The following is a 72,089-nucleotide window of genomic DNA, read 5'->3' as shown; positions in this document are numbered from 1 at the left end:
GATCACACTGAACTTCACACACATCTCATGGGGGGGCAGAAGTACAATTTTACCCACAGAAGGTGCAAGGGAAATACAAAGCCAAAAGAAAGCTTATCTGTGAGTTTATGGATTGTCCTGCTGTAAGTGAGGAGTGAGTTTTTATTGATTCTCTATCATCATGTGGACTTACAGGTACTTCTCCACTGGCCAGTAAAGAAGATCCACAGCTCTCATCTAGCCTGGGCTTTCAGTCAGACTGTCTTTGACCCTGACACACCCCATTTCAGGAAAACCTGGCCTTATCTGCATGTCCTCTCATGGTAATGGTCTTGTTCCAAGTTCCTGAATGAGGCCTGCCTGTCGTCTGCACAAGCATCATATCCAAACTCTCACAGGGACTGTGGTACCAGCTGAACACTACAGGCAGAGATGTGCCAGTGCTGCATTTCTGCCTGGACCCTGTTCTGTTTACTAACAGAGGTGCAACATAAAAGATGCTATGCAGGATGACTGATGTACAGTATGCATAGGAAAGGGGTCCAAAGTAAGTAATTTAGCCTAATTTGAAAGAGGAGTTTTTATGCTCTGTACACTGTCCCTTTCACATTTATTGGAATATGTAGACCAGCAGGTTAGAGATGACTTACAAAGTTTGTCAGTTCCCAGAAGCTTCATGACATGGAGGAGGACAAAGAGGGGCAATACAAACAGCTAAGTCAGAGTTCTCGCCATGATTTCAGCCTTGTTTGGAGCCAGAGGGTCTTCTCAGCAAAAACATCTTACACTTGTCCTACTATTTAGCCTCAAATTCCAGCCTTCAACCAACAAGTGCAATCATTTTCTGGATGAAACTAGAAGAAACCCCAGCTCTCATGCAAATATGTATTTGTCTCTGTGTGCACATGATTGCAGGGAGGTTTTGTGTTGTCTTGCTGCAATCTGAAAGTTTTGTTGTGGGAGTGGAAACCCCTAAGGTGGTGACCACCTGAAACACCCTGATACAGATGCCTTTGAGGTGATTGTTTCCAGCTATAGGTTTTCCAGCAAATTATCAAGGTTAAAATAATTGCTGTATAGTCTCAAAGAATTGCAGGATTAAGTTTACAGGCAGGAGATGTGGAAAAGTGACTCAAAATGTTATTTCCAGATAAGAATCTGTTACTGTTTTAAATGGATATTTTTTTCTGATAGCAGTCTGGAGTGAAGAAGTCATCCACAGGAAGGACTATATGATAGCCATTTTTTTCCTTTAGGATTTAGAAGCTTGTGGCTCTGCATGAAAGGCAACAATAAATTTGAATATTTCTTGAATTTGGTTTTAGATGGGGTTGTATTAAGTGTTGCAGCTACTTGGTAGAGTTTATGATAATATTAGGTACACTACTGAACTGCTTCATCTGTCCTGAGCAAATGCTGTCAGCAGGTGGAAAACTGCACTAGCGAGGGCTAGCAGGAATCTGGAAAACAGCTCTGTGTCCTTGAGATGGCACTCGGGGACCTCAGAGCAATGGAAAATTTATTTTTGTTCCCCAGGCCGGACTATTTTCAGGCAACGAGGTTTGTACACTCTACACATCCATTATTGGTGGGCAAGGCAGCACAACGTGTACTGCTGACAGATTTCTGATCTTCCAGTGGGATGGACAAAGAGGTGAGGAAAGATGTCTTTAAAAGTACAGGTATTTATTAGCATGTTAACAACTGTTTTGCAGCATTACAGCAACCAGCAAAGTCAGCTGATGAAGTGCTAATGAATTAGAGTTGGATAATTTGAAGCTTTTTCCTGCCATGTGATGCCATGGGATTGCAGGATACATTGTATCATTTTTGAAAGAAACCCACAGAATTAATTAGCTAGAAGAATATTTGGCATCAATTCAGCAAGGACATGTGGGAAACTCAGTAAGTTGCCAGTGGGCAACCTAGTCTCCCTGGTCCTGGCATAGTCTAAGTCCCATAACTAAAGGAGAGCAATTTGTATTTAGCACTACTGGAAACTGAGGTTATTCTCTGATGAGTAGTACACTATGAGTGTGACATTGCTGGATTCATACACAGTGGGAAAAAGAGTTTCAAACCCTTCATTTTCATGTTCTCTCCATCCTTTCTGCAGCATTTTGCAACCTTTCAGTGATCTCTTACATGCAGGCTTGTTCAGATCACATAATTTCACAAAATCTTTTTAATCAAGGAGAGAGGAGAGTTGGATAAGGGAAACTAGAATCAAGTCATCCTGGACACAGACTGCAAAACATCAGCCTCCATTTTCACCAAGAGGCAAGAGGAAATACCAGGGAAAAGGAGCTAAAGGTCATGGAATGGTAGATTTTTCTGTGTAGTTTACCAGAAGTATATGAAAACAGCTGTAGAGAGAATGGATAAATTATGTTTTAACTTTGGATTGAACTCAGATTTTTGAACCAAAAAATATCTACCTACCCTATTTATAGCCAGTTCTGTCACAATATTGTATGCTATTGCAAATTTATTAGCTGGCAATGTTTTCTAATAAGTCAGTGTGCAAGCCATCCTTGTAATAAAGATGCTATAATGAGAAAGATTTTTGATTTGAGTTCCTTGATCTTTTTTTTTTCCTTGGGACTGTTTATGTCCTGTTCTGTTAGGAAATGTCTAAGTTTATATGCCCATATGCTGAGAGAATGAAATACCAGCATGCCAGTGGAAAGTTTTTGTTCATGTGGACAATGTTTCAGTGCTGGTGGCCTCTGCAGAAGATAGGGTCATATTTTTTTTGACATACAATTGCTCAGCTGCCACCAGAGCATGAAACAATGGTGAATTATTATATATTATGTATGGCAAAACAACTTTAAGCCAGACACTGACTTAGTCACATGAAAATTTAGATTAGAAGCAGTTTAGCATCCATTCTTTTGCCAGTAATGTTTGAGAGAAAATAAAATGTCACTAAAAAGCATTGTAATTGTAAATAAACTTGCAAATTTATACACAAGCAAATGTGGGTACTTGCTTTTGTCACTCTGAGTTTTTATTAATCTTAAAAGATTTAATAAACATAATAACATGGAGAAAGAAATCACCTTGCCCCTCAATGCAAATATTTAAAGAATGTAAGACCATTAACAGGATCATCCGTGAGTTTAACTCTAAATTTGAACTATTTGTTGAAGTCTTAGAAATTGTATTACAAGAAAGGCCTTAGGAAAATGCTCATATTTGAACCCAAAGGCAAATCTGAATTCAAGTATTTTCACAGCTATGAGCTGCCATTCATTTCTAATAATACTGTTTTCTTTTCTTCTCCTTTTCTGAATACTATCAAAAAATGAGCATTAAATTTGAACATGCCACTGGCAAACAAGGGATATTAACTATGAAATAAAATTCATGGTTCAAAAGTCATGTTTTCTTTTGTATTTTTACACCCCTTCTACCAGTCTAACTTACATAATTAGCAGACACTGACTGCATGCAGATTTTCATTACTGAATGTGGACCATTCATTGTTGGCAAACTACCTATTAAGCAGGCAGATTCATGAAAAAGTTCAATAAATAATTTCAAATTTCCTAGAAGAGAGATGTCAAACAGGTTTTCTCAAATTGCTTGCTCAGATACCTATGGGGGATTTCAGACAATGACAACTGAGCACTGTGCTTCCCCTATCACATTTCTTATTGCCTTTTTTTGCTTTGGTTATCAAGACAACAGAGCTCTCAACTGCAAAAGGTGCAGTGGCTGATGGAGCCCAGCAGGGCAGAGTCTTGTCATACATGATGTAAAAGACACCAACCTTCTCACGGAAGGATCTTGACTTCAGTTCCTTCATGGACACTTCATGGAAGAAGAACTCGCTTCACATCTTCATAGAAACATCAATATGTTTATTTTGTTTCATTTCTTACAGACTGGTAATTCAATGAAATTCCAGCTGTACACTGAATTGGATGTAATTAGCCAGAAATCCACTGTGTGCATCAAAGAAAGGCAAGTAACTGTAAAGTGCATTAAATTTCAAAATAATGATTACATGCACTAAACTCAGACCTTGACCAGCAAAGCTCCACTGATGACAATAATTGTTTCAGTTTTAAATTAAGATCAGAACCAAGCCTGGGCTTATTTAATTATTCAGGGTGATATTCAGTCCTAAAGTGGGTAACTGTGAGCAAGAGGCAAGGTAGGCAAAGGGGGCCAAGTCAGTTCCCTGTGAAAGTAGTGATAATAAATGTTTTCAGCTGCAATGGTGAAAGGGTTAATGTTTCCCTGCTCATGTACTATCAATAATTTTATTAACTTGTCTTCATTCCTTTCTAATGTTTTTGTTCATTTTCAGATTCCATTTTTAATATTTTAAATTCAGTTTTAATATTCTCCACAGGAATTTAAAAACAATCTTCTCTTTAAAACTTAATTGTAGCATTTGTTATGCCATAAAAATACATTTTACATTTTCAGAGCCAATTTTATGAAGTAATTGGATAATAAATGAATAATAAGAACAACCAGACCCTTATTAACTTTTTAGTCATTAAAGTGACCTAACATTTTAGAAAGAACAATAACTTTTCCAATAATGTTCCAGAATAGTGATTATAATTATAGCACACCAAAACAAATGTATAAAATGATGCTGTCTTTCTTGGACAGTAGGATGGAAATTTGTAATTATTTACATTTTCCCTGAGCAGCATAAATTACCAGCATTTCTGTCCCAGAAGGAACTGTGCCCCCTCCCTCTGTAAGGAACACAAACAACCATCTAACCTTTAATAAGACTGATCCCTCACCAGCGCTGCCAGTCAGTCCCCCTGAAATGAACCCCCTTCTCCTGAGCAAGTGGATGGGGCACTGGTCAGTACCCTGGCTGCCTGCCCTGGGGTCAGTCTGGGTCAGAGCTGGTCAATCCAAACCCCCTACCCATTTCTGCTGTTGGAATAAGGCCCCGTAAAAGCTCAGGAGATGCCACCAGCCCAGCTGTCAGCAGTGCCTTAGCAGCACCTCTGTACCAAGTGCAAAGGGCAGCCTTCACACAGTTCCCCTGGTGCCAGCTCAGGATAAAAGGAGATGCCCAAAGTGAGGTAGAGCCTCCTCCACTGCTTTCCTTCTAACACAGATGCCCCATGCAGGGGCTTGGCCTGAGCCAGGGGGCCTCAGGGACCTGAGGCATGGCTGGGCTCTTGATGCCCAGGGGAACCCAGGCAGCCGATACTGTGGGACACCCACGCTCCTTCCCAAGCATGGATGTTAGCAGAGGGGTCCCACGCCCTTGGGACCTCCCACACCAATTAGTACAGTTTATCATGATGGATTTGGTCCTGGCTGGGGTCAGGAGACCCTCACCTGGAGCAGAACAGTGCAGCCCTGCCTGGCAGTGTCTGTGCCACCTCATGCGCCTGCAGAATGGCCACAAGTGATACCAGAGAACATATTGCTGTGTAGTCAAGTCCAGGCCTTAACACTGTACAAAGTACCACTTTGGCATCTCACACCACTTTATGACTTCCTCAGACCTGTCAATCCATCATTCCAATCACATAATGCTCTCTCCCTAATTAAAAAATCCACATGAAATCTGGAGAGAAAGACACTTGAGCAGCACTGTGGAGCCCCCAAATAATTTGTAACACCTTACAACCAAACATAAGTAGGTACTCTAACAAAGTGTTGACTAAACTTTTCCTGTCACCTAATCAACTGGAAATCTCCCAGTAGAAAATATCTTCTGTCTGAGTAAAAGCTGTTTTTCAGTCCTCTCAAGCAGTCCATGAGGACTGGACTTCAGCCTGGTTTCTCATCCCTCATGCTGCCAATGCAGTTCAGGAGGAGACTTTAAATGCATGCAAACCCTTAATCACACCAGCAGAGCCTTTGAAGTCACAGAGGACTTAATCTTAAACACTTTGCTCCCACAGTTCTAAACTAGCCACTGATAGCAATGAATGACCACGGCGTTTCTTGAGCAGCACTGAGTACAGGGGTCCAGGGGTCGTGTCTCAGGCAACACAAACTTTGGAGAAGTTTGTTTTTAATGGGAGAAAGGCACTGGCAAGAGCACTGCCTTGACTGCACAGAGCAGGACTTTGTTTCTTAAGATCAAGTAAATACAATTCATCTCTTTCTTTGAAAAACCAAAAAAAAAAAAACCAACAAAAAACCCCAAAAAAAGCAGCAGTCGCCCATGGGCTTTCCTTTTCATACTTAGGTATAGTAGGTTGAAAAGAGACAAAAAAGGACAGGTGACAACAATCTCAGCCCAGGACTATTGTGTTGGGCCCAGCTCTGCTGCCCCAGCCACAACACTTGGAGGAAGTGCCACACAAACAGAGGAAGCAGGATTCGGGCTGAGAAGGATTTAGTAACTGCATTACTACGCTCTCAGCACTGATGCCTGTAAAAGATAAAACCTGGGAAAAGACCTCGGGTTCCTACTCCTTATTGTTGCTGCCTGGGATTTAACTTGTATGTCTGAACTATGTACATATTTCACTGATTTAGGTGGGGCGCCATGAACATATTTATACGGGCTGAGATAGTGACAGGACTGCTGATGTTTACAGTAACAGGTTAGAGAGGCTTTGCCAAAGCATTCTTAGTTTTTAAAAGGATTGGTCCGACCCAGCCCCCTTCCCCCTCTCCATTGTTATTTTGTCTTCTGGATTTACGGAAGAAGGAAATGGTAAATTACAAGAAAAAAATAGCATTTATCTTGCCAGGACGTGTTGCTTTGAACTTGGATGATATTAACATATCAATCAGATTCAGTGATACGTTAAACAAGGTTGTCCCTGGTTTATGGTTCACCAAAGCTGGGAGTTGAACCACAGCTTTGTCTGCATGGTTGGTAAGGAGCTTAACTTCTCCCGTCTGAATCCTTCACATGGACACACAGCACTGAAACTGGGCACAAGGCACCATTTGTTTCACCTGAGTTATGTAGACCCAAAATAAAGTCCAGTTTACAATTTAATTTGGACTGAAATTTTGCCCAGATGAAACAGTTGCATAGCCACAAACACAGTGACTATGGCTGAAAATCCTTGAAGGATAAAAACACGGAACATAATATAGTGTTCTGGGAATAAACTGGGAATGTAATGACAGACTACAATCACTCTGTTTAGAGTAGTCGTGTAAGAGGAAATATTTTTGGATGACATTTCCAGTTCCCAATCAGAGCTTGGCCAATTAGATGGAAAATTAATTCAGAAAGGAAACATTAATTAGGTCTTGATACAGTTGCTAATTTCAACATTTCATGAGGCTTCAAAAATTCATCTTCTCCCCTTCGCCATTTCCTTACTATGGAATATTCATTATTTTACAATAACTCTTCAGGCTGGGGACAGCTTAATTTAACTACATTGCTTCCTTTGGGGACAACTAAGGACTTGCTATTTAAGTGTTAAATGGCAGTACTGAACTGGATGCTGATTTGAACTGGACTGAATTGGATTTACCATACAAAGAAGCATGCTGTGCACCAACCAATTGACTACATGGAATTCAGAACATAAGAAAGAGTGAATAAACTAAGCAGTTCACACAATTAATAGCATAAAGAAAGAAGTTTTACACTATCCCTTCTTGCCTCTTCCAGGAAATAACAGACACTGTAATGAAGAAATATATATAAACAGTATTTAATCTTGCTTGTTACCGCTTTTCCTCCCATATGTAAGCCAAGACTGAAAACAGATCTCACTAAATAAATGCTATAAAGCCAAATAAATAATTTTATAAACAGTAAAAATGCCCTCAAAGTAAATTAATCCTCAAGGCTTTAAATAAATATAGACAGTTTAACTCAAAAGTATTTTTTTTCTCAAGGAATTGTAAGCCAAGAGCTATAGCAAAATCTTGATGTAACCATAACCATAGCATCTACTATAAATAAGTTGCACACACAGTATTGTTTGGAAAATTAAATCAGGCCTTGGAAAAGTACTTTTACTTACTATGTTTACAAGCAGTAGAACTCTTCAGTTAATCAGCAGACAGATGTCACAAATACATTTTGAATACTCAGACTTATTATCCACACTTTCACAATTAACTTTTGCATTCATGGAGTATTAGAAACTAATAGAAAAAGAGCTGCGGTTAGAAAATAAAAATACTGTAAGTTCAAAGCCCAGGATCATAGCACAGTAGTAATTCTTTGGAAGTGAAGAGAAGGAAAAACCCCAAATATTCTAATTTAAGAAAATAACTAGCTACAGAAAATGAAGTACAATTTCCTGTGGCTTCGTGTCTTGTGGTTGAACTATCTTGTACTTAGTATGATGCAAACTCTGATTGAAACTTTTCCTGAAGTTGAGGCATCTATTGGCTCCTTTTCTCTCCCATGGAGATGTTTTGATGTACAGTGATAATGTTTGGCTCATGTTGAAGTCTTTCCCTCAGCAGAAAAATAAGTCAGACCCCTCAACTCTGCTCGGCCACTAATTTTCACTAAACACAGAAGAAATTATTGTCAGATTTCCTACATCAAATACACAGAAATTAGTCAGCAAATTCAAGGATTGCACCAGGAGAGCTTCAGATTAGATGTTAGAAAAAAATTTCTCTGCAAGAGCAGCTAGGCATTGGAATACGCTGTCCAGGGAAGTGGCAGAATCAGCAGCTCCAGAATTGTTCAAGAGGCATCTGGATGTGGCCCCTGGGGATATAGTATAGAGTTGATTATACCCCCTCTAGGGATAACGTCTAATTTTGATTATAGTGGTACCACCTTGATGGTTGGACAAGATGAACTTGAGGACCTCTTCCAACTTTGATAATTCTGTGATTCTGCGAGATTCAAAAGTTACCGAGGCCTAAAAGATAGGCACCTGAGCAGCATGACAATAATATTCACTTCTTTAGGAAGCAGATTGAAAGTGGAAGTAATTTGGGTGCACTTGCTTTTGTCTCAGATCAAATCTTCTCTCTCTAAATACCAAGTTTTTCCTCATGTGCCACTTTTATGTAAACAAGGTGTCTGTTCTTTTTGTAAGTAAGAAAAACTGTTGTAATAGTGGGGGAAAGGAATCCAGCAAGGGTACATCAAGAGAGGAGAGTAAAAGATCTGTGAAACTGCTACTCAGCACAGGTAATTCTGGTAATGAGGCTAAGAAAACATTTTTTAGAACATATTCTGATGTGCTTTAATGCCATCAAAAATCAGGGCTCAAATAAGTAAATCTTAATTCTACACTCTTCAGGAGCTCTTTTGTGCTTAAAGTGGAGAACAAGGTTTTTAGGGCAATGCATGAAAGGATAAAGGTGTATATATCTTCTGCTTCAGCCTTCCTTATCTCTGTATTCAAATCATCACTTTAGCATTTTCAACTTGGAAAAAACCCTTCTCTTTGCTCAGCTTTTGCCTAAAATGTAGTTGCATCCTTTATTGAGAAGAGCATGCAGAAGGATGAATGGCAATATTCAATTCTGAAAGTGCTTTAATAAAACATCTCTACAGCAGGGGTAAAGGCTGTAGAGCCAAACATTGCCAGCAGCTCCTCTGCTATTGCAGGGCAGCAGTGGAACTGCCCCTCCTGCTCTCCTCTGTGCCGAATCACCCAGAGGGTGAATACCAATTTACTGTTAAGTGTGGATGAGGCCTCAAAGACCTTCCATGACAAGTCAAAGCAACACCAGCGTCTTATTTGCCTCCTCAAAAAAAAAAAAAAAATTTGTATATGCTTTTAAAACTAAACCCATTTGATGAATTTAAAGATGTATTTCATCTGGTGAGACAAATTTTACAATCGTGAAGGATTAGCAAACTTGTAAGAATATCTCTTAGTCACAAAAAATTTCTCCTTTTGTCTAAGTCTAACAGATTTTGACTACGTTCCCCCAGAAAAAGCACCAGAAGTCATGCATATTGCAACTATGGTTTACCTCAGCCAGTAAAACCAATTATCCTTTGCATCCCTCTCTTCATTTTTTCCTAGGGAGATAATTCCTTCTGGGACTGGTCACTCATGCCATCTGGCTGGGATCTATGGATATATTTGAAAGTTCTTTTTATGAATCCTCAAGTCAGAATTAGCTTACCCAGGGATGCAGAAGTAACCACCAGATACAAAAAGCTTTATTCATCAGCTCAACTATGTTGGCAACATTTTTCCATCCAGCTTTCTCTGAGAAGAAGGAATCTGACGAGCTAAGGCACAAGTTTGAGATGAGTCTGCCACAAGCGTGAGACCTAGGGTCCCAAAGTTGTACTCTGTTCTTGAATATGAGAAGTACACACAGGAATATACATTTAGGCACACAAGTCTTCTCTCTGGTGAATCTCAGGTGGCACTTGGGTCTCCATTCAGGAACCTCTAAAACACATCTATTACAGCATTTGGTCCTTCCTGAGGCAACTACATCTGGTACCTTCAGTAGGGAAGACCAAATGGGATATTCTAAATACCACCTACTTGGCCTCAGTGGTGCAGAAAGGTCATGAATAAAATTTAAACCCTTCATATACTTTCTGTTGAGGTTTTGAAACCAGATGTTGGAAATTAGCACCTGAAGGACTGTGCTTTTCATATGCAGTCTGCAAAGGACCAGCAAGTACTAGTGACAACCCCCATAGTCTTTGATGGCTCTTGTCCGACTGGAAGCCACCTCTTGATCCACCTGGACTACCTAAACCATGAGAGGAATCAGCCAGCACAGATTTTCCATGTAATTTGCCCAAGATTTTAATTACCAGCCATACCAAACAGCAGAGGGTTCAGGAATCACACAATCCACTTGGGAATTCACCACCTGCCTGGTTCAAAAAGCACACACAAAATCACATTGTTTCATAGGTTTCAAAAAGAGAAGGAGCATGAAAAACAGTAAGCATTTGATTGCTTTTCTTCCAGAAAATCTCTTTTCCTAGAAAATTTATCTTGTAGCTGGATTTTAACAGAATTTCTATAGCAAACTGAAACTTTTCAGGGGCACAGACTCTAACTTTGGGTCCATCCTCTGCATTTTCCCAGATGTAAGACTGACAGAAGCTTGATACTTTTTTAATGAGAATATAGCCCATACTGTGCAATTAAGGACTCTATGGGAGAAAAACATGTAAATGTCATGAACATGGAAGAGACAATGTAACAGAGACAACTTATTTCTGATATTTTGTTACTTTGTAGTGCTTGACTTGCAAGCTGAAAAATGTAGGTTTTACATGCAATTTCATTAAAGGAAAAAAAAAAATAGGGACAGAGCACTGGAAAGCTTCATGAGTAGTCATCAGGTCCCAAAAGCTTAGATTCACAGCACAGCCTATGATTGTCCTAATCTGCTTGAGCATTTGGGGACACAGTAGAAGACTATTGTCTATGCCCAGCCATGGGAGGGAGATGAGACAGAACTTTAATGAACGTATTTCAAAGCTATTTGTTAGACAGCAAATGAAAGATGAAAGTTGGGAAAGCACAATTCAATCACAGAAGAAAAATGTATTTTCTTTTTGGAAAACTCTGCTGCTCTTTTTCTCCCTGGCTTCTCTCTCCATCCCCACATCTGTTCCCACTTACTCTGCGCCCATTCTCTCACTGGGAAGCATCAGACAATCTTTACTGCAGGCACAAATATCCCTTCCAAGTGTCTTCGAGGGAATACATTCTTAGTCATGCTTCTACTCTACTGGGTGTCCTTACTTTACATGCAAGTCTGAGTCCACATGTGTCCCAGGATTCGACTCAGCAAAACACTTATGCAAGGATCTCACACTACAGAAGTGCTTAACATCCCCAGATGTCTAGCTTGCATTTAATTCTGAGAATTCATTCCACTGAAGCTGGCGTAAGTGCAGTGTTTGTCACTGTCCTCTCCTAAACTGGGGCTTGAGACTTGCATATTGCACTTATTTGTGACACTGACAGCCAAAAATGCATATTAATTATATAGCAAATGTAACATTTCTGTTTTTTAAAAAAATTTAAGTTGGCAAGAAAGACTGTTATTTCCCCCACACTTTCTCCAGATGAATTAATAATTTTTCCCCTTATTTTGTTACACACTCAAAATGCAGTCAAGACTTCATTTGTCTGACTTGGGACACTGCTGTGAATTCTCTTCTGTCCTTTGTATGTCTCCCAGAAAGAACCAGCAAGCCCATGGGGGCATCCTTCTCACTCCTTCACAGACTTTCTCCCAGGAAAGGCTCCTTACCCTCAGCCCTCTAGGTGGCTCAGGTGTCCTTTACAGACAAAGCAGACCATGAAGACTTTGATGAAGGGGGGAAAGATGCCCAAAACCACAACAACACCCTTATTTGCCTATTGCTTGTGGATAAACGATTGTGATCCATGGGAGGAATAGAGAACTGGCATAGATAGGGAAACAACATCATAAGGCTAACAGGTTGCTATGCAAAATAATGACTTAATAGGCAATGCCTGTAAGCATTTGTTGTATTAAATAATTGCAATTAACCTGTTTCAACTACTAGGAAGATTTTCATTCAGTTAGAAACGCAAGTGTTCAGCATACAGTGAAACCACTAAACATAGAAAATCATTGCACAGAAAATCATAGCACTGCAAGAAAAGAACATTGTTGCCAGCTTTTTTTTTTTTTTTTTTTTTTTTTTTTTTTTTTTTTTTTTTTTTTTTTTTTTTTTTTTTTTTTCCCCAAAGAGAAAAGCAGCTGATATAACAGGACAGGACATTTTCCACTCAGCAAACATGCATGTTCAGGCAAGCTGGAGGACTGTGTAAAACAGGCAGCTGTGGAGAGATGAGTAAGTGCCATCCATTCAGAGATAAAACAACTTTTTTTTTTTTTTAACATAGGATAATGTAATGTGGAAACTGCCAATCCTTCTCCTCTCACGACTTCTTTGATGTTCATTTGCTTTAAAATTTTTCCCCGTGATGATCAACAGAGATTGCCAGCAAGTATTTGCAAGCACAGCAGCAAAGCAGAAGGAACTGAAGACTTGTTGCTCCAAATGAATCCTTGAAAATGAGTATATGAAATCATTCTCTTCTGTTTGCTTCACTTACTAGTTATGAGGGAAGCAAACAAAGTATGATGGCAATAGCTATAATAATAATAACTCATTACTATTTGAAAAACCTCTGTTGGAGGCATGTAAGTGTGCAAAATATCACCTTGAAAGGGATACTGAAGAAGGCATATTTATTTCCTCACAGGCTGCCTCTTTTTACTTACACGTTTTGATACCACCACTGATTTTTGACAGCAAATTTCAATGCTGTAAAAAATACCACAAGAACAGTGAAAAGTGTATCTAAAGCAATACAGTGTCCATGAGGGTGGGATGCTTTGGGAGGAGTGCAAGAATAGGGCTAGAACATTGGAAGGTGGCAATGTTTCCTCCAAACAGACTCTTCATCACAAACCATCACCTATGTTGCACAGAGGGCATAACCTGCTCCATGGGAAATCAGCCATTCTGGGAGCTCCCCTTGCCTGAGATGTCGCTTACCCGAAGCAGGAGGGTGGGTGGCGGCACTAGGTGGCACTGGAAGCCCTGCGGTTAAGGCAATTTTAGTGTTATTTTGGGCTTTAGGCGCCATCTGGCGTTGTTGTCGGCATTTTCCTGGAAAAGTCTGGTTATGGGACCCTGACTCTGGCAACCTCTACTTTTCATGCTTTACAATAAATATACATAACTAGATATTAAAATATAGTGCCATAGAGTTTTTTCTGAACGGATTAGTATTTCCCCTCCTTTCTTGTAATACTTTTGGAAATGAGTTCAATATGCAATGCACTTATCAATTCTGGTTTTTAGCCAAAAACATTTAATCAGAGAAGTTTTGGCTTAAAGGCATGAATGTGCTGCCAGATGCACTCCTGCTTCTGGATGCAAGAGCGTTTCAATGCCCTTTCCTTCACAGCTCCTTGGCTTCTCCTCCTTTGGGCTTCTTCTTGAACACGAAATCAAACAGGTAAGACAAATCAGAGAGACTGCCATGGGAGGCAAGAGCACAAATGAAATCACACATCCGTTCTTCCAACTCCCGTCCACCCTGCCCCCCTCACAAAAAGAAACACTAAACCAAAACAAAGGACTAGTCCTTCACAAAAATCCCCAAAGCCTGGAATGTATCTAATCACCGCTCAAGATGCTGCACATGAATGCCAATCACCTAGTAAGAATTTTCTTCCATGCAAGTTTGTTGCAAATCTTCTCATTCCTGTCTCCATTCTTTACTTGTTTGGCCTGAAATGCTTTAGTAGCAAATAACAACTTATTTAATATCCCCAGAATATTCCTTCTGGATAAAGAGTGTATTATTTATGTATGTAAAACTCCAGATTCTGCTTTGCCATTTTCTGGACAGCATATAACCTGTGTTGAAGGCAGTGTGCAACAGGTACACATTGACCTTCCCAAAAGCAGGCATCTATTTCACATTTTGAAAGACTCTTGCACTATTGTAAAGGCTGGGAGGGCACGGGGAGGCTTCTTCTCAGTCTTGCTCATGTTGAGGTTAAAAACATTCCACTTCTTTAGGAGCATTCAGTGGATTTTGTCCTTTGCCACTACCTTATAAAGTGATGTAAGAAGAAATTGCCGACACAGTGTGACAAGGAGCTCTGGCTCAGGAGCTGGTGGGTGGCTGACACTGGGGAAGCATCTGACTAAACCACTCCAGACCCTGTCTATAGACAGGGCAGGGGACTCCACTGACTCCACCTTGCAAGGTAGAAGAGCTAACTTGTTCTTCCTGGGATTACCAACACTGGCACACTAAAGACAAAACTCAGATTACCTTTGTATAACTTGCCAACAATTCATTTACCCTGTTATTATCCAACATCCCATCACCTGGGGGCAAGGATGGAGGGGGGTGGCAGGTAAACACCAGGGCATAGGGTGGGCACTTCTGCAAACTGCCAGACCAAGCAGGTTAGCCAGGGGAATTCAGAAAGTAGAGTGAAACAGTTGACCTACCTAAAAATGAATCCTCTCACAGACATAATGAAGACAGAATTTGCATTAGAAATTCATACAGCTGTTTGGAGAGCGGAATGTTGCCCTCAGGGACAAATCCACTCCCTAACACCCAGCCTTAGCGTCTCCCTCATGCCTGGCCAAGGTCCTCCCCCTCATGAGGAAGAATCCTGCCCCCGAGGCGCCTAAGCAACAGTGGAGCAATCCTGAGGAGGCTCCTTTATTAAATTAAATGTCCTCGTGGGAGGATGCAATTCAGGGTTTTTTTTTTTTTCCTTTTTTCTTTCTTTTTTTTTTTTCCCCCCTCAAATGAAGTTCCCTTCTCAGAGAAGAGAGTTTCATTTGGAAAAATGAATTCTGTGTGGCATGATTCAAACTGAACGTTGTCTCTTTGATCCTTTTTTAAAGTCAAGTTGCATAAAAAATAATACATTTCCAAAATCAGAGCGTCTCCTCCTTCATATCTGATTACTTACTCCTAGTTCATCATTAGGATAGAGCAATGTGGATCCATGCTTTAAGCAGGACTCTCCTGTGAAAACAATGAGTCGTCTGCCTTCTGCCTAAATTAATAACACAACATGTCCCATAGAAAATGACTAAAAGATAAATCAGGGCAAGTTAGTTTCATTTAAGCTAAATGTGGGAGTTTTGCTTTGAAGTAAGAACATAACAATTTGGTCTTGTTCTGTTCTAAAAGAAATGAATTTGAGAAATATATCCCAAATAATCAAGACAGGCAAGAATTTTGTATATAAGTAACCAGGACTACATCCCTGAAATACAAATGAGGATTCTTTGCAGCTTTAATATCAGGTTTTCCATACAAAACAGTCAGCATAAACTCTCAAATCCAATATTCCTCTTTACTTTTTATAATTAGCTTTTTTTTAAAACTTTAGTCAGTGTAACTCCTTAACAACACACTCCTTTTGTCTATTTTGTACTATTCTGCTCATGCTAGACCACAAAAATAAAACAATTTTGTAAAGGAACCTTAGGAGGTCTGTACTTTTGTGAAGTACGTGCTTTACTTGGTGTGCCTGCAGCACAAATAAACAAAAACAGGAGGTCACATCATTGTGCTCCTGTGTGGCTCCAGCAACAGGACTTTGGACTGTAGTCTACACAGGTGTGAGCACCACAATGGTCACTTTTAGACTGCATTTCAAGCTTGTGTGTGTCCCAGCACATGTTTAAGCTCAAACTTGCTTCATGTCCAAATAATTTCAATATTAACAACCAAAACAGAGCTTCAAACAGAGATTTGGAGTCATACTATTCTGTAGCTCAGATTCAAACATGTTGACATGCAGCAAAATTACACAAGACAGAAAAGGCTGTGTAGGTGCCTTCTAAAAAGGCTGGCATCTGCAGCAGGGATAGGTAGGCTGTTGAACTGTACTTCAGGGCCAGAACTGTAGACACACAGATGAGAAAGTACATTTTGTTTCACACAGCTCTCTGTCTTGTGCTCTACCCACAAGGGTAAGGGACATGCAGCCTATGTGGCCCAAAGTTTCCTGATTCTTCTTAGAAAAAACGCAATTTGTTAAGTAAGTTCAATCTTAACCTAATGGCCACCTCTGCAGGACAATCTCCATGCTGAGATTCTTTTCACAGGACAGAAAAGACAATCAGGCTGTCAGAAGGGCTTTTCGGCCTGCCTTTGTTCATTATATCTTTTCAGCTCTTGAAGGTGCTGAACAAAGTGGCAACACCTGTTGTGAGAAGAGAGCATGTATAAAAGTGTGAACTTCTCTTCCTACCAGTCTGTTCTCACTACCTGTGTTCTACTATCTTGTATTTATATTGTTTAGACATTTTTTCTTACCAGGGGATTTGTGTTGTTTCCATCCAGTTATCTTCAAGACTTTCTGTATAGAACAACTTCACATAGAATAGCTTCACCCAGCTGAGAGAGAGATGTGTCCAAATAAAAAATTCACTGCACTGTAGACTGGAAGAATGAAGGCAGGTCATACCTCACCTACCCATGCTGTACAAAGCTCTTATTTGTGTAGGTATGGTCACCGACGTAGAGTGGGCTTTTAATAACTTGTTAAGAAGAAAATCAGTATCAGAAAAATAAACAAAATTACAAGTTCCTTGACTCTTCAGTTTTGCTGAGACCCTCCTTCTCATACCCTCCTCCAAACATAAAAGGTACCTTAACATTCTTTGTCATGCAAAAATTTCATTTGTGTGAGACTCCAGTGACTTGTCTCACTGGCCTTTTAGGGCACAAATACCTCTTCTAAAAAGAAGGAAAAGGTCAGATTCGTTAAAGACTTCACTCTACTCATGACTACCAAGCTATTGCAATGTAATGACTCCAGGAGATAGGTCTTCAGTCCTAGTGTTAAGGAATGCGATTTGAGCCGCTGCCGGTACAGACATGTCACTGATGCTACTAAAACAAAACTTGAGCTAAAATTTGTTTCAAGTCTTTACTTGCTTGCAATGGAAAGTTTGCTGGCAGCTGTTGTCATCATTAGCCTTGTGGCGATGTTTTTTCTGAAGTGTCTTGTGTCTTATTTAAGCTTAACGCTTGTTAAGTTGGGAGGGGACTTTGGGTGATCTGCCAGCAGCAGACAATAAAGTGTTCTTTTCTCCTGTTGTAACAGAGTCGTAAGTTTTGGTTTATGGATAATGGCAGCTACACACAGTAAATTAAAACACACACAAAAGAGAGGAAAACATGAGGGCTTTTCTCTAAGTAGTCTATTTAGCCTATTACAGGCTCCCCTCAGGTTTTAAATACAACCATAAAAACACTCTAATTTTTCACCATTAACTATTTTCTTTTATTAGTCAGCTAAGAGCAGGCATTTTTACAGCAATGTCCTTCTCCAGGGACCCTAGCTTTACAAGCTTTGAGCAGCATTACTATCACCTCCCTTTGCTGTGGGTCCCTAGACATGCAGGGAAAGGTGTGATCTGGAGAACACCCCTTTCTCCCTGCACAGCTCTCTTCGAGGGAGCTGAAATTCATCATCTGCTAGTACGCTGTCCTCTGGTTTTGCCTTCTCACTAGGGATTGCTGGTATGGATGGTGGTCTAGTTTTTAAATATGGATCAACTATATCATCTTTATCCCTTAAACTGACACAGGGCTGTATCCCAAAGCAAGCCAGGAAGCCCATGCAAGAACCACTGAAGGAAACTGTGCAGCCCAAGGCAGACTGAAGTACATTGTTTCTATGCAGTGAAGCCTCACATATGGTTTAGGGATGTCTGTCAGGGTCATGGGACCCACTGCAGGACATCTGGTAATTTGTTGGTATAAAACACTAAATGCACCAGAACCACTTAACTTCACCAGCTTCTGTGCAGAGGCCCTGTAATGTGTCCTGCAAGCAGATGGGGAGGTACCCCATCACTCTGCAGAAACACACAGCAGCCTCAGACTGTTAGGTTCAAGTTTAGGTTCATTATTCTAAAACAGGTCCAGTGAAAGCTAATCAGATTAAGATAATTAAAAAGCAACCAGGCACCTTCAGCAGAAAAAACAAGACTAGAAGTCCAAGCAAGGAGCAGCATGTTTTTGCCCACTGGTTGTGGTTTTCCTTGTTTGCTCAAGTTACCAGAGTCCTTGAAGTTAGATGGAGCAAGCATGACCAGGTACTGGCATTGTTTTAGCAGTATGATGAAACTAAACTGTAAAGAAATCTCTAAGGTTTGTGCGATTTAACACAGAGCTCTGTGGGTAGGTCCTGGGCTGCAGACATAGGTTACATGGGGAATTCAGTTCCTTACAGTAACTCCAGCTCCTCAGGGCAACCTTGGACTTGTCACTTCAACTCTCTGTGTCTTTTCTCCTCCTTCACATTACAGTCACAACGATGATGCACTGCTGCCTTACCCTTTCCTGCCTCACCTCCTGGAACAGGAGCTCCTCGGGAAGCAAGTTGCTGGCAGGAGCACAGCCTGGCACAGCGGGGCCACCAGCGCTGATCTTCACGGCTCCACCAGCAGCAGGAGGGTGTGTGGCACTCCTGTGTCACCTCCAGAGCACACACAGCAAGGTTCACTGTCCCTGCCACAGTGCAGGCAGAAGGATAGGAGGCAATAACCACACTCTGCACACTAAATAATTTAAAGGAGGTAATTGCCATACATAACTTAAACCTTATGAGTAATTCAGGAAAGTGGAATTAATTAACTATCACGGCACTTGGTTTTGATTCTACTGCTAGGATGATAAAACATATAAACATCATGGAAGTGTTTTCTATTTGTCATGCTGTGTAACAAAATGGGGTAAATTCTACCGAATAGGAAACCAACATCTTTCCTCACTGCCTTAAGTAATCATCTCTTCCAGTACAGATCTGAGGCAACAGCATTCCTCCTATTAGCTGTCTTCCAGTTACACAGGAATATGAGGTACAGAAATAAAATTCCACTTGTATTACATCTGCCTTTCCTAAGTGGCAAGTGCATACACCATGTTCAATTTAATTCTGGAATCAGACCCAGCCAGAAGCCAGCCTCCTCAAGGTCACTCACCTGGCAGTCTTTTACCAGGTTCTTTGTACTTGCATATTTTCTTAATTTTCTTTCATAGTGTTTGTGTGTCTTTTGATCTTTCTAAATGATAAAACAAGGTAACCTGACCAGGAAAAAAAAAAAAAAAAAAAGGAAAGTAAGAGAAAAGCCATTTTTGCATGTGTGACAACAATCTCATTGGAATTTCTCTGGAAGGCTTGTAGTCTGATCTTGTACAAACACCTCAGGTTGAGTCCTTTCTTTTTGTTGTGACCCAAACATTTGCAAAAATTGGAAGCTTTTATCCCTTTTTTTCTCATAGGATCTACATTTTTAGAAAAGAATATTTCACACATCAGTTTTCACTTGGATATTGAGACAGCTGGCTGCCCTGATGGAAGTGCACAGATTTCAGCTGAGCGGAGTGTCCCCTCAAAGTAAAAGTAAGGTAATGGCTGCTGAAAATTAGGCAACTATCATGTTCTCAGTGGCTTTATAAAGAGACCAGACGAAACAGCTGTGCCAAGAGAGATGTTATGTCCTTTTGCTTTTGAAGTGTCCCTAAAGCTCGGGTTTAGGGATTGGGGCTTTCCTCGGGTGCTAGAGCTCTGTAAGCAGCAATAGCATATGTATTTCAAACATCTGCCACTGCTGAAAGACAATGAACAAAGGGCATGTAAAAGGGAGGAAAGAAGTCAGAGCCAAATTCTCTCAGGTCACATACCAGGTGAGATGACACCAGTTCAGGCTGTTCACTTGTCCAAACGAGGCCCTACTGCCATCTGCCCACATATTTCTATCTTTCCGGTGTTGTTGCCACAGCAAGTCCTTCATTCTTTTGAAACAAAACAAAGAAAAAAAAAAGGCCACCTGAACTATTGTATGTGTATTGATTTGGTTGATTTGCTGCCTGTGTAACTCAGAGCATCATTAATCTGATACAGAGAGCACCATCTGAAAGGCTTTGACTGCGTACAATATCAAGTGTCACCCTGGGCTTTAGAGTACAAAAAGTACAGATAGCACAAACAAAAGGGCCATATTCAACCTGGTTTAACTCTTCCAACCTTGCAAACAATTGCCATAAAATGGTTATTCTGGTGCTGAATCAAAGGAAAATCTGAACCAGAACAGAAATGGGAGAAAGTTGCTTGAATAAAGATTTTTTTTTGATTTCTTAAGAATGTTGTTTGATTGATATCACTAAAAATTCCAGGTGATTGGAAACATTCAAGTTACTGTTTTTCAGATGTTGGAATTGTCTAGTTTCTGGCTAGCAACATACTTATCAAAGGTGCTAATCACTTCCCCCACATAAGTAAGATTAATTTCTCTCCAGAAAATTATTATGCAGCTAGCCTCTGACCAGGACTGGTGAATTGCTTCATAAGTTGTTGGGTAACAGTAAAAACCCCTCGAAGTGTATTTAGAGAAAGTAGCAGCAGGCATTTGCTTTCACAAGAAGAAACCTTTCAAACTCAAATACACCTTGTGTTCTTGTCCAAATTCCTTCCCCTCATCTGTATTCTGATCCATCCTTCTATTGCTGTGTCAGCTATCATCCTTGCTGTTCCCATGCCCTCCTTCTCCTATTCTCATCAATTGCTGTCAGCTGCTGCCTTCTCCACAAGACTTAACAACTACAGCACACAGGGCTGCTGTACAGGCTGCAGGTCACCTACCAACTGCTTTTGGAGTTTGCTCTGTGATCCCACATGGATTTTCAGTATGTTCCCCCTGTTCCTACAACCCACACATATGCCTCCAAAAGAGGAGGTAGACTATTTCATTATGCCAGCTGGAAAAAAAAAAAAAAAAAAGGATGCCAAATCTCCAGTGCAATAGGGCTGTCATAAGCCTGAAGCAAAACAAAACTCAGCACCCTGTCCAGCCTTCCTGCCCTTGATCATTCCCCATATTATTCACCTCCAGGGGCTCAGTCTAACCTTTATGTCATGCCTGTGGCAGACAGAAACTCCTACAGTTTTACTGGAGCTAAATACTATTTGAATTTTCAGTCATTCAAGTGTCTCTTAAAAGAAACTTTGCAACGCAATTCAATGACTTGTCTTTGTCCTACCAATGCAATCCTTTTATGTTGAAAAGGGTATTTTGATCTGAATGACAGAGGCTGAGTTGGATCCTGCTCTGTTTTCAAGCCAAAAAGGTGGTAGAGGGCCAGGGCATACTTCAGCTTCCAGGTTTTTATACAGCCCAGAAACAGGCAAAACGTGATATAGAAATTTTAAATAAGGTGAGAGGGGGAAACCAAAGTAACTGTGGTAAGTTTTTAAACCAGTTCCAGTACCAGTTGAAATCAACCCCATGTGCCTTGAAATTCACTGAGAACAGAACGTCTGGGTTTGGGTTTTTTTTGTGTGTGTGTGTGTGCTATTCCTCTGGTTTAGCACCACAAAAACATAAAAAAGAAAATTATTTTCCAAAGAAACTGATGCTGTTGCTGACCCGGGTAGAGTACCTATGACAAAAAAACAGCTTCTCTCTGTCACTGAATTATTGTTTCTCACTGATGTTAAGAAAACAACCTGGAGATAAGCCATTGATAAATGGTTTGTATTTCCCCAAAGGTAAGTTTCCCGTTTTACGCTGCAGTGCAGACAATCGAGCCTATGTCAGCTTGTCAGGAACGTGTGACAGTGGTTTCCTGTAACAAACAGGCCAAGTTCCACTCTGCACATTCCAATTTCATTAATCCTTCTACTGCATTGCGTTTAAAATATAAGTAGCATGATTGGAAAAAACAATAAAGATATCATCTAAGACGTAAGTATATAAGGGTGCAGAATTCTTAGAAAACAGGATTGCTGACACTGGACTGTCCCTGGGCTTCTCAACAGGGAAGATGAGATTCTGACACCCTAAGAACAGGTTAACGTAATTCACATGTGCTGACAAAACACAGGAACTGAGGGTTTAACCCCTGCTGCTGCAATGAAGAAAGCAGAAGCAACAGATTGCTCATGTAAAGAATAATCACTCCTCCTTCTGCTCTGCTCTAACCCCAAAATAGTCACCATTCATCTATTTTGCCAGCCTTTTACGGAGGAGCAGCTGGATAGCCGGTTGCACAGGGGATGCAGATGTCCCTTCCAGCACAAGCATTCAGGCAGCAGAATCCTTGCCAGCCCAGTTTATGAAACAGGGGAACCCATTTCATTCCTTGGTTCTGTGTGTCCCCGAAGACTTAAATAGAGACAAGTCTTTGAAGAGTCCTAAAACACAAAACCAAAAGAGCAGCAAATTAGTGAAAGGAGAAAGCACAACTGAACATTTTCCTCACACACCCACACTGAGATCATCCATTTCAGGATGAAAAATTATTTTATGCACTTCCTTAATGAAATAACAATCCCTTAATTTCTAACACAGAAGTCTGCTTTAACAGTAGCAGAGCCTAGATCAATACCTTAGATGTGGTTTAACACTTTCTGCCTTTGTTTCGCTGCCTTTTGAAGCATAACTCAAATACAAGTCCCTGATATTTGTTCTTAGAATTATATTCCTGTATTTGCTTGAATACAAGCCAGAAAGTAATGAACTACAGACCTGAGTGTCAGAAAAAATATATGATTGAAGGTACAAATACACTATCCACTATTTCATACATTCTTTAAATTGCTGGAGTGGGTAAAATGTTCTCCCATTTAGCTCACATATTTTCATCTACTGAACTAAAAAAGCATTTGTTGGTCAATATTCTTTGCTTTCTTTTAGGTTCTTACTTGGTGCCATTTTACAGAGCAAACTGTCTGGTCCTGACTGCATATGAGTCAGCCCAGTTTTAAGGAGGTAGGTGGAGAATTAGTGCTTGGGCCAGGTGAGAGTGATAGTTGTTTCCCTGTTAGTTTTGACTAGAAGTAGTTTATTGGGGACCATAGGGTGGGCATCCTCAGAAATGTAGTTGTGTTAATTCTAGAGGGTGCATCGGAGTGATTTTTCGAGGTGTTTTCTAGGTGTTGTGCCCAGGAAAGAATGGTTTCACCACTGTGTTCTGATTTTGCATTTCTAGATGCTTACATAAGAAAAACACCTTGCTGATTTGCAAATAGAAACATTCAAGGCTTCCACACTGTATGAGTAAGTCACTTTTTTAAACACTAGATCATATTCCAATTATTTTACTTTCAAAAAAGCACCTGTTAAAACATTCACTTCCTAAAGAAGACCTTACTGCAAGAACCTGCACAAAGGATGACTAGGACAATTCCTTTTAGATACCTGAATTACGTACCACCCAATTAAATTACACACTTTACCTGTACAAGCACCAATTTAGAGGACATGCTCCAGGTCAGCCTTACTGACTTTGCTACCCACTTTTTGCTTATCATGGAGGAATAAAAATTAACCTCATGAGTGGGATATAAGCAAGCTTCACTGGATTAATTCCCAGCTATAAAAGGTAACCACTGCCAAAAGGACTAGGGAACACCATCAGAATTCACTAGTTAGTCCTTTGACAGTAGGATACATTGACACTTGTCCAGAAGAGACTAGGGGAAGGTAGCCAGTGTGCTGTAAATTCACACCTTAGCTTACTTCTCTCTAATCTGCCTATGTCAGACACAGTGATGAAAGATGAGATTTTAAACTGATTACACTGAGCAAATTCAAAAACTTGTCTGATCACTGAAGTTCACATTCAAAACCAGACCTCTTGTCTTAACCTAGCTGATTTGGAATGGAAGTCAAAGTAAGTGAGTGCAGACGAATTTGGTCTAGCTTAAGTGAATCATCCGAAAAACTCTTTTACGCTAAAATCCTGTAGTATCTGTTTTCTCAGACAACATGACTCAATCCTCAACTGTCAGCTGGATTCTGACCTTGCCTTAGGTGGAGGCTCGGATAAAGGTGACCTGAGCCATCAGTCCTGACAATCCTGCCTTCTGTCAGGGGCTTATGGAAGCACCAGAAAAAATAACACGTTCCTTAAGGCAAATTACCACTTCCATTGGAATTTTCAGCAGCTCACCAGTACTTAAGGAAGCAACAATACTTACATTGTGTCTGTATTATACAGCTTTTTTTTTTTTTTTAATCAGTAGAGCATTGAAAAAGCCATGATGTTATGCACAGCCCAGTAAACACAGTGCAAAACAAAATTTGACTGACATCCTGAAATGAAGAAAATTTTATATCTTTCCTGTGTGGGTGAAGAGTTTATGTTTTAGCCATGCAGTTTTCCTGAGGGAGGAAAATAACTCTAATACAAAAGATACTGTGAAATTACAATTACTTTTTCTGTGTTTGTGTTTTTTCAGTTGATCCCATCTCTTTTGTGATAAAGCAGTTGGAAATGAGGAAAATGCATAGTATCATTTCTAGACTTAGTCCAGTAATGTGCTCATACTGTAGCTGTCAGTTCATTATACAGTTTCCTCATGAAATTTTAAGGCCTTTAACAGCATTCATATTGCATTAAGTAAAGTTTTGGTCACTGTGAATGTACCAGTTCCCCAAAAGTTTGATCTCTTTCATATATTGAAAAGTTTGGAGCATGTGCCCCTCAGACATGCTACCACTGCTTTGTTTCAAAATGAAACACATTTGGCTTTAAAAAAATAATCCTGTGAGCCCACCATTTTTGTCTGCCCTGCCAAGGTTTGCTGGTACCTCAGCTATCCTGATACAGATTTTGTGAAGCTGTGCTATTATATTTATTTAATAATTATGGTTTAAAAATTCCTTTTGTTTAAGTATAAAATTTTTAAACCAGACTATTTCACCAATACACTCCACCAAGAAAGTCCACAAACACTTTCATCAGAATATTTTGGAGGCAATGGCAAAGTTGGCTTCTGGATCAATCAAGAAGATGAGTTACAGCCTCTTTGCCATTTGTCAATGTCAGGGCTTCAGAAGTGTGTCTCAGAGAAGGGAGGACAGAAGCTCTGCAGAGATCTGTGCTAGGGAAAGGCACTGCCACACCTTTCCCACTTCTCCCTGCCCTTCCCCTACTGCTGCCACAAGATACCTCCTCCTGGGATTTCCCAGAGGTAGCTGATCTGAAACAGGATAAAGAAGAAATACTGAATGAGGCATAAAAACAAGCCACTCTGTTCATCCAATTTCAATAATGCTGCAAGACTGGTGTGAACTTTTTCCTTTTAAAGTCCTAAGAGAGCTGACAACAGGTTAAATGGTGTGACTGTTGTAGCTGCCGAATATAAACAAGTAATCATAGATGACAAAAGTTGAAGAAGTGAGAGAGGGAGAGGATGTAGAGCTAGTGATCTGCTGGGTGATGCCCTGAACTGATACAAGCATACTTATGGTTTTATGTCACAGGCTGAAGGTCAAAGGTGGAGGCTTGATGGGTCTGTCTTGATTTTCTGTTTTCATCATACATGGCTAGGAAGGAAATCTTGAGTCACAATAAAGCATGGTTCTGTATACTGTGTATGGTCTAACACCACAGAGAAATGGCTGCCTATGTTTATCTTTCCCCCTTGCTTCAAAAAGTGAGTAGCTCCCTTAACAGCTCAAGCCAGGAACATATTGTGGAACAATAATTTTTTCAAAACTGTTCTATCATACAAGAAAGACAATGTAAGAGAATTAAAAATCTGACTTCAGTAAAGTCATTAGCAAAGTTCCTTCTAACTTTAGAAGCTTGGAATTTTCTGTGAAAGATATTAATTACAAAAGCCAAAAACTTTGCTTTTGAAAAGCTGGAACATACATTTACATCCATCTCGTGTTTTCCTAATACTCTCTTCCTCTTGCTGTTTCTAAGTACAAGAACCAGGAGAGACAAACAAAGCTTTAGGTATTGGGAGAGAAAATTCTGCAACAGGACTGCTGAATGAAGTAACAGAATGAAAGAGTGGTTGGATCTCCCTCAATGTTCTGAATTCTGAGGATGCTTAATACTAATGTGGCATTTTAAGTTTCTAACAAAAGATATTGTCTCACTAACACTAGGTTTCAAAACAAAAATATATTTTCTCACTGATACTCAATGAACCAGAAAGCAACAAATAACATATTCTTTTTTAAAAAACGGACCTATTGAAAATTTTAGTGAGTCTTTCTTCAGTAATAGCTTGATTTAAACAATTATTTCATTTTGCAATATAAGACACAAAGAGAAATCTAATGTGCTAAGAATATTTCAGGAAGACTCCTACAATAGAAAACTGTAGCTCCTTAACAAAACTATCTGGTGTATTAGTAAAATAGGAGACAAATGAGTAGTAGACAATCTAGTCAGATTTTCTAAGGTCTTTGACCAAGGCCTGCAGAGGATACCATAAGTACAGATTAAGGGATGAGAAAGTAGTTCTCATTTTTAAAATAACTGAAGGCCTAAATGACAAAACAGAAAAATAAAATGTCTAATTTCAGCATGTGAAAAGATAACTGCGATGTCCATGATATCCCATGCTTCCATGTCTTCATATAGAAAGCCTGTTCCTCAATACAGTACCATCTGGAAAAGAAGACAAAGAACAAAAAAAGTATTTATTATTCAGACACCCAAACAATGACAGAAATGCCTCTTCTGGTTCCTGCTTTATAATTCTCTACAGCAAATACTCACTGTTCTCCCTAAAAAAAAAAAAAAAAGAGAAAAAAAAAAAAAAGGCAAAGCAGTCCTATATGTCTGTACGACACCAAAATACAATAACATTTCAAGGTTTTTTTCTCTCAGGGAAAAGCAGCAAGCTTTTGTATCAGGCTTACTTTTGTAGTGAGAATAGTGATAGCTCTCTTGTAATTTGTTTTTTATATCCTGCTGTCTCAGACAATGTAAAGGAGAAACTGTTGTCATCAACAAATTAGTTGCAACAAGTTCTAAACCTGTTTTTGCTCAGGAAACCATAAAAAATGCTTTAGGTTGCATCCCCTGGCTCACTTCAAGGCATTTTTCTCTAGTTAGCCTCTAGGTCAGAAATTAACTGCTGTTACCTCTCTTCCTTTTCCAAGGTCGGACTTGGCCTACTTTTCATTATGCCCTTTATGAACCAACAGTATCCTGCCCTTACACTGCTACACAACTTGTGAAGTGGAAAGAAATAATACCTAACTGTGACAGGGGGTGAGGGCATGTGTGTTATCTGAATTTGCTGGTGAATGTACTGAACAGCTTTTGATAGCTACGGGGAGGTATGTTGTAAACTCTCTGTAATGAATACTTGTAGACATGAATGTTTGTGCATACCTTCACTATAAGAACAAGTTGAAGCCTGCACCATTTATATTGTTTTACTTTTCAGAATTGCACCTCTCTGAGACTTCTCTCCTAAAGATTTTATGGGATCACTGTATAAATTGGTAGAGTTCACAAATAGTATTACGAGACTTTTCTTAATGGAAGCTGGAGATGACAAACAACTTTATTCTCAACTGGAAAAGCGTGTAACAGGAGGTTGATTTTGAAGAGAATTCATCATCCATTTAATGCAAATTATATTTGAAATAAGAGAGAAATAGGCCTTTCAGATAATTATACTGCCTTCTTCAGGAGGAAAAACTCTCTCACAGAGAACTCTGAGCAAGCCTGATACTACAATATTTATGTCTGTGGGAAGTCTACATTTAGAAATGTTATGAATTATGAGGCTGAGAACAAGAGTCAACTGATGTCAAAATGTGTTGATACATACAATAACTTCTTATACTTTCACCTTCTATTTACAAAAAATTAAATTTCTGTAACTTGTGGAAATGAATATAAAAGCACAACTTAAAATCTCAGTCCTGACAGTAACCCTACATGAGAAGTTTTAACTAAGAAAAAGCTCCTGCTGAAACTCTAAGGGATGTACCTGGTGCGTTTTGTTTGGGGGGAACAAGAGTCTGGGAAGAACCAGCTCCTTTAACCTCTCAAGTGAAAGAATGTTTTAAACATCCCTTTTATCTCTACACTTTTCAGAGTCCAGTAAGAGTTCAATGGCAAGTACAATGCCTTTAAAGACCCACCATAAGGTTCACTATAAGACTCCAAGTTTAATGACGAGCTCAGGATGCAGAAAGAACACTTCAGACAGTATCTTTTATTAGACCAGCTGACATAGTTGGAAGTAGACCAGCTTTGAAGCACACCAGCCCTCCTTAAGTCTAGTATACGAGCAGAACCTTTGCCACATTGCACAGTCTCACATCTATTTTGGGTGGTAATTTACTTGTGTTAATCAGTTACACAGTTCATCTAAATATACGACACTCATAAAACTCAAATCGTAGGCAGACATGGTACATTCACATTGGATAGGGATTTACAGTTCAAGATCAAGTGCTTGTGGAAAGGGCTTTGGAGTGTTTAAAAGCTTCCATTTGATATGGCACCGAGACTGGGGCATACCCAGAACCCAAAGTCTCCATCACATTTGGCAGTAATGCCTGATTATTCAGTATAGCCTCCTGAATCACCAAAACCACTTCCTGCAGCAGACTTTCTGCAAATCCCTTATCCAAGTACTGACCCAGCCCAGCCCTGCTTAGCTGTATGCAATCATAGCCTAAGGTGGTGTGACTGCAAGCACAAACAACATACATCTGGTATTTCAGCTCAGTTAGCTGTCTTCAGAAAAGAGCCTTCCTTTCAATGCTGTTTTATAGGAAGGGTTACTATCCTGCAGTAAAACAATCTGAGTATATTCAAATATCAGCTTGTCTTTCATATTCAGGTCAGTGGTGAAAACACTGCTACACAACACTGATTTCATGGTAACTTTCTTTTCTGATCATAGACTGTCTACTAACTATTATTGAAATTGGTAAGTGAGAAAAGATTCTCCAAAAAATGATAAATATCACTGTGGGATCGTTTTATGAACAAACACAGCTTTCTACAGTTACTCACAGCCTTTGACAACATCCAATACAGCAAAATTTTTCAAGCCAGAGTATTTAAATTTTAGGTGCCTAAACAAAAAATAAGCACAGGTTTAGCAGACTGATTGGATACATATCCATGATTACATTTCCAAAAGTGTTATTTGTATCTGAAAAAAAAAAAAAAAAAAAAAAAAAGACTACTAAATTTACACAGATGCAGGCTTCTGTCAGGGCATATGCTGATCTCTGCCTACAGCCTGAATAACTATGCAATATGCAGGACTGCTGTGCAACTATTCTTGCCCCACAGCCATGAACAAAAAGCAGGGCAGCTGCCATTGCAGCCCATGTGCTATTGTAGCAGGGAAACTGCTGCAGTTCCTCACAGTTATGGAAGCATGCCCTACATGTGCCATGTTCTCTGACCTGTTTCACCTTGAAATAGGCTCTGCTGTAATTCAGGGTCAGCTTGTACAGACTACGGCTCCACCAAAGTCACAAGGTGGATATTCCACGTGCAAGCTCCCAGTGTGCTGCCTCTCATGTGGTAACAGAGACATGCTGAATCCTATGCAGACAGTAAATATACTTTGCACTGGAAATAAATCTGAATTAGTGCCTAATGTCAGGGGGTTTTAGCTGGTCACACTAAAGATTTGGTGTTACTCCATTATAATAAGTCTATACTGTTAGTGTTATTAAAGAAAACTAATTTTCTTTGTTTCTCTTTGCACTTATGCTGGGCAGACCTCTAGCCCAGTTCATCTGCATATAAAATGAAACAAAATTTATAACAATAAGATCTTGCTACACTTCACAAGCATGTATCACTCCCCCACCCCTCGGTAAATTATTTTGCTGGAGGCTACATCATTTTCTCTGAGCAGTATGAGGGAGTTGACAGAGGCATGAATAATTCGCGGCGTAGAAGCCTCCCCAGCCGAGCTGAGCTGCAGCATGTTGGGCCGGCCTTTGATGCAGACTGGTTGGGCAGGTTCCTGGGTGCCCCGGGAACCGGTCTGACGGGCCTGTTATGCCAACAAATTCTGGTATGATTCCATGCTCTCCAGAATGCAGAAACCTGCCCAGCCAGTTAAATGAAAGGCATATTAGGTTATCCATTGCACATTGTATATATCTTAGGTGCAGCAGATCTCCTCTCGGCATTCTCTAGTGTGGTCCACAGTGGCTTCCTCATCTCACTTACACTTGAGGTTTATAGCTGGAGGGGAAGTCAATAGTAAATATTTATCACCCCGACCAAGAACAGAACTTTTCACAATTCAAACAGAAGGGTGAGTTTTGAAAATCTTACTTTAAAATTATTTTAAGATAACCTTAAGCAAAAAATTTCTCTGATGCTTGAAGTGGTATAGGGGCTATCTCCTTAAAGTGTGTGAGCACTGCTAGTCTCTATGGCACTTGTTGACAGGATTTTGGTAATTGCAGCTGTTTGAGCCTTCTGTGTGCAGCTCAACAACATCTGCTCTGTCTGCAGTATTTACTGCAGAGACAGTTCAATGAACCTAGCATGGGAGTGAGAGATAGAAACTCCACAGCCAATGACTTGGTATTTTGAGCAGTTTGCTTAAGTATTGCTTATTGGTCTTCTCTTTTATACAGCGTTTTTATAATTCCTGTCACATAACAGCAGTGTTGTGATAAGGCATAGTGCCATTACAGTAAGATGTATGGTTACTAATTCTTGCCAGACTAAATTTTGAATTGTTCAGTTTTATAGAGTCAGCTACTTAAGCCTAGATTTACCTATTTCATGGTAGGATAGGAAATTTACTTGTCATTCTTACTGCTTTCTTTCTACATACCTATTAGAAATTTACCTGTTTAGAATGAGTAATGGTGGTGGTAATGGCAATAAAAAGCAGTGCTAGTCATAAAGAGTATGACCTGAGAGTTGTACCTGTATCTGCAGCTGAATCCATTCACAGGTTCTGTGTCAAAGAAGAAAAATTAAACAGTGTAAAAACAAAGGCAGTGGAATCTGGTAACTGATTAACTACTGGAGCACAGAACTACTCGCTTAGCTGAATAGAAAGGAATGAAGACAGGTTTTGTCATGCCTGTTAGGACAAAATAACTCTTTAACTTCAGTAAATGTGAATCTTTTCAATATCTGTGTAGCTACATTTTTTAAAACCATCACATAGCTACTTCCGTCTCCCAGGAATTCCTGGTTTTGTCTAACTTTAAGCAAAACAATTACCATTCTCTTTTGTGATGTGAAAAAAAACCTGTATCTGAATCAGTGGATACAAACCACTAGATACAAAATATCTATACAAGATTATGTAAGACTTTATGGTAGTCACACAACAGGAAGCTTCAATTATGTCTACTGCCAGCTATTTCCACGTTGATGCTAAAATTAATATTATTCTTTTGTAGAGTGCCAAGAAAAAGGCATCCTGAGCCTCTTTAAAAAAATCAATGAAGTGAAATCACCTTCTCATTAGCAGCACTGTATGTGTGTGTAATTTTTTTTCTTCAAAGTGTGGATAAACAAAAAAGAACATAGGAAAATTTTGTCGGAAGCTGATAATATTCATCAGGAAAAAAATTTAATCTTCTTATAGTCTCAGTTGATTCTGCTATCAAATATGTAAGGAAAACTTGCTAAGGGATAAACCATCCTCCAAAAAAAAATTACAGCTGGCTGAATGAACTGTATGGTTTGCACAAGAACTCTGTGTAGAGCCTATAAAATGCCATAAAAGAGCTTTGATTTCTAAAGCTCTAGGATTTTAACACAGAACATTTTGAATATATTTAAAATTCAAACTCAGTAAACCACTTTTTCAAAATGCTGCTTGCCATCCTCTCTCCAGTTTATGTGTTCCGTTTTATTTGGGTTTTCCTCAGTTGCCTTTCTTTTTTAGGGGGCTGGAAGCACAGGGGCTATTGTGTGGGGATTGCTTTCTCCCAGATGGTAAGTAAAATATTACTTCCTATATGTTGTTTCTTTTCTGTCCCTGAATTTGTGTTGTTCACTACAGCAAAAGGTAGGTGGCATGATTTTTTGCACAGATCTGTTAACTTCAGCCTTCCAAAGCTGAGATAAATACACATAATTACTCAAACTGGTCACGTTACCCTGAGAAATATCAGTGTGAGCAAAACATTTCCGCATGCAACTAACACAAACAGGTGCTGCTGCTTAGAGCCTAAAGACCAGGAACTCCGCACTGGGGTCCCGCAACAGCATCCCTCATGTATTTGGTTTGTTTTTGTTTTTTTTGGGTTTTTTTTGTTGTTTTTTGTTGTTTTGGGGTTTTTTTCCTATCCATCAAGACTTCCTAAGAGACCTGAGAGTTTGAGTTGAATAAGCCCTGCCAGTTTCTGACTATAGATGAGGAGCAGTGAAAGCACTTCAAAGAAGAGGGTTCCTTAAAATGAACCATGTTACTGGCATTGGAGAATTTGATCTTGGCTCATTTTCAAATGTGGCTATGCAAGCAGCTTGAGAAGAATCAAATTCAACTAGTGGGGTGATGGAGAGGCTCCTCCCTATTCTTCCAGAGAAAGCAACCACCTGTGATAGACAGGAGTGGTGATATCTGTTGTCTGTGTGTCCTCCCAGCTGTAAGAAATCATGCTATTCAGAGCACTTCCAGTTCCTACACTTCCAGTTCAAATTCCACTTAAGTAGCAGCTGAACTGTGCCACATACTCTTATTTGCTGCATCTGAAATTTGGCTCCTTTGATGTTCTTATTGGCAATTGTAACATAAAGTCCATTAAATGAACATGACTAGAGAGTTAAACAATAATATATTTATCCTTCAGTTGCAGATCAGCAAGTCGAGAGGTTGTGAACACATTAGCCAAGTATATGTATGTGTGATCTATTAAATCTAATGCAAATACATAAGGACTTCACTGTTTTATTTTATACATACATATATGCATGTATACATATATACATATATATGCAAAGAATGAAATAGTTACCTCTGTGAATAAAGCAAATGAAATATTTAACTTAAACTTCCTGCTGTAATTCAAATCTGTTTTTTTATTACTTTAAATCTAGATTTAAAGTAATAGAAACAAACAAAAAACCCCAAGCTTTCTGCTAAAGTATTTTAGCCCTACTCTGTATGCATATGCAGTGAACTAAGCCATCTGCTGTTACCTGAGTGGTTAGAAACACTGATGCAGCCTCTGTACTACCCCTCAGGTAGGGAGGGGTGTGTTTGCGAATTAAAGGCTACTTTTAATTTTATCTGTGCTGCAACATTGCAGTACTCTTACAATAGAATTTCAGTTATTAGCTGATTTGCTGGTAAATAGTCCAGTCATCAAGAAGGAAGGCATTGCCACTAAACTGTAACTGAAAATCAACAGCTCCAGGTACTACTATAGGATTAAACATTCCAGACCATCTAGGTCTAAAATGGGCTAGGACAAAATAAAATTCCCTTTTTGCAGAATTGCTCAAGTGTTCTGTCACCTTGTTCAATGTGCCACAGTAAGGGATATTTTGAAATCTGGACACGAGCCATGACACCACAGGAAGTTTTGTATCTGTTCAAGCGCAGCAACGGTGAAGCATTTTTCCCACAGTTTTATTGTCTAGGTGTGTGTGTTTACTTTTATGAGGTGAATGAGATGCAGTTCCAGTTAGACTAGTCATCTTAAGACACCCAGTGTGTGAATGTGGAATATCAAACTCTCCAGTATTTTCTAGCATGTTCAATGAGCCAGGGATCTATTCAGTGGCCAACTATGCGATTTTGGAGTATATAAAATCAAATAAACCTGGAAGGGAGATAAAAGTAAAGTTCAACCGTTAGTGTTACTGTTTTCACTTACTGTGGAGTAGATAAGGATAACGCTGTAGAAGCCAGTGGACTTATATTGCTGTAAAGATCAACATGAGAGGATATGAAAACAAACAGCCCAGGGTTTATTGGGAAATAAAAGGGATGACATAATTATTTGCCAGAGTGCTTCCTATAAATAGTAAGAAAGGTACAGTTTATGGTAAAGTATCTGATCAATCAGCAAGAGGGCTATTTTATTGCTACTTATCAGATCTGTGCATAGATTTAAGACATCTGCTTCTCTTAACATGAGGAAATGATTGCTTGCCTACATCACAAACTTTTAGATTACATAAGTTTCAAAAGCAGAATAAAATCTGCCAACAAGCATTATTTAGAAAGACTGGAGTGTCTATCACAACCTCCTATGACATGAAAACTTCTTCCAAAACACGCAGCTAATTTTAGTTCCACCATATGTCTGCTGATCTGATAATGGATCAAACTTACAATTTGATTTTACAATAAGTAATCTGCTGCTGAGCTCCTGAACAACATTTTCATTTTACTTAAGTTGAAAAATAAGTGGTTAAACAATGATGAGAAATGAGCAGAAAAGTTAAAAATAAGATTTTTTCAAAATACTTCAGAATTCATGTACTTGATGGGAAACCAAGTATATTTCCAACAATGGGGAACAACAGATTTGAAGCTTGAATCATGTGTCATCTCCTGTCTTACAGTATTTCAAAATACCTCAAAAATGTTGAAGTAGTATTTCAGATCCAGTTTTATTTATGCTGTAGCTCCTCATTTATGATGTTTTCTTGAGACTTGAGTGATCTGAGTAATGTAAAAAAGAATTAGATGGAACAGCTACTAACAATTATGAAACACCTGAAGACTTAACTTTTAAAATACTGCTATTAACAATCTAGAAATACTTGCAGTCTAGAAATACTGTTTGCAGTTTTCTCCCTTGCAAACTGATCACTATTATGTCTTCTAGTCACGCCACCAAGCTCTCTCTGCAAGAGTTCCTATACTCCTATAGAGTACCAAAATGGTCCAGTGGAACCATCTGAAGGCAGAATAGTAATAGTGAAAAACTGTGGTTTGTTTCTATTTAATCACTAAGAACTACCTAAAATCAAGGGCTTTATCTCATTGCAGACAGCAGGGCTGGTCCCAATGAATGAGAGAATATTGATCTGCAATTTGGGGGGGAAAAAAAAAGAGAGAAGTGACAAAAAAGTTCAGCAGCCTTATCCAGTACTAATTGTATGTGCCTGCCGGTTTCCATACTCACATAAAACAAACAAACAAACAAAGCCTAGGCTGCTCTGTTGTACAGTAAAATGACAAGCCATGGAAAATGCTCAGATCAAGAGGATGGAGGGAAGCCCCCCCTACTTCTGTGTGTAAGCCCAAGCAACCAGGTTACAAATCCTCGGGCACAGATAGACTTAAGAGCATAGCCTTAAAGGCAAAGCCACTTCTGGCACAACTGATCCTCTTTATATCTAAACCAGCAAGAACATCTTTCAGAAAGGCAGGGACAGCATTTGTTTTAATGCAGGCTCTCCCACATACCCTTGCTTTTCCAGAGTGTTCTGTGCCTGCTGTCACATCAAACTGTGGCACCAGCCAGGGCCTGGCTTGTCCTCTCAGCTTTCCTCTGGCAGTTCTCTATGGAAACCCCAAGTACTGGGCTGGAGGAGGAGAGGGCTGAGAAACCTGGTGACCTCAATGAAAGAACACGAGCCAGCAGTGTGCCCAGAAGGCCAGTGGCATCCTTGCCTGTGTCAGAAATAGCACAGCCAGCAGGATCCTGTACTCAGCACTGGTGAGGTCGTGAGGTTTGGGCCCCTCAGTTCAGGAAGGACATTGAGGTGCTGGAGCGTGTCCAGAGAAGGGCAGCAAAGCTCTCAAAAGGGTCTGGAGCACATGTCCCATGAAGAGCGGCTGAGGGGGCTGTGGGTGTTTTGCCTGGAGGAGGCTCACTGAGACCTTGTAGATGCTTGTAGAGTGTAGAGGCTCTCCACCAGCACCAAAAAGGAGGCTGTAGTGAAGTGGGGGTCAACCTTTTCTCCCAGGCAACAAGTGACAGGACACACAAGAAGACGCCTCAGGTTGCTCCAGAGGAAGCTTAGGTTGGCCATTAGGAAGAGTTTTTTCACAGAAAGGATGATTAGACATTGGAATGGACTGCCCAGGGAGGTGGTAGTCACTCTCCCTGGAGGCGTTTAAGGAAAGACTGGATGTGGCAGCCAGTGCCATGGTCTAGCTGACGCGGTGGTGTTCGGTCAAAGGCTGGACTCGATGATCTCAGCGGTCTTTTCCAACCCAGCTGATCCTGTAACTGCGTCACCCCCGCCACCGGAACCCCCGGGCGGCGGTCCAGGCGACGGGCCCAGACCCTCAAGCTGCCGCTGTCTCGCGAGAGCAGCGCGGAAGGCTCGCGAGAGCTGCCCGCGCCCCGCCTCCCTGGGCGCTCGGTGCAGTTTTTCCTTTTTTCCCGCCGCCGGCGCGCGGAGCCGCTGGGAGCCAACCAGGTAACGGCGCGCGCTCCGCTCGTCCTCCGCCGGGGAGCGACCGCGAGCGCGCCGCCCCCGCTCCGCCCCGGGGCCGGGCCCGCCACAGCCCCTCCGGGCCCGAGTCCCCGTCGGGCGCTGCCCCGCCTGTTCCAGGGAGCCCCGTTCTCTCCGTCTGGGAGGCTCCCGGCGTGTGGGACATGCCATACCGCTCCTCTGGCGTCCCGGCTGCGGGGTGTTACCGAAGCCTGGCGGGAAGCTCCCAGGTGTTGGTCATGGCAGGATTTCCCAGAGCATCCCGGCGTGTCTTTCGAGTGAGTTTTCTGTGCGGTGTTGGTGCAAGAGGGAAAGGAGAACAAAGTTCGCCGCCGGGAAGTACAGCAGAGTTGAGTTTGTAGGAGCAGCCGGTGGTTTTTGGTGGGGATCGAGGTGCCGCGTGTTGACCAGAATCCCGGAGGGGCGGCGTGTCCCTGGCGGAAAGGGATCAGCACCGATGAGCGGCCTCGGCGCGTTTATCGGTGCTGATGGATTCCTGGAGGTAATCATTGATGAAGCCGTGGAAAGCTTCAAGGTGCCGGAGGGAGCTGGTTTGTGGAAGAAGAGGGAAATGGACGCTTTTAGGTGGTCCCATGGAAGCGGCAGTCGGCCGGGACAGCAGCAAAGTAGGATATCCGGGTGAGGGGCTGGCGCTGTGCTTCCACCCCCATCCATCCCCAAGCAGCTTCCAGTGATGTCCCTGTCTGCGAGTGTCCGTACATCCAGCTCTGGAGGTTTTTTTTCCCCTAAGGACTGGGAAGCATTTTCTTAGGGCTGGAGACTAAGCCATCACTTTTACACCCGTGCAGCTGCCCAGGCCTGTCAAAGGCTCGACTTGAACACTTCTTGCGGGCCCTGGGTTTTAAGGAAGGTTGAACACCTGTAGGAAGCAATATGTCATTTTGGGATCTTGAAGCAGATGAAGCTTGGGAAAATGCCTTGCTCTTTTTTTTCCTATTTGTAGCCTGTTGATGTACTAATAATTTGCAGAAACTGAGTGGGTTTTGTGCATTTTTTTTTTTTGCCGTCATCTTGGGGGAAAAAACCCAAAACAAACACAACGGACACCATTTACTGTCTAGAGTCAGATGACTTTTCCGTGGAAATGAGTCATCTAACATACTTAAATCTGAAACACTAAGTGAAAACAGGCGTGCTGTTGATAGAGAAAAAGCTTGATCCTGAAACACCTGTAGAAGGTGCAAAACAGGAGTTTAAAAGCCATTCCTAATGTCACTAAGCAGTTGGCTCCACAGAGTGTTGTAAGATGGCTTAATGTGGCCGCACACGAAGTGGAGCGTTTCAGCTGCAAAGAAGCAAGCAAATTGCTGTTCAACTTCTGTAGGCATTGCTAATTTCAAAGGGTAATTTTCTTTTAAGTATTTCTCTGAAGGTAACATTTGCAAACTTGAAGCCATATCCTGAAATAGGCACTGAATTTGCTCTGGGCAGAGAAGGTTAAAGCAAATGTGGAGCTGCTGGCTGTTACATTATTGTAACATTTAAGTATCCTTATATTATACAAAACACGCAGTTCAAGTGTTTCTGTTGAGAAAAATGTTTTGTTCCATTATTTTTATTCCATTGTAAAGGCAGCCAGACTGAAAAAAAAGTGACTTAAAACAATGCCCAGAGAGATGTGGAACCAAAGCCTCCGGGCCCTATGCTTGGTTACTGACCACTGGACTGAACATTTGATTGTGGTGAATCTGGAGGACCAGCTAAACCAGCAGCTACATTCAGATGCTCTAAGTTGTTTGAAGGCTCTCAAGATAGGAAATGCAGCTCCTTGACTAATCATGGACTTTGTATCATCTGAACTATAATTCACACCTCAAAAATTTGAGAGCAAATTGTTCCTTCCATTTGGCAGTATAGGCATGGTGACTTGCTTGCTCAGGTTGCTAATGTAGGAATAGTACAAAATACCTAGTTTGTTTGTTTGGTTTGGTTTTTTCTTACTGCATTTTATATTACAAAGTCATAGAGATAGCTATGTCGACCTGGTAATGACAGTCCCTGTTCAAAAGTGTTTGTTTAAAATTGACTGCATAAAAATGGAGAAAACTTAGAATGTCCAGTTTCACACAGAGGGAACTGAAGGACAGAGATTACAGGAGTATTTCAATATTGGACACCCAGTGCCGGTAGAATTGAATCTTACCTTGGCTCAGAGCCTGATCTGAGTACCATGCTTCCCCTGCAGTTTGCCTGAGGGCATCATCTCTGTAAGGAAGCCTTCAAAACAAGTGAGAATTATGGATAAGATTATCCTAGATTTTGTAGGCAGTCCAGCTTGTAAGACAGAGCTATCTGACCTACATAGTTCTTCTCAAATATTGATGTTTTGGAGATTTATATGTTTTTTGTGATTACTCTCCATTTTTTTTAATCAGAGAATGGGAATAATTTTAATAAAGAATTAGGAAGACTTCAAGGGGATGTGAACTTTTCTTTGCAAAAGGGTGTCATTTGAATCCAAGTTTATATAAAGGATGTATATAGACCAAATCCATCTCTGATAAAACTTATGACAAATGCTTTTGCTGGCAGCTAGATTTGGGTACTATGGCTTACTTTTGGAAAACAGGAATTCGGTATAACTGTATCTTTAGGTAAGAAAAAATAAAGACTCCAAAGTATTTTAATCTAATTTTAAGTTGGTAGCTTTTGAAAGGGAGGAAAATTCTGTTAGTTTGTAATTAGCTGCAGCAAAATATGTAGCATTGTCCAAGCTTTCACGGTGACTGTCAGTATGAAAGTATATAAATATATATCCTCAACAAGGATAGACAGTAAACTTTGCATTTCATCCATGGCTACAAGTTATGCTCTGATCAATTTAAATGGAAGTGTTGTCATTCTGTCGTTACAGACATACACCTCTCTTCAGAAACAGTTTCATAACTATGTGATTTAAAATACCAAGTTTGAGAGTGAGCCAGTTCTGCAAGTCAAAGAAACTGGGAGCAGAGAAAAACAAGATGAATGTATCTGGAGGAAGCTGTGGGAGCCCTAATTCTGCAGAACCTACAGGAGACTTCTTCAAAGAACTGTGGTCCAAACTGAAAGAATGTCATGATAAAGAAGTACAAGGTAAATCATTGAAGGTTGGATTTGTTAGGTTAAAGTTGATGTTTGTCAGTTACCACAGGAAAACTTTGAACCAAAATACTCTGCATGGAACTAAATAGATTTTGAATGTTTTCAGGACCCAATGATTACAAATGGTCCTTAGAGTTTGACCACCTAAGCCTGGTTTAACAGGATTAAACTCTCAACACATAGAAATGATTTGCTAGGTCAGTGAAGAAAAAGTCACACAATGTTCTGTAGAGTCTCTGCTTGCCTACAAAATATTTATGTGTTACTTTACCGTTAATGGATTATAATTCAGATTTCCGAACTGTGTTATTCAATGGATTCTTTTCTTTTGCTTTTGGCTTTAGTTGCTTCAGATACATTCAAATGATATGTATTGTTTATTTCCCCTGACTTGTGCAGAATCACTGCAGATTAATGTTACTGAAGTGAAAATTATTTCTTCAGATTTTAGTGTTCTAAATTTTCTCAGCAAAATTTATAATGTTTTTATAATATGATTATTCTTACATTGTGACTTGTAATAACAGTTTTACTACAGATTGGCTGTTAATGTCGGTTCATTCTTCAGTAATTCAGAAAAAATGAATTATTGCACCATATGTATTGTTACTGTAATATTGTTTTATTTACAAGGAGTATTCATAAGGGTTTTTGCTAAAATATGAAATAAGTTAACATTTTGTTCTGCTAATGTCACATGATCCATTCTTTTGAATGGAACTAAAACAGTATTGGACTGTATCTTCTAAGAAGTTTTTCCTTATGTATGAAATAATATTTATATTAGGCTGGAATAAAAGTGGGTGAGGTTTTGTCATTTAAGAGCTTTAGTCATGCAGGTGAATCTTTACCCAAACCATTTCAGTGTGGCCTTGGTTGTTTCTACCAGCCTCAAGAAAGTTTCAGGTCTGTCCATTTTGGCCCATTTATCCCTTCACTTCTTGGGGTTTCAAAAACTCTTGGAGATTGTTTATAATAGATGTTACTTGCCCCCAATTGAAAGTCTTGATTCAATAATTTGCATCACTGGGCCGTGACACTTTGTTGTTGATTATTAAAAAAAACAGCAAACAGACCAAACAAGCAACCAAAAAGCATATACCAATATGGCAAGTGGAAAGAGAACTATAGCAGACAGTAGCATTTCTTTACATTAACATATGAACTGCAGTTTTATATTGTGTTCCAAAACACACAGAAAATTAACCTTTTTTTAATCATTATTTTTTTAATTGTTGATGGTTCTTTTTGGAGTGGTGTGATGTGGACCACGGATAAATGCGGAAGTACTGATAGGATGGGATCTGGCAATCTGTGGCATGTGTGAACAACAAAAACTTAACAAACAAAAAGCTCTGATGTAGAGACTTATGTTAAGTGACCCTTTCTCCAGTTTCTTGGGGGATGTGCAGCACGTGATTTTCAAGTTTGGGTTTTCTTTATGCAAGCAAGATACTCTTTAGAATGCGTGAAGGGTGTGGCCAGGTAATTTTGCCACCAGGCAGTCTTTTTCATGCCTAACCCTTTGTCAGTATGTCCCACACCGTGTTAGGCAAAATTAGGTGTTCCATGATAACATCAAAGGCATGCCTGAAGGATAGTTAATTTTTTCAGGAGGTGGGGATCCTCTTATAGAAAATGGTACTGGAAGATATTTTAGAAACATCAAACACAGACTTGCCTAGACTTTGCTTGTTTCTGAACTCTATAAATAAGAATTAAAATTGACTCATGAGTTTCTAATCTGAGTGTCAGCAAAAATTATTTTGAAGGTGGTGGAAGGTGGATTAAGGGAAAGTTTGTAGTTGTTGGAAAAGCTTTTTGCATGTACAATGTACTAAACACTGAAATGGTGAGATTATTTTTATTTAAAATCCATGAAAAGTAGACTTTACGACACATGAACTTAACATGGTCAGACATGTTGGATATACAAGTTATACCTATAGAATGTAGACTGAAGAATGCTTCAAACTCATGCAGTTTGAAAGGGATTTTTTTGAATTTTGATGTTACTATTTCATTATATATGATGTAAAGAAATCCAGCTTCTTGTTCTTTTCAACTGATCACTTCAAAAAAAATTCCAGTTTTAGCCTTCTTCACTCAAAATAGCTATTATTTAACTTAAATTCATTATCAGACAATGGGCAGGACACCTGCATCTCATTTTCCAAAGATGTTGGGTATGGTCAGTGTCAGTTGACTTTTCATGGAGTTCAGAAGTGCTCAACAGCTCAGAATAATGGTCATTAAAACCATTGGCTTTTAGTTCCTATCTGTAGAATGTGTGGGATTCTTGCATAGTGCCCAGAAGATTCAAAGGAATTTAATAATGCTTTTTATAAACTGATTTATTTCCACAGGTGGTAATTCTTACCTCTTGCTTGTAATAATTATATAGAGTCTTCCTGCATGTGGATCTTATCAAGATGGTTTCTGAGGATTAATTTAAATCTAAAACTCTGTCCTAAAAACATATATCAGCATAGAAATGTGAGCAGTTTTATGTACAAGAAATAGCCTAGTTTTTTTGTTGGTTTTTTTTTTTAATTACTGCTTACCTCTGAAAAGCAGAAGATATCAATAGAGAAAAAGCTGTACTCATAGAAGGAGAGAAACTTATGAGTAAAGCAATCTTATTGATGGATTGCTGTAGGAAAGGAAATGGCTGGAAGTTCCTCAAAAGTAAATAATCATAGAAAACAGAGCTGGAAGGGATTTTAGAAGGTCATCTAGTCCATCTCTGTACCCTTGAGGTAGGATTATGTCTGCGTCATTGCTGACAGTAGCTTGTCCAACTTGTTTCAAGAAATCTTCAGTGATAAAGATTCTGCAGTCTGCCCAGGCACTGTCAGTTTTAAGGAAGTGCATTTAATGCATTTGAAAGTTCATCAGAGCAGGAATTATCATAGCCATTAATTGAAATATTATAGCTATGTAGTCTAATCAAATAGCAAGTTTCATAAAAGAGTGTTTAATTCATCTGCCTAATGATAGTTTAATGAAGGTCTCCCTTGCTTTAATAGGTGCAGAGTGTCATTTACTAATGCATTTACAAGCTTTAGGTAATGCAGATTTATATAGTCTACAGCTTTTCTATTCCATAAAAATATTGTGTGAAAGACAAAATTGAATTGGGAAGGGACATAGTGTAGTTCCACAGAGTTTTATGTGCTCCCTGTGTTAAATAAGGAAACTTGAAAAAGCAAAGCTCCTTAAATGAGCCTGCTTAAAAACTCTCAATGCTCTGGGAAAGCAAAAAGAAGAGACTGCAGCAAATATAGTAATTCAAGGCTCTTGGATAAATGTGACAGGCTGGTTTCCTGCCTTCTCATTGCAGTCATTTGAACTAAGAAAAAATGCAACCTTTAAGTAACTAGTTTAGTTCCTCCTGAATTCAGGTGAGAGGGGAGATAGTGTTACCTGGAGCACAGCACTGGGCCTTTTGAGCCCTGCCTCTTCAATTGGTCGCTCAGGTTGCCAAAGTTACAATCCTAAATACTTGCTGAACAGAGTGCCTGTTCATACAGGAGGTGCATTGTTGTGCAGCTTCATTCCTTCCGATGGGCGTGGAGCAGCTTTAAAGCAAGCTTTATAGGGGTTCTAATTGCAGATGCCTAATTGACTTGATGAATAGCAACTGCTTAAAGAAATAAACCCTCTTTCTGTGCTCATCTGCATGATAGAACATAAAGTCTCACAGGTGCTGAACACTTGGAGATAAAAGAAATCTTGCTATACTTCCTAAGATTTTTTAAAAGTAGTCTGTCTGCATTTTTAACTCATTGTCTCGCTGGCATCTTGTTGCAGGTATGGGTTCACTGAGTCTGTGGCTGGCTTGACATTTTAAGTGGCCTGAAGAGTGAACCTTCTAAAGCAATTAATTTTTCCCTTAGAGCTGTTCCTAGTTGAGTGTAGTAGGGGAGAAAAAATAGTCTGTTACCTGCCTTAACCTACATTTTTCTATAGGAAGATGTAGTATCAGCTGTGTATTTAGGCTTAAATTCCAAGCAGTCTCAAGTTTTTTTACTAGTGTTCTGGTTTTATAAGTTTATCCTGCTATCCTAAATTCATAATGCTTTTGCAAGAGAGCTTACAAGACGCCTGATGTTCAACCTGAAGTTGGTAGCAACTTTTCATAGTTAGAAGAAAATAAACATGCTGGAAAATATTATGTAATTTTCTGATGTGATATGAAAATTTCACTTGGATTTCTGCTTAAGAAACTGTTCTATCATTGGGGTCTGATTATTTCTGTTTATTTGGAATAGGAATGGCCAGCTTGTGTGTTGGTAATATCACATAAATTTCCACGGCACTGTATCCTGCTTGTTAAACTGTTTTGTGCGTAAATATCTTCTTGTCTCTGTGCACATACAAATGCACCCAAGACCTTGCAAGCAGATTGGCTGGACAGTGTTCTGTCCCCTGGGCTGTCAGCTGGTCACTCCTGCTGAGAACAGGTGTCTTTGCAAAGCTTTTTACTTCTGCTCAGAATATATAGTTAGGAGTGTGGAACTCTTAGTGGGAGAAGGGTCACAGATGAAATATCATTCCTCAATTCACCCTCAGATATTCCAAGAAAGCTTTGACTGAGCATATCTCCAAAGAAGGATGTTGTCCTTCTTTGCTTTAAAGCCTTGAATCACATATTTTTAATGTTTCCTTTATGCACTGTAAAGCGTTTCTCAGTTCAGTGATTGGATGCTTCATTATGAGTGTAGTATTGTGAATTTATGTGCACACAGAACATATTTCATGCTACTTATGTGGGCATAGTCAGTTCAAATAAATTGACAGTGGTGGCTATTCGTGTGTGGTTATTTCACAAAGGTGTTTGTTTACTTGTGTAAGTGGAAATCTGTGTGTTTGTTTAATAAGTTTGTATTTCCTGGAGATCACAATGACTATATTTGTTTCCAAGATCCTGTAGAACACACTCAAAAATTCCAGAAGGGACCTTTTTCTCTCCAGATTACTGATGTTTTTTGTCTCTCTTTGCAGATGACAGTGGCGAAGGTGGAGTTAATTTATTGTCTTACTCTTTTTTAAAAATCAGAATTCTGTAACATGTAATTTCTTCTGTCTACTTTTCAGGCTTACAGCTGAAAATATCTAAGTTGAAAAAGGAAAGATGCTTGTAAGTACTCATCCTAATGATCTAATTTATTAAAGGAGAGTCAGATTCCGATTAATGAGCTGCGATTCTTGTAAGATCAATTAAGGTTTCATGGATTCTTCATCCTTTAGATGTGTAAAGAACTCTGCTTACTTTAATAATTCAGCTGAAGTCATCTGAAGGTGTACAGAGCTCTTTACAGGGTGTGTTCTTTCTTAAGTGTAATTTATAAATTAAGTAGTTACTCTTTTTTTACTCTGAAATTATGAAATTATCTCTTGCTTTTGATATTTGCCTGGTGTATAAGTTGCTTCCATGTTCTGGAATCTTCAATTGATCAGGCAGTTTTCTAGATGAGACTTATCATCAGTGCTGTGACTGAAAAAATACCAGATAGGTTAATCATTGTTTGTTGGAATCTTTCTACAACTGCCACATTGTAGATACAGTCCTGTTACATAGGAGGTCTTGTTTTCCTTGATGCATCCGAATACCTGGGGTTTAGTATTTCAAACTTGGTAATCAGCTGACAATGAGCACCTTATTTTGTATCCCACTCCAGCATTGGAGCTAATGACTTGTAAACCCTAGGTCAGAGACTGGCCATTATTCAGTGCCTTCATAGCCAAAAATGTCAGTCGTGTTTATCAGGTGCACTAGAATTTTAAGGAAAAAAAGCCCCAACCAACATCCTAGTTGCTTCTGTTGTTTTAATGTCTTTACGGGGCATTTTACAGGGTTTAGGTGAGAGACATGTAGTATTAGTGTACATTTATGTCTCACTTATTTATTGCAAAGGACTTAATGCCATAGAATGACTTAGAATTAACTAGAAACAATTTTTAAATTTGCTCTTTTAAGTCTCCTGTGAGTGGCATAAACAGAAAGAATGAGGGGATTTTTTGCAGTTTTAGTTTTTTGTTGGAGGGTTTTTTTAATGTCCTAAACATTAGGAAAATACAGCTTGCTTTTTGTCTGACTTCAAATTTTGCCATGGCCTGGCTGCACTTGGTTAGTGAACTGAGGTAACAGAACTTTAATATTTTGTCCTTCCCAAGTAAAAGTACAAGCCTTAAATGGTCCCTCATGCTGTTTGCATGTAACTGTGTTATAGGTTGAATATGCAGTTGGAATGGCCTATGTGGGTCTGTGTGATAGTACAGAAAAATAAAGCATCTGTACTTAAATTTAAGGATTAATAACATATGCTTGTGATTGTACACCATTATAGAAGCTTCCAGCTGTCCCATTCACTTTATGACCCATGATTGCCAGTTTCTTGTACTACGGTAATGCCAGCAATATGAAAATGTGGTTGGCTAAACATATGTTAAAGGGATAGTGCCAATTTAAAAGTATGTTTGTGTAAAAGAGCTGTATTAACAAGTTACTAAATATGTTTTCATTTCCTGATGTGTGTGTGTGTGCTTAACAGTTTTGCCTGAGCCAATTTCATGACTTCCACAAATAATCCATCTCAGGCACACTAAAAACAAACAAAGGATTCCATGGTAAAAAACCTGGGTATTTCTCAAAAGTCAGTCATCATCATGTTACACAGATTCAGGCACTTAGCTTTTGCTGAACATGAATTTCCCTGTAGAAAATAATTGTGTACTTGTCACTTGTACGTTGTTCGCATCTTGAAGAGATGTTGTGATCTGATAATAAAACTGAGAGGGAGCTAGAATTGGGAAGTTAACGTTACTACTATTCCTTAGCTCTTTTAAGGAGAAAATATTCTTTGTTAATTAATTAGTTCTGGTTTTTAGAGAAGGTATTTTCCACAAAATCATCTGCTTCTGAGGATTTTGGAAAGGCACTTCTCTTGTCTTTATTCATATTATGGAAATATATGTTCTATAGAGAATTTCTTCTTGAGGAAGTAAACCTCTAACGGATCTAAAGACTTTTCAGAGATTTCCAAACCTAATGTGGTTTGCTGTGCTGCAGAATTTACTCACTGATATAACAAGACCAAAACGACCTGACTGTGAAAGCTCCCATTAGATTCCCAACAGCTCCACAACACAGTAAAGTGTAAGAGAAGTGTTTGAGTTTGTTCCTTGAAATTGTTGCTTGAACATTGTTAGGTTTTATGCCTTGACTGTTATCAATTCTAGATTTTACCTGAACAAAAATCAGGCGTAACAGATCCACTTGTATTATGAATTAGAAACCAGCTGCATCTTTCCTCTTTCATTTGTAAATTATTATTAATCAGAAACACTAGTTTTATTTTCAATTTAATATTTGTGCTGGTGATAATCATATTTCCCAAGGATATGCATGAAACGTGCCATAGAAAATTCTCTAGTGAAAAAGTAATTACTGCAATTTAAAGCTAGAACTAATTTTTCCTCTTTTTCTTTTCAGGGATGCAGAGAGGCTTGAAGAGTTCTATACCAAGAACCAACAACTTAGAGAACAGCAAAAAGCACTTCATGACACTATCAAGGTTTTAGAAGACAGGTGAAGTAGTGTCTTCTGGCTTTTGAGTTTGCTGTATTTTACTCTTACAGAGTAGTTCTGGATACTTTGCAAGTTGAGTTTATTGTGTTTTGGTGTGGGATTGTTGTTTTTTTTTTTTTTTTTAGTAAGCCAGTCCTTTTCTAATGCAATCTAAATAGTGTGTTATGGAGAAAGGTGTAGAATTTGTATTTTTCTGACTGAAGAGCAATCAATAAATATATAACATATATATTTATTTATCTCATCTATATAACTAAACATAAAATCAATAATATATATAAATAAATAACAATTTCTGTATATTGTTATTTTCAAAGTGCTTACCTTGTTTAGTTAAGATCAACAAAAGTTGGAATAGAGCAGCTTGAAAGGCAGACAGACATTTTAGGGTTCATTCTTTTGAATCCATCTTCGTATAGTTAAATTTTGTATTGATCAATTTGTAATACAAGTACAATACCCAAAGGCTGTAGTATGTTGTGAAACTAATGAAATAACTCACTAGGAAATGTTTCAGATTTGAGGGAGTCTTTTTTACTAATTGCCTGTTCTACCTAAATTTCATCACAGGTTCCATCTGTTATCTCCTTTTGTCTTAGGTGTTCTCCTTACCTTTTGATCCGTTCTGCCTCCTCCTTATTTGTTCCTGTTTTAGCTGGTATTGCAAAACAAAACTAATAGACATGAAATTACAGTGCATTTTTTTATCTTTAAAAGCTATACCTGTTTTGGAAAGTGAATGTTAAATTTGCTATTAATAAGGTCTCAGAAGCTTTCTGGGCATAGGAGATCATTACATAGTAAATGGTTTTCCACTATTTCTGTGTTACCTCAAGTTTTAAAGCTGTGCTATTCCTACTTTCAACTCCATTTCTCTGTTAAAGGCATTAGGAATTAAGCTTGTAGCCATGCAGCTAATAAACTTTCATACCATGTAAGTAGAGAGGCATTCATTGTGTGGATGAACTTTTCTAATCCCTTATCAGATGAATTACTCACATTGTGAAAAACAAAAGAAGTATTTCAACTGATTTAATACGAGGAGATTGTAATCTGTTTGTTACACATTCAGCTAGTATGAAGTGTTTTACTCTTGCCATAATTCCACAATATTAAAACACTAATAAACCAGTATAGCTTTTACTTCCAATATTCAGCTGTGAAATTGGAAACTTACATAGTTGGTTGAGTTTGGTTTTTTTAATACTTGATGTAGTAGCAGCAGCAGCAATGCAGAACTTTTGACTAACTGATTTCTTATTTAGTAGGCAAAAGAGAGTCTGGTTTTCACTTTGGTAATACTGTTAACTATTTGCTGTGTACCAGAAATAAATACATCCCATTTATCACCTATAAAATGAACACAGATTTCATTGCATGAATGAATGTGACAGGTAAGATGGAGTGATTCTAACCAGTCTTGTTCTGATCATGGATGTGTTTTAAACAGCTAATCTAAACCATTAGAGACAGTGGCATGAATGCCTCTCATGAACTTTTGGATCCACTTCAAATTATTGGTGCTTAGATAAAGGGTTTCACATTTGGTTGGCAGTTGTTACAGAGTGAAACTACTATTTGTCCTTTTTATTTGATTATTTTGCTTAATGACACTACATATCCTCCTTAGATGAAGTAGTAATTCTATTTAGTGTAGTGATTTGCTTATTTGTATTTTCTTTAATGAACTTTACTGAAAATCAATGCTGATTTATATCTGACAGTATTCTTAGTAAGATGCCTCACAAAGGATTTCAGTGGCAAGGTGTAGCATGCTCCACTTTATTAAATAAGGTAATGCATGTTTTAGAAGTATCCAGTGCTTACGATCATTTATGCAAATGTTAGAGCACATAGTATTAGATCATTCAGAAATCTCAAAACATTGCTGTGTGAACTTATAAAACCACAGTACTTAGTGGTGTGCCGCATAGCTGTCAGAAGTTTTCTAGTTTTCATTGTTCAAAAGACCTTTTAAACATTGGTATCTGCTTCATGCATGGCAATTTTTTTTAACAGAGGGACCTTTTTCTCTTTGTTTTATTGTAGATTGAGAGCGGGGTTATGTGATCGTTGTGCTGTAACTGAAGAACATATGAGAAAGAAGCAGCAAGAGTTTGAAAATATCCGGCAGCAGAATCTCAAACTTATCACGGAGCTTAGTGAGTTTTATCCTCAAGTCTGAAGACAAAACATGCTATTCTGTAAACTAGTTCTCCAGTAATTCCTGTAACTTGATATAATTTATATGTGGTGTGTTTAGTAAGCCCAAAAAGTTCAGTCAGGGGATATTTAACTGTACAGTCTGAAAATATGTAACATACCAGTGACTAGTCATTTGACCCACCTTCTTAGATTGAAGTGCTGATACTGAAAGTGAATTGACGTGGAAAATCTTACACTGTAAAGTAGCTACTTTAGATAAAATGTGACTGCTTCTGTTTATTCCTACAGCTAGAATGATTGCCAGCTTTCCTAAGAAAACCCTGACTTCAAAAGGAACTGGTGATTGCAAAGTATCAAGTTCAGACAGAGCTGGTTGAGCTTGTGTCCTGTAGTTGGTTTTGGTCTTTGACTGCAGTAAACCCGTAACTGTCACATAACCAACTGAGGCCACAAATAAATATCTTTATACCAGGCAGCTTGTCGGCAGCTCATTTTGAAATCAAGAAACAGAACATGTGCGACAAATTAAACTGTTTGTTCCAGGTGATACACAAGCAGGACACAAATACGTTCATAAAGAGAGTTTGGAAAGATTGGTTGTATAAAGCATTGAATAGTACAGGACAGAATTTTAAAACATTAATGATATCTTTACCATTAATTATTTTGTATCATTTAGTTGTCTTGCTTGGTCAAGAACAAGCAGACATTAAGTGAGAGTTAAAATAGGGGAAATGCCAGACAAAAAATAGCTTTCTGGTGCTTAATTAAACTGTGGAAATACTAGGTTCTGTGCTAATAGAAAACACATCAGTGTTTCAAGGGCTTCTAATACTGAGCACTTACGAAAAATATTCTGAGTTCTGAGTTTAATGATGAGCAGCAAACAAGGTACAGCAAATCTCTAAATATAGCTCTGAACCTTAAAAATCAAGGTGACACCTATTAGGTACAAATCTTGAAATGTGACACAACAGCAGGCTCCCATGGGTTTGGGTTGAGATCTGTATAACAATGAAAAAGATCAATTGAGGAATCTAGAGGCAAAATAGACAACAAAATAAAATCAAGAACTTAAAAATTAAAGTGAACGGATGAATTGAGAGCTATCACTTTATTAGTTTGAGACAGAATGGAAAAAAGGCTTAATGGTTGCTTTAGTGGCTAAAACCAAATGCAGATTGCGTTATAGTTCATAGGTTACCTTTAGCCTAAGGAAGCAATTTTTCCATGGAGGCAAGTGAGCAATTCAGTCATCTTTACAACACAGTCTCACTTGTGTGGACATGAACAAAAATAACTAATGATTGTGTAGGACTAACATAGCGATACAGTAATTGTGCCACCTCTGCCTTTTCTAACATGTCATTTTACTATTTTTTTAATGACTAGTGTGAAACTTCATATTTGTAAACCATAGAGAAGGGGTATGGTATTACATTCTACAATTGGTTCTGTTTGCTTAAAGGGCCTGATGAGATTATCTTGTTAACATGTATGCATTGATTTTTTAAAATATTTTTCTATAAATTTCAGTGAATGAAAAAAACAACTTACAGGATGAGAATAAAAAGTTGACTGAACAGTTCCAGCAATTGCAGAAGGAGCTAGAGTAAGTTTGGGGTTGTTTTGGATATTTCCCCATTCCTCAGTAGAGATGTCTAGGAATATAAATATTAGCTTTTAAGTCTTTGAATCTTGTTTCCTCTTTCTGATAGACAGACTGTGAAAAGGTAGTCTACTGCCATTATGACAAGCTAAACCCAGTTTCCTTCTATTATGCAGACTTTTATTTTCTGATTTAAAAATGGGAGTAAAACTGGGAGAAGTAAATTTATCATAGAAATTTTGCTTGCCTCCTGCTCACGGTGTATAGCCAAGCTGTACATCTCATACTTTTATTACTTGGTTGCCTCTTTACCATCTGTTTCCTCCTAGGCTAGGACTTCAGAAAAGTACTTATTTAGATAGTCAAAAAGTCCCAGGATCTTGGAATACATTTTTAAATAAGCTTATTATAATTTTGCAATTTTAGATGAAAAATACTATAGTAAGTTTTGAAAACAAGACATAAAAATAATGAGCTACAAATTGACTGAAATTTTAACTGTTATAGTAAGAATGTGCCATCTAATGTTGTGGTTAATATGTGAATGTGGTGTACTGTGTGCAAGGTGGAGGTAGGGTTCTTTCTTGTTGTGGTCTGACATCATCTGAAACTTACCTCACTTTTGCCTATCTGTGACTAAGCTGTGTATGTGGGAGAAATGGGACAGGATGTGTGGACTTGATAGGGAAGGGTTTTTTATCATGTGGTTTATTTCTTGTCCCTGTCAGAATTCAACTTTGGTAGGGGGTAAAACAAGTAGAGTTCAGTTCAGAATGACTGTAGTCCTATTTCTTTGTATTTCTTGGTTTGTCTCCCATCTTTGTACCTTCATTGTCTTTTCTTTTTTCTGTATGTATTTAATCTTCTCAGAGTAACATACTTCATGACCCCAGCTTCCACTGAAAATCTCTGGCCAAAGTAGGAAAGCTGACAATGACCAATGTAACAATAAGTTATTTGCTCAGTTCAAATAATAAGTGTGGAGTTGGGTGGATAAACAGTAATTTACAAGGATGGTACTGCTGTTTCAATACAGTTACTGCATTTGGTTGTTTTTGTTGACCTATAATCATGGTATTTTATTTAGAATTAGCAACTTAGATCAATATAATATCACATCACAGGTGCGAAGTAGCAGGTTGTTTCTAGTGCATGATATGAAATCAGGTTTTTGCAGTCTTGTGTATTTTGTAGCCAAATTATAATATTAGGAATAAAAATCTGAGAATTCTCCATGGAAGTGAAATCAGTTAAAGTGTAGAAGAATTGTATTATCTGGTCCTTTAGGACATTGAGATTTCATTATGCATGGATGGAAACAGTAAGGAAATCTCTGCAAAAACATCTTCCAGGGGCTCAGATAAATCCATGATTCAGAAATTATTTATTACATAGTTATGATGTACAGTATGTATGGCAGCTGCTTCATTTGGTGATTTTTTTTTCTTTGATGTTATGTAGAACCTACCTCTTGGTTTGTATAGAAGTAAGGGGCAGAAAAATACATTTTAGTTGGTTCATTTGTCAAACAAGGCCATATGTGCCAGTAAATTTAAAGAGAACTCTAATAGCTCACTTAAATTTGCAAAGTAAATTGATGAATATATCGCTCTGTTGTTTATTTTGATTTGTGTCTTAAGATATTGCTAGTAGATAATACAGTTTTCCAGTGCTTTCTTTGTAAATGTGCTATAAAAAGGCATTGCAAAATCACACAATAGGATTCGTCAAGACTTGAGAACATCAGTGCATCAGTATTGTCATTAAGTGTTCAAAATTAGTAGTGGTAAAAAGCCTTACTGCAAAAATGCTTTTTGTCTCAAGCCAGACAGCTTTTTAAAGTTTTCCATTACCTTATTTTATGTAAGAGTTTGTGGTTTAGCTTCAATGCAAGCAAAAATTTATCTGTATTTCCTCTCCCTCCCTTGGATTATAACCATATATCCCTCTCTTGATAGTTAGGAAGTGATCTTTTGGCCCATGTTTTCTCTTGAGAATCGTAAGGGAAAGTTCAACTGCAGGAAGATCACCAAGTAGGCTGAGTTAGATTTCTGTGTGCTTCTCTCTTACTGCTTCTTCCACATCTCACTGTCACCACCATAGGGCAGATAGCCCCTTAGGAAGTACTCCACGAGCTATTTAAATTCAAAGATCGAAAATCAGTCCTTTTTTTTCTTGGTATTTTCTCACTATGTCTAGATAAGAGTTTTTGGAGAGAAAAGACCTAGTTATTTGTTACACTAATTTTTATATACTGACTCTACAACAGGCTGCTAGAGAGAAGTGTGAGAGAAGGTAAACTTCATAACTCATCTTGTATTTAACAGTATTTGTTTTACATGCTTTTTTACACTATTCCCTGAAGACTTTTTTGAGTTGAGTTAGAGGTAGCCTCAATGCTTTGGAGTGGGATTGCTCTGAATACAGTGCTGTTCATTACTATTTAAAATTGTCCCAAAGCTTTTGTTTTGTATTTAAGACAGTTTTTCCGCATCTGAATATGTTCAGAATTGGAAAGGAACCAAGAAGGATCGTCAAATCCAACTATTGAGTGAATAGCCCATCCAGGCATTGAACCCAGAATCTTGGTGTTATCCAGCACCATGCTCTAACCAACTCATCCAATCTCAGGGTCATAAACTGTGAAGATATACAGGGATTTAGACAAGCTGTAACCTCTACAGTGCCTAACTTCATCCAGGAAAAAGGGCTTCCATAGTGCAGTTGTATGTTGACTTCAAATGTGAAGAGCTAGGGTTGTATGCTGTTCTTGAGCTTGATGGAGCAATGGTTAATCTTTTGTTAGATATATCTAAAAACTGGGTTGAGTATTACTTTTTTACAGTGTAATGTTATTGAGGTAGCTGTATTTCCACAATTGTTGTGTTCTTGAACTGTGTGATTGTCCTCCTTGCTGAAGTCAAAACTCTTAACTTTGCTGACTTACGGTTTTATTTGACCACCTGATTTGGTCTCCAGGGTGCAAAAGCAGCAAGCAGTGGAGGCAGAAGAAGGAGTCATTCCAGATTCTCCTGTTCTAACATCTTCATTTTCTGTGGTTAATCGTATGAGAAGAAAAAAAGAGAATAGGCATATCCGATATACAGAACATACACCCCCAGATTTGGAACTTAGGGAAAGCAACAGTGGTAAGAGTATTTTTTTTTGGTAATTAATTAAGGGCTAAAGAGAAAGATGGTGTAAAAACTTGATTGCAAAGGGCAAAATCTAAAAAAAAAAAAACCCTTGTACTTTTTTTGCTTTGCCTTTTCTCTTTTTGTGTGGTAATGCATGAGTCTGGGGAAAAAAGGTCTATAGCAGTAACTGTTACATCAGTGATATGCTCAGAACTTATGTCAACCTTCTACTTTTATGCACCCACGTGCACATGCAAATATATTTCTTCTCTAAGTGCAAATTGGCTGAAAAAGCATCTGTTCAAGTTTGACTTGTGCACGCAGCAATGTCACCACCTAGTGGTGAGTGAAACATGTTTTGCCACGTTCTGTAATTATTCTGCAACTGAAGTAATTTTACTGAAACTGATAGATATCTACATGATCTCTCTTTGTCTGTATTCTACACTGTTTGCATTTGTTTTGTGTCTTGAGTTCAGAAGTATTGTGTGCATTTAATTTCCAGTCTTTGTTCTGTAGTGTCATAGAAATAACTCTAAAATATTTTGTCTACAAAAAGTATTTTTGTGAAATAAGGCACTTTGTGCTTGTATTTTATTGATGCACAGGAAATATTGTCCAGGTCAATTTATCTTGTGGCATTAAAAAAAGGTATTTTAAATATGAATAGATCTAAATATTAGTCTTGAATAAAAGCTGCTTCCCAAGAATAAAAATAGGATAACTATGGGATGAAAAGGGTGAGCTGGTTATTCATGCCCCTTATGTTGCATTTGAACTTTTTAGTGCTGTGAGTAGTTTCTCTTTCCTAAGCATACCTATCTCTCTCCCTATTCTGTATTAAAAGTGAAGCTACTAAATGAATCCAAAGTTTAATATGTAAGAAATAGTGTAAATACCTCTCACAGTTAATGACTGTGAAAAGCTATTGGTCATCAAAGGAGAAAGGACTACATGGCAAATGTTTGTCATAATTCAGATCTCAGGTTTTTCACCTTTTTATTACCTTAGCTGATGCAGAGCATTGTTGCCTTGGAGGGTTTACTCTTCAATAGTTTCATTGCCCTATTAACAGGTCAAATACAGCTTGAATAACTATTTTTATGTAGTCAGACTAGATGGTGGTGTCATTTTGTGTTAGTATTGGTTTAGGGCTGAGTGGCTGAGATCATATTTGTGAGAAAAATGATTAATATAAAATATTTATCATTTTATTTTTTATTCTGACATCACTGTCACAAATTACTAGATGTGTTTAGATTGCTGGATCTGCTGACATAATAAATCTTGCATTCAAGTGCTTTTAAGATCAGGGTCATTGTTTGTAGCTACACAAAATTATCACAACAAGATACCTAATTTCACCATGTGAAAATGTTTCCACATCTCCTAGAGTTTGGAAAAATTCCACTCTTTTCCACACAAGTGAACACTCACCATGGAGGAGAGATACTAGTGGCAGACACCTGTGATCCACAACTGTCCCCTGTGCCAAGTAAGTGAATTAATAGATTTAGTTTTAATTCCATTCAAAATCAGGCAAAAATATTGTAAAACTGAGGTTTCATCTCTTTAACCTCTTTTTAACACAGGAACCTAATAAAGTGCAAACCTTTTTCAATTCTTTAATTACTGTGAGAATCAACATGGAATTATTCATGCAAGTCAGGGTTGTGGTGGTTGCTGGTTTTGTACTTTCCAGTCTTATTATCTTGCCCCAGTTTAATGAACTGAGTTACATTAAACCCCTCGAAGAAGGGAAACTGATCTACTTATTTTCCCAGAAAAAAAAGTCCATGAAAAAAATGGCAACTGTCAGGAAATATGCAAGACAAGCATTGTGTTATAAATGCACATTATCTCAGTTCTACATGCTTTTACCAGACTATTTGTGCCCTGGACTGGAAGTGTGAAAAGCAACTTTTACATTGATTTTTAATTTTGGTGAGCTGTATTCAAATTGGACACGTATTTCTCTGTGCTGATACAGCAGTTTGCTCTCATCAGAAATTCTTTAGCCACTTACCACTTCCAGATATGGTTTTGATCTGACAGATATCAAACTATTTCCATAAATGACAGTTCTAATTTGTGACCTTTTTAGTTCTGTTTCTATCATCTCTGTGAGTCGAGCAAGCTACTAAAATGCGTATGTAACTTACTGTGATCTTCTTTCTACTCACAAAGATAAACCAAAGGTGGGAGGATACCCTGTTCCAAAGCCATCTTTTAACTTGGCTGCAGTTGTTGCAGAAACAATTGGACTTAGTGTTGAAGAGGAACCTGTAAGTATTCCCAAATTTCTTAGATAACCAGGTTTTTGGGCCAGTTGTTTTCAAAAACAGTATTTCTCTCTTTTGCATTAAAATTCTGCAAAAGTGTTCTGAGCTCCAGTAAGCTCACTTTGGTTTGCTTTTGCTGTCTTTACTGACTTGCTTTAGCAAGAAGAGGTATAAGTATGCTGACCTGTCTTGGAGGGGTTGAGGGGGAGGGTAGAGACATGGTTCCTCCTTTCAAGTTTTATTAATACAGTGATATAAATCCTTGGGTCTGCTAAATTCCCTTCATGCAGTAATCAAATCTAAAACCTTGAAAAATATTTCTTTACAATGAGACTGTTTGGTGACTCAGAGGAGATTATTTGATGGTTTTATTTGGTAACTACCATGAAAATTACAGTATGCAGAATATTTTTGTGTCCATGCCTGTGAATGAACTTTTTCAATTTCCATAAGATTTCTTTAAAGCTGCTGGCCCTAATTTCATCTCTCAGCTTTTATTATTTTTTAGAGTTTTGCATGTTCAGATTGAACGGGTCTTCAGAATATTTATGTGCCAACGAAGCATATTTCTAATTTTAAATCCAATATCTTCTCACACTTCTTTTCTTTGTTTTCCTTCACCACTTGCAAGGAGTCCCAGAGTGCACTGAATCTTCCCCTCACTAATACAGTTATGAGCCAAGCCTCAGAGAGCCTGCAGTCTGAAGACTCAAGAAAACATCCAGCTTCTGAATCAAGAAATGATGACAACAATTTAGGGTGTGTTTCCTCTCAGTTATAATAGTATTGTTTTAAGCAGGCTTATAGAATTTGGGTCTTCATAGAATTCCAAACCTTGCTGCATTTTGCTTTAAAGGTATAGAAATGAAAATAAGGATTTTCATATCAGAGGGCTTTCTTTCAAGTAAATAACATGAGAAGCAAAGAAACTGATAGAATGCAAAACTGTAGACTTTTACTCAGTTCACCAACTTCTGGTTTGGGCTTCTTGTGTACACAGTTCCTTCTTTTCCAACTTCTCATTATTGTGAGGTATCTTCTCAGGCCCATAACCCTGTGGATAATGGGCCTGGAGCTGGAATGCAGGAAGGATCCTATTGCTCTAATTAGGTGTCAAACCAGTTGACTGTTGCCCTTCCCACTCTCATCAGGATATTGTGGTCTAAACTGAATTATTTTTTGTTCCTATTTGTCATCTTGAATGTATGTCTTGTTGATGACAGGTAAAAATACAGTACCTGAAAGGAGCTTGCACTTTTTTCATTCACTTGCAGAAGCTTTGAGAATCTTTTGTGGTTTTAAGATCTATACAAGAACCTAAATGGGCTCCTATTCTCACTGTCTTCCATTTCATTGCACTGAAAGGTAGGGAGTCCTTGGATAAAGGAGGTACTTAGGCAGGCTTAACTCTGTCCTTGGTTCTCAGTTGAAAGTGGAACAGAATTTCACATCACATACCAAAATGAAGGACGAGATCTGTATTTTGTTGCCTTGTACAGCTCTTAAGTGCAACAGTACCTACCCCTAGAATAGGTTAATTTTTGGTTTTCCTTCTGTTTTCAGTTAATACTATCAGCTCACACAACTTTAAAGCAGATCAGCAATAGGAGACATTATAAATTTTTTAATATCATTTTCTCTCTTTCCATCTGTACACCAGAAAAATCTCTCATGTCTCATTGTATTCAGTATTTCAGATCCATCTCATATCACTCCACCACATGATGACTGGGAGTCTCGGGTAGCTTCTCCTGTATTTGGAGCTTCCAGCAGCACGAAGAACAACTCAAGTACAGTTCATACTCCTTGCATTTTAGATTCGGGGTTGAAGCCTCACCTCAAAACGAACCTCTTCAACAATCCTTCCAGTTCCAGGTCTCATAAAAGTAGGTCAAAATCTGAAGATGTTGCTTTTGTTGCACCGCTGAATCTTGGGACGGAAATCAACTCAGTTATCAGCCAGGCCTCTGCCCACAGACAAATGGTTGTGAAAAAGAATTCTAATGAGGCTGTAACCTGTGTTGGAAACACCTGCACAGCCAAAAGTGAGGTGATCAAGAGTGATGTCCTTCCTGTATACCAGAAGCAGCTAGAAGGCAGGTGTGCTAAGAGAAAGAAAGCTGAAGATGATCATGCAGTCAACTGTGAGAAAACATCATTCAGCAAAGAGAGCTCTGTGCTCTTTAGATCCGATGCTCCGCAGGTGAATGGGGAACATACAGGTGACAAGCCCTTGGATCTGTCTGATCGCTTCTCTGGAGTTCGCGGGCAAGAGAAAAAACAAGGAACTGAGGAGACATATAAAAACAGACTGAAGCAAGTGACTCTGCATGACATTTTTTCACACAAGGGGAAGGCCATTCCTGAAGGTTCATCATCCATTCAAAATGCCAACAACGAGAGCTGTTTGTTTGGCAGAGATTTACAAGAGGAATCCTATGTACAAGAGGCAGTGCTGGGAAAAACATTTCCTGACGGGAAAAGCCAGATCCCAATAAAAGAAGAAGTTCCTCCCTTCAAATTTGCACCACTGCCGAGTTCTGCAGAGACAGAGGAGCTTTTTGATGATGTAAAGGTATGCTTTTCTGACTCTTTTTCTTCTCCTTTGAAGTATTTTATTTAAGTTTTGGGAAATAGTAAAATTGCAATATGTTGTTAGGTTGCCAGTGGCCATGTACCAAATAGAAAGAAAACAAGGACAGGACATGGAGAGTCTGAACCAGCATCTGTACTTCAGCCAAACCCTTGTAGACTATCAAAAAGTAAAGCACAGCAAAATGAGAAAGGTAACTTAATGAAAATGTTCCTTTTACTGCCTCCCTACCCCCACAGCCTATCCTGTGATCAAATAGAATTTTTCCTCTCTTCCTTTCTTCCACTTTAATCCCTTTGTTCTGCTCCTAACTCAGTCACATTCTATTTGGGATTTCTCAAGATCACCCCCAACATTTACGAGTCTGTGTCTTCCTGGCATACTTTGCCACTGTATAGTAAAAATATCATTAGTATTCTGGGGTACATTCAACAGGCTAGGAATCTTGTTCTTTCTTGTTTGTTTAGCATTGTTATTTGTTGCAGTGTAATAATAAAAACTTATGAAGTTTGAGTTTAAACTATCTGTATCAAGTACTTGAAAACTACTCAAGTATAAGCATAAGTAATTTTCTTAATATTTTTCATTATTCCTAATGGTCTGGTAAAGAAATTTGTACTTAAGTGAAAATGAACACAGGCTGTCATATTCTTTCTAGAGCATGTATCTTCTTTCCTGTTAAGTGCTCCCAGTTGGAAAAATAACTTTTTTGAACTAGTGTTGAAGAATCAAAGCTTCTGTACTCCTCAGCCAAGCTGTTACACTGCATACTTTATTTAGAAGTATTTGCATTATGAACTTAAAAGATGCTTGCCAGTAGTTGGTGTGGCCATGTAGCTTGGAATTGAAATATTCTGCTCAGAGATAAATTGAGCAGCATCTTTGGAACAACAACCAGACACTTTTGTACTCTTTGCTTAGACCTGACACTTGTATTGTCATTCATCTAACTTCAGTGGTGAACCAGCTAGGAAAGGCACCCCCTGGACCTGTTTTTTGTGAGCAGAGAAGGACTGGTAGGTAAAGTGATGGTTGGGGGCCATCTTGAGTATGACAGTCACAAAATGACAGAGTTTTCCATTCTCAGAGAAGTAAGAAGTGGGAGGTAGCAGAACTGCTACCTAGAACTTCTGGAGGGCAGACTTTGGCCTGTTTAGGAGACCAGTTGACAGTCCTCCCTTGGGAAGCAGTCCTGAAGGGCAGAGGAGTCCCAAAAGTCTGGACATTCTTGAAGAAGGAAATCTTAAAGGTGTAGGAGCAGGCTGCCCCATGTGCTGCAAGGTCAGCTGATGGGAAGGAAGGCTAGCCTGACTGAACAGAGAGCATTGGCTAGAACTCAGAGATAAAGAGTTTATGACCTTTGGAAGAGGGGACAGGCAGCTTCAGGAGAACTATAAGGGTGTTGTGAGGTTACACAGGATGAAAATAAGAATGGCCAAAGCCCAACTAGAGCTTAATCTGACTACTGCCATAAAAGACAATAAAAGTTTCTGTAAATCCATCAGCAACAAAAGGAGGTCTAAGGAGTATATCCTTGCTTTATTGGATGGGGGGGAAACAGGGACTAAGGATGAGTAAAAGACTGAGGTACTTAGTGCGTTTTTGCCTAAATCTTTAATAGTAAGACAAGTTGTTCTGAGGGTACCCTGCCCCTGAGCTGGAAGACGGGAATAGGGAGCAGGATGAAGCCCCCGTAATCCAAGGGGAAACTGTTGGTGACCTCCTTCCTGCTCCACTTAGGCACAAGTCTGTGGGGCCAGATGAGATCCACATGAGGGTACTGAGGGAGCTGGCAGAAGTGCTCACTGAGCCACTTCCCACCATTTATCAGCTGTCCTGGATAACCCGGGAGGTCCCAGCTGACTGGAGGTGAGTAAATGTGACACTGATCCACAAGAAGGGCTGGAGTGAGGATCCAGGAAACTACTGGCCTATCAGCCTCACCCAGGTGACCAGGAAGGTTATGGAGCAGATCACGTTGAGTGCCATCATAAAGCACATACAGAACAATCAGGGTATCAGATGCATCTGGCAGAGTTTGATTCTGATTATTTGTCTTTTTTTTCTCATATTCTGTGCATACAGACCTGAAAGATAAACCCTCTTTAGAAAACTTCCAGTGGAGCATAGACCCAGGAGCTGACTTTTCACAGTACAAAATGGACATTACTGTGATTGATACAAAGGTGAACTTTTATAATAAGTCTGCATGTTCTATGATGTCGAAAAAGCCTGCAAAGTAGTATCGTGGACACTGTTCTGAACAGACCAACCACTTTGTGACAAAATTCTGAATTTGGCTCATTTGATATTTGTTCATGCTACAGTTACCCTAAAACATTTCCACTGTTTAGTTGTACTTCATAAACTCAGCAGGCATATTCTCAGTATGAAAGTAGACAAATGGTTGTGAGAAAGAATTCTAATGAGGCTGTAACCTGCCGGAAAAAAAGTAAATCAGTGTCCAAAAAGAAGTCAGGAACTGCTTTGAAAGTGTTTAAGTTACACAGCACTGACACTGACTACACCGGTTACTTCTAGGTGCAATTGTCATGTTTGCTTTTTTTTTCCTAGGGTGGTTCTCAGACCAGAGTTGGAGGGGAAGTTGTTGATATGGATTATACATATGTTAGTGACAGTGTGCTATTAAAAATGAAAAATCAAGAGCAAAATCAGGAAAGCAGTACACGTAAGACTTTTTTTTTTCTCTTTTCTTCACATTGGTTTGCTTTTTTGTGGTATGGGGGGTTTTGGGGGTTTGTTGGAGTTTTTTTGTTTGGTTGGGTTTTTTTTTTTGAGGAGAAAAGAGTAAAAGGGCACTTTTTTTTCTGTGTATGGCTAGATAGTAGAAAATAATTTGCAGTAAAAAAGTGGTGATGTATTTTTATCAGTTATACATGTCAGTCTATTTCCTAGAGAATTAATGGTGGGTTTTGAGGGGCTTTTTTTTTAATGTAGGTTAAAAAAAAGACAGGATTTGTGCTGAGTAGCTATTCCTTTACAGTGCTTAAAGGATGAAATACTTAACCATATAACAGTTCTGATCTCACCTACAGTGAACAGCTTTGAAAGTTTTTCTATGTAATCATATCAGACTTTGTATGAGAAGACTAGTTTCATTTTTAATGATGTATAAATAGAACTAGTATCTTTAAAATAAATCCAAATGTGTTTATATCACTTTTAACATATGGTATGTGGTGAGTCATGGCTGCAGGGTAGTGACTATTTCCTACCTAAAACATATTTCCTTCTGCTTGGGTAAGCCCATAATTACAAGAACAAAAATTTCACGTATCGAGTATTAAGGTTAAAGGTACCTCACAGTGATTTAGCAATTAATCAGATTTTAGAAATGGGATCTGAAAAATAAATGAGCATTGGCCACATTTGAAAGATTGACAGAGAAGTTGCAGCAAGAGTAAAGGTATAGCTGGTTTTGAGTTATTGATACTGGAGCAGTAAGTAATTGTTAATTCTTTTGATACATATTTAATCAAAATGCAATTTCTTGACTAAAATCATTGATACACTGATTTGGATGTTCTTTGTGCTTTTAATAACAGGAGGAGAAATAACAGATCTGTTTGATCAGACAACCCATGAAGAATATGAGTCCTGCCTACCAGAAGGTAGTCCTTCGGCATGTGATGAAAAAGAAACTCTTCATGATGAAGAACAGGATAAGGGAATAACAGCAGCAAGCAAGAAACTAAAGGGTGGGATATAATCTGATTTTGTCTTTATTATCTCACATAAACTACAAGAGTTGATTTGAAATCAGACTCTGTTCTTTAGGAACAAATATGCCAAAGTAACCACCAGTTCTTTTTGCATAAATTTGTAGTAAAGTTAATTACTTGTAAGGACATAACATAAAGCAATATGAAAAAGTTTTTGGTAGTTCATTTATCACCACACCAGTGTGGAATGTGTAGTGGAAGTTGGCACAGCAGCAGAACACCAAAGTGACTCTTAAACACTGGGGTCTGGCTACACTTACTTCCTTTCTTCTCACTATTCTAGGTTCTGTTGAAGATTTTACAGTAATTTGTATTTTAAGCAGCCTTTCCTTTGATGTTCTTGTCTTTTTTTGCTTGTCTCACTGCTGTTTTCCTTCTGCTCCAGTAATGCTTTTTGATTGCTGGTTCGATTGATTCTGTGTTATTTTTAGCACCTATTTGAATTTGTTGTCTCATACTGAAAGGTACATGGCATTTTTATGTTTCTTAACAGTTGGTTAATAATTTTACAGAAGTTTCTGCAGACAGTCTGTTAACCTTATATTTTGTTTTGCATGTGTGTTTACAGAACATGAGGACAAACAAGATAAAGCCAAGCAGAAAGCTTTTGTGGAGCCTTATTTCAAAAGTGATGAGAGGTAATTTAGTTTGTTCTGTATGGGCATTTTAAGGCTGTTTGTATCTTCCCTATAGGGAACTTGATCCTCCATAAAATAAATGTATTTGTGTATAACAGACTATCAGTTGAAGATGCAGAGGTAGGAGATCTACTACGTTAGATAAAAGACTTTAGATAAAAACTGGGGTAGAGGAAGAAAATGTTGAGATGCTTATTTCATTTGCTGAAGACAAGGTATTGCCTCTTCTGCTTTTTATAATTTTAGTGAATGCAGTGTTCTGTAATCCATGTGGTTTCTTACAGGCATGTGGTCATGTCTGAATTTATGATCTGAGAACCTCTGGGCTGCTTGTACAAGTGAAAACCTTTCCTTCTCTGGTATTTTTGCCCCTTGCTCTCTAGGCAATAAGTGAATAGTGTTCAACAGTTGCACCTCTTAGTGCCTCCTCTGGTGCCTTCCAGTAGATTCATAATTGGAAGTCTGAATCTCCATTTTGTAATGATACCAAGCCCTTCAGTTAGCTTATATTTTACCTCAGTGCATGTTCTCTTGGTAGAGGAAAACTTGTTTAGTGTTTCGAGAGCAGTTAAGTTGAAAAGAACCTACTCATCTGGAAGCCCAGCATATGTTCCTCTCATGGAAATAATTGCAAGCACAACTCTGTCTTGGACAAAAATAGTCTATAGAAGATCTATATTTAAATAGTTTCTATATAGTAATTATTTTTAAACTATGAAAAACCATAATAATGAGACAGATATCTCTGGTTATGTAAAAGTTCGTATTATGTTTGAAAACTGTTTAATTTATAAAAATTGCCCTGTTCACCTATGAAAGGCAGTATGATTTGGGTTTTGTAGACAATTTCTGAACTAATTTTCTAACTTGACCATCCATCTTTGTGTTCTAACAAAATGGAAATTTCCAGTGATGTAGGAGAAATAAAAGTACTATTAAGAGAAAGCATTTTTGTTTTTCAGAAAGAATACTGTGTTAGATTTTCCTCATATTGAGGTTATTCGAAAAAAAGAAGAAAGAAGAAAATTGCTTGGCCACACTTGTAAGGAATGTGAAATAGTAAGTAGTACTTTAAAATTTGTCAGTCTTCCATTCTTCTAACTCAAAACAGTATCTAGGTGCTGAAGTGCTGTTTTTAATTATTACTCTGGTTGCATCATCATCATTACCTACAGTAGCTGGGAAGTAAGTGTTTACCAAAGCTGGATAACCAAGTTTGTAGGAGGTTGGTTTGTTTTTAGTGTAGTTGCTGCATATAGCATGGAAAGTCTTGGGTTTGATTTTTTTTTTTTTTTTTGGTGTGTGTCTGTATGATAAAACAGCTTCTTATATCGTGGTTCCAGTAAGATTACTGTTACTAAAAATTACATTAGCTGGTCAAAGAACTATTACAGGTTTCTAAACTTTGAATCCAAAGCTCTACTGAACTGTATAGGTGCTGAAATAAGTAAGTTCTATATCCTGTTGTACCTTTATATAGACAGACAGATCTAATTTTGGTTTGGTTGACTTTTTCTTTGTTTCCTGGGTTATTTTTTTCAGATAATTGCACCAGCATAGGCAACAATGTGTATATTTAGGCAAATGCATGCAAAAATGTTTAGTTACTTGTTTAAAATACTTGTTAAAAAGTACAAAATTTTAGGTTTCACGTTACACTTTTTTTCCCCTCCCATTCTATTCATAAAATTGCTTTCAGATACTTGGTGTAGAGATAAAATATTGACATAATTACTTGTGTAATAAGGACATTTTATTTGGCCATTAATAGCCTTCATGATTTAATGAATGATGACTCAGTAGAAGTGTGGATTAATGACTGAACAATAGTGGATTTTCTGGAATCTTTCCACTTAATTTCCACATGTATATAGAACCAACATTTTTCAGAGATTCTCCTGCTATTCACTTTATAGTCAAATCTCATTTCTTAGCTGAAGAAATTTATTGGAGTATGTTTTTAATGAAAATATTTTCTGAAAATAATTTTGGTAAAATTCATTAAATACAAATACTTAATTTTTACAGTCAACTATAAATACCATTTTAAAAAATATGCTTGATTTAAAGAGTTTGAAAGAAAAGAAAACAGCGCCAACTTTCAGTCTGTTTCATGGTTCTGGAGCCATGTGTTAAGCATTTTAATTTCCTGTTTCTGTAAGCTACAGATCTTCCTTCTGCAAATCCAGTTCTTGTTACTTCCTGTCAAGTTGGGAGTGATAACTATGGTGTCTGGAAACATTCACAGCTCCAGTTTTGTAACAGTAGGTTTTCTACATTAAATACTAGGAAAGTTTGGGTTTGTTGTTGGTTTTGGCTTTTTTGGGCTTTTTTTTTTTTAAAGTGTACACAGTTCAAGATTAATGTTTTGGAATGTGTGGAATGCTTGACTGTGTCATTGCACAATAATAAAACTAGCTTTGAATTAAATGCCTGTGGAAGAAGGGAGTATTGGATAAAGCATAAATGATGCTTTAGAAAAGTCTTGACTTGCTGACTAGCCATATGGGTTTGAAAAGCTGCCAACGTCTAAGGGAGTATTTAGGGAGTGGGTAGAGGTCAGTAAATTTATTCTGGCCCTGTACTGCAAGTGGTGTGAGTGTGGTCAGTTACTGTCACTCTTAAGACCTGAGATTCAACTTCTGGACATGCCACAGCAGGCTGATAGTAAATTCCTTTATAAGTGCTTATCTTAAAGCTTTGTGGAAGCATCTCATTCACTTTACAGTGTAGAACTTTTGATAAGAAGTCTTGTTTTGAGTTTTTATGGCCTTGTGGTGCTATTGGAGAAAGATTGTAGGCAGAAGTTACAGGTAGCTTGTAAAAGTAACATTTGTTAATGTGGTTTGTAAATATAGCTATACTTAAGTGAGTAGGAGAATCACTCAGATGTTTTTATATGCATTTAGATTACAGGAATTATTCTGTAAGTTTTTGCTAAACTAATGGGAGGAATGTTTTTAGGATTTCTTCCCTTTCTGAAACTGCAAATTGTAGAGTTTTATAAACAATTATTTTGCAGGGAAGACAGAATGAGATTGCAGTATCTTCACACATGGGAAAGCCTAGCTCGAATGTTTTGTGTGGATTAAAAATGCTGCGGACAGTGAGATCAGTCTAGAAAACAGCTGAGAGTTCTTTTTGCTGTTTAGCTGACATACATAACTCTCATTCTGTCAACCCTAATAGATTTCTAAACAAGCCAAAGAAGAAAAGTTTCTTTCTGATTTATTTTTGAAACATGCTTATCTTGATTTCTGATTGTTCTTATTTTCTGTTTTTAGTAAAGTGTACTGTATTTTTCATTGTTGGATTTGTAATTATTCCTTACTAATCATAATTTTTTAAATTAAAAAAAATTCAGCACACTGCCCACTTTTAGTAGATGAATTTCTAAAATTTCAGGCTGTTTACAGGATGAAATAAGGAGCACTGCTAATTATCCCTAAATAAAACAAAGCAATATTTGTCTTACATTATAGAATTCTTATAGTTAATTTTGTTGACTTAATACCTCGTTCTTAATTTTTGTCAGTAAAAATTGAATGTGCATACTTTACAATTCCAAGTAGGTTTTCTGAAATCCTGCCAGTAGCTGGGAGCATGAAATAATCTCTGTTGATAGAGGTATCCTATTCTTTTCCTGATTTTCCCAGACTAGGTCGCTTTCCATCTGATTGAATCAGTTATAAATTTTAATTTGACTTTTTGAATTGTAACACTGCCATTTCTGTAGAATTGTTTTCCCATTTTCACAACGGTCAGGTTTCTTGTGTGGCTGTGACTGTTGACTTACCATTGAATCAAACAGTGCATTCACTTTGAAAATATTTTGACTCTCTATGTGCTCTAAGGTCCAGATTCATATTTTTAGGAGATATAACTAGAATTACAAATTAAAACAGTAGAAAACTGCATGGAAAAAATATACCCTAACTTTCTATGGTGCTGCTCAGGGGAACACCCAGCAAAAAGGTTTGGAGAGAGTATATACTTTTCTCATTGCAGCTCTCCAGTACAGCTGATAGGGGTGAAAGAGTATAGCCAATTTACTGTAGAGAATGCTCAGCTGGCAGATAATTTCTGGAGTCTCAGTGTCAGTCAGCTGCTTAAACTAACGCTTTATTTACTTCTAATTTGGGGGTAAGTAAGTAGGAAGCATTTTGACTCAAGTTTGCAGTTACTACTGTGAATTTGGATACTGGAAATGATTCTCCAGCATGGGCTTTGTAGTGGGGGTTTTTCCCTTTTTTTGTTTAATTTGTAAATGCAAGTTGACACTTAATAAATTAAAAAATTCTCATCTCTTTCAACACCTGTGCTACTTAGCTTTATAAAATCAGTCAGTAAACTGCTGACATAAGTAGTTGTACATATGCCTAAACCTTGTTACTTATGGTGTGTTAAAAGATAGAAGGTTATCAAATCTGCCACGATAAAGTCATGCTTAGTCTGTAAATTCAGTAAGCTTTCAGGATAATTGCCAGGTGTTTGTCACTTGGATAACGAATCTCTACTCTGGCTGTCCTCACCATTGTTTTTAGATAACAATGTTAATAAACACAGTGATTAATAATGCCAATTGTGTAAAGCAGTCACTCTATTATGTATGAATTTGTTAACTGGGGTTTTTTTCCCCCTCCCTTACTTTCAGTATTATGCAGACATTCCAGAAGAAGAGAGAGAGAAGAAACTAGCTTCCTGTTCAAGACACAGATTTCGCTACATTCCTCCAAATACTCCTGAAAATTTCTGGGAGGTTGGATTTCCCTCCACCCAAACCTGTGTGGAAAGAGGTTTGTGAGAAAAGAAAAAAAAAGAAAAAAAAGCAGGCTTGAAAAGCACTTTTTAAAGCTCTTTTTTTTTTTTTTTCCCCTTGAAATTATCTCTAGTTCATATGGCAGCCTTTCTCACCCAATCCTGTTGAGGTCTGTTTATCAGCAGCCTTTATTTTTAATATATATTGTCTGGTTTTAGCAGTTCCTGTACTGCTAAGAAAGAAATATAAGGAGAATTTCTTAGAGCCTAGATAGAGAAGGCAGAAATAATTGGGATTTTCATAGAACTTAATGTGAACCCCACATATTTTTGACTATAAGTAAGATTGGATTTTCAGAGGCAAAGGCCAAGAGATTGTACTTAGGAGAGACAGGCAGCATTATTGATGTCCTTTGTCAGTCTTTTTCAAGCTTCATAATAATCAGGTGATAATGGAAATGTTGCAGGTAAGGTGTAATTAAACAGGTTTTCATACATATACCCTGCTTGTTAGTGACAATGAAAAGATGTGGTGTTCGGTTTTGGGGTTTTTTTAACTCATCTTCACTTAGAAGTTTGTTCTTTCTAAAAAATTTTTCAAAATCTTAGAGCCTGGTGTAAAAATGAGTCTTTACAAATTACGTTAAAACAGGGTGAGTTTGTAGTGTACTCTATGTACCATTCTTCAGAAGTGATGAAATGCTGGGGTGAGGAGCCCTATAGGAACTCTCTGAGTTACTTACATCTTTACTTGTGCAGTAGCTGTGAAACATTAATCTTTGCTTTTATCTGTTGTTGTAACAGTGTCAGGTGAGGCATAGGAAAAAGTGGCCAGAGTTGTGTATGTGCAGTACCTTCCTTAATCTTTCAGGGAGCCTTGATTTTTATGAACCATGTAACATGTGGAATCTGCTTGCAGCCTCATTAAAAAGTAGCTTCTTGGCTGTCTCCTTGTTCTGCTGGAGTAGAGTTGTCTAGTTGTTAATGGTCCTCAACAGCATAATCAGAGGCAGACTTTAGATCAACCCTCCTGTGGAAAATACTTTATAGCAGTGCATGCAGCAAGAGAACTAAAACACGAGAGAGTTCCCATGATGAGCAATTGTTCTTGCCACTCCAAAGTAGTGGGTTATAGCGTAGGTATTTTCTACTCCTTATTGGTATCTTGAACAACACAAGCATCTATTTCTGTTGGGGTTTTTTGAGTTTTTGGTTTTTGGGTTTTTTTTAAATAACTGAGTTACATTGTTTTTTTAAATAACTGAGTTACAAAATTTTCCAGCTATGAAGTAGAAGTCTACTACTCTCATTTTGGTGATGTTTTTGCTGATAAATAGTATGGAGTTGACAAAAGCCAGGTGCTGAAACTGACTTGCATAAAATGTCTGTTCACTGTCAATGTTAGCTAAGTTGAGCATGTTACAGAAATTTTCTATACACTCCTTATCAGAGAGCTTTCAAGGTGTGTTTGATCCATAGGCTCATGTTTGGCTTTTTCCAGTCTTTTATAAATCTAGGTGCTCTTAAAACAGAGGGGAGGTACTGTTAAAACCTACAAAACACATGTGCCTGAAGTTTCCTCTGTATGACTAGGATTTACATTTTTAAAAGTGATTTTTATTAGTGAATTGAATTAGCAGTTCTTGCACACTTTGTTACTCTTATGTGAAATCCTTGGTAGAGAGAAAATGAAAATGCAGTTTTGTTTTGAATAAATGAACAATTCATAGTTTCCATTCTGTTCTTTATTATCAACACTCTGTATTGCATTACTGTGCAGTCACCTACTAGAAAGCAGCTGTGTATTTTAGTGAATGATATTTGCACACTGGGATCTTAAAACTTATGTGAAGTCAGAACCAGTTGGCCCAAAAGAAAAATAAAATATTAATTATTTTTTGAGGATAAACGCAAGTTAAAGTTATGCCTGCTTTTATATTATATTTCTCACCTCAGGTTTATTTTTTTTAAGGCTACATTAAAGAGGACCTTGCTCCCTGTCAACGTCCAAAAAGGCGGCAGCCTTATGCTGTAATGTTTTCTCCAAAAGCCAAAGAGCAGAAGACATAAAGGATTGGGAAGTAAGGAGTGCCAGCCTGAAGTGTGTCTTTCTTGTCTGTAGATATTTATAGTTAATATAAACTTGAAATAAAGAACTGTGTTTTCCACAATGATAGATAAATTGTTTAATTGAGTATGTAAGTTTTATAAAATTCATTTGCAAGGCTGATGTACCAGGAAACAAAACTATTTAATATATGTTTGTTTCATATTGTGTTAATACATTTTGTATTCGTTTTTGTACCTGTCAGACAAGTCTCCTACTTTTTTTTTTTTCTTTAAGGCCAGCAGCTGAAATTTCAGCAATTCCTGTCTAAACTTTGTGTTCAGTGTGTGACTGCTTTGAAGTCACTGAAATCAGTTTTTCTTGCAAGGGTAAATGTCTGTCAATGGGAACAGAAATGACAATTTTCTAGGGTGCTTTTGTTTTGCTCTGGATTTTCTTGTATTTCTTTTCTCTTGTTGCAAAAATGGTTATATCTACTTGAAATAAAGCTGTATTAAATATGAAATGTGTCTACTGTTCATAGTTTGGAGGTGTGAAAACCAGGAAGTCTAAGTGTCTTTCTTCAATTCTGGTGTTAAGTGTATAGCACCATGGTTTCTTCAGTATTTAAATTAGAATATCCAATTTTCCTTTTATTTTTTCCCTGAAATCTCTTTGCATTTACATGTCTCGTTTATTGATAGAGATAAGCATTGTTATTTCTAAATTTGGGTGACAGCTCTGCCCAGAGTTCTCCTGGTGGACACCAGTAGTCATCACCTACATTACAAAGGATTCTCCAGAGATATTTTAAATTAATCTTTTGTAGCTGGGGATATATTTCCATACTTGCATTGGGAAAGTAAGATCATACAGTATCACAGAGACAGGGTAATACCTACATAGGTAGGCAAGCCAAAGATCATCATAAGATGCTTAGGAATAAATAAGGAAGCTACAGTGTTGGGTTCAACCAGTGAGAACTCTTTTAAAAAGAGATCATAAAGCAAGCAACTATTGAAGTGCTTTAAGTAAAAATAAAATAATAGAAAGTACAGATACATCTGGGATTTATCTGTACATATTTATATATATAAATGTATCAATAATTTCTATTCTTCCACTTTATGTGTGGGCATAAAAATATATTTAAAAACATGGTGGATAGGACAATTTAAGTTCAGCTGTATTTATATAGGGATGGTGGCAGGTTCTGCTGGTGGAGAGGTTGTGGCATAGGCCCAAGAACAAATGTGATCAATTTAACTGTAACACTAAGTGACAAAATACTTTCAGGCTGAAATTACAGGCCTTGCAAAAAAGTAGAAGAAGGTATGACAGTCGGCACTGTCCCCATCGTACCTGCTTAGTTGGTTTACTTACTTCAGCTTTTCACAGGGGTATATCCTAAGGAATGCCAAAGGCATAAAGCCAAATAACAAAGTCTTTAGTCATTCCCATATGTACTAATACATGCTGACAATAAATCTTTACAACACTGTAAAACTTTCTTCAAGTAGGTAGTCAAAGAACCCATGCCAAAGTAAGTCTGGTTTCCTGAATTTTTAAAAAAAGAAATTCAAAAAAATTAACAGGTGCTGCCAAAAAGTGGAATTCATGCAGGTTATCTTGAAAATTGTTTTAGAACAACTATTACATGCTCTGAATAAATATTTATCTATTAAAAAAGAAATTTTTAACAAGATAAGTAGGGTAGGAGACTGCTTTTAATTAGGGAGAGCCTTTACACTGTGGAAGCTGTGTCCACCTGGAAGCACATTGCAACTTATCGAATATAAATTTTGCTATAAAGTAGGCTGCTTTAGAAAGTTTCTGAAGGAAATAACTATAAATCCTATTTTAAGAACTGTGAAAACAAACTATCCGTAA

The 72,089-nt window shown here is 38.3% G+C and overlaps 1 protein-coding gene across 2 annotated transcripts; it reads left to right on the top strand.

The window, feature by feature from the left end:
* Positions 1–36,590: 36,590 nt before the first annotated feature.
* RBBP8 (RB binding protein 8, endonuclease) lies at positions 36,591–70,725 on the top strand. Of its 2 annotated transcripts, none has more exons than XM_066182521.1 (19): positions 36,591–36,805; positions 39,403–39,623; positions 44,733–44,775; positions 47,131–47,226; positions 49,276–49,388; positions 50,929–51,004; positions 53,981–54,150; positions 55,532–55,633; positions 56,326–56,423; positions 57,052–57,179; positions 58,110–58,995; positions 59,080–59,206; positions 61,099–61,199; positions 61,588–61,702; positions 62,580–62,732; positions 63,325–63,394; positions 64,357–64,453; positions 68,049–68,190; positions 70,125–70,725. In XM_066182521.1, the coding sequence occupies exons 2-19, from the start codon at positions 39,512–39,514 to the stop codon at positions 70,220–70,222; spliced, it is 2,727 nt and encodes a 908-aa protein (XP_066038618.1). In that variant the 5' UTR covers positions 36,591–36,805; positions 39,403–39,511; the 3' UTR covers positions 70,223–70,725. The 2 variants fall into 2 exon arrangements, with proteins under 2 accessions (XP_066038618.1, XP_066038624.1); XM_066182527.1 differs by lacking the exon at positions 36,591–36,805 and adding an exon at positions 37,778–37,891.
* Positions 70,726–72,089: the final 1,364 nt, after the last annotated feature.

The sequence above is a fragment of the Chamaea fasciata genome, unplaced genomic scaffold, assembly GCF_029207755.1.
Source record: "Chamaea fasciata isolate MVZ Bird 193981 ecotype frontalis unplaced genomic scaffold, bChaFas1.0.hap1 SCAF_1, whole genome shotgun sequence".
Lineage (NCBI taxonomy): Eukaryota > Metazoa > Chordata > Aves > Passeriformes > Sylviidae > Chamaea > Chamaea fasciata.
Note: the sequence above shows the minus strand (reverse complement) of the source record. Positions and strands in the feature narration are given on the sequence as shown.

Bases quoted from the DNA above. Each gene is read 5' to 3' on its own strand.
- RBBP8 (XM_066182521.1), top strand. From the start codon at position 39,512: ATGAATGTATCTGGAGGAAGCTGTGGGAGCCCTAATTCTGCAGAACCT. The intron at 51,005-53,980 runs GTAAGTTTGGGG...TTTGGTCTCCAG, and splicing joins CAATTGCAGAAGGAGCTAGA to GGTGCAAAAGCAGCAAGCAG. The intron at 59,207-61,098 runs GTAACTTAATGA...CTGTGCATACAG, and splicing joins AGCACAGCAAAATGAGAAAG to ACCTGAAAGATAAACCCTCT.